Raw genomic sequence first — 60948 nt, forward strand, 5'->3', positions numbered from 1 at the left:
CTATGGTAAAAATGGTCATCATAACATGATATTTGCAAGGAACTGCATGCAAATACATTTTTATTAATTGATAATCTGCCCTTGTAATTGTAATTTGTGTGAAGAGTATTAAAATGTGATGGCGTTTTACTGCCACTAGTGTTCATTTCAGCTGGAAACTGCAGTGAATTGTATGTATAGGTACATTTTTTTGAGTTCAGCAAAAAGTGCTGGAAAATGCATGTTTTTCCAAAGAGCCTATATGTGTTGTTGTTGTTTTTGTTTTTTAAAGAAAACGGTTCTGAATGACAAAATAACTTCAATTTACCAGCACAGTTTGCTTATGCACCTGCTATACACCTAGTATCCTTTGTTCATTTTAGTGGGCAGCATAGAATTTTAGTTTTATGCCATTTGGCTGAGGGTCTTTGGGGAAATGAAGGATTTTACCCAATGTAATCACGCTAATGGTTTCCAAGTCCACAGCGGAGTCTGTGCGAACTCTGGCATGGCTTCATGCTTTTAGACACGGCAGGCTGACGAGCACTGCCTAGATTAACATTTCATTTTCACGCTGCCAATCAACTCAGGTAAATACACCCACTCGCTGTTGAAACCTTAGGCAGATTTATCTCACTGTGGTGTGATCCAGGTGGAGGATATAAGGATAGAGGTTAAACAGTCAAGATGGAGTCAACTTCTGATTGCCTCCCACGGTTATGTGCAGACCCCATCATCGTACTCCATCTCTGAACCTAGTGCCTTCTTGAAAACTGAATTGGATGCTTCCCAGAAACCAGAAGGAAAATAGAATTGATTCCAGTAACAAGAAATATGATGGCTATAAGGCAGCAGAAAGAGATTTTTTTCTTTCGGGAGCGACTGAAAATATTCTCCTGTGGAGAGGTTAAGGTTCACCTGATCAGTAACAGCGGCTCCTGCCCTCACATGGAGGAATTACACCATTATGCATCTACATTTACTGTATGTATTTGGAAAATTATTAGACTTCACTGCCTGCCGTGCCTGGACAAAAAAAAAGTCGCTGTTTGGATTTAAATATAGGCAAATGCTTAAGAGTCTGATTTGATCATTAATGTAGTAATTATTATGTTTTATATATTCTCAAAACATGTGTACCGATGCGGCTGAAGCAGAAGCAGAAGCAGGGCCCACGTGCAGCAGTATTTTATCAAATAAACTAAATTCGGAACAGGACTCAGGAACAGGACGCATGAACAGGACTCAGTAACAGGGCTCAGGAACAGGACTCAGGAACAGGACTCAGGAACAGGACTCAGGAACAGGACGCATGAACAGGACTCAGGAACAGGGCTCAGGAACAGGACTCAGGAACAGGACTCAGGAACAGGACTCATGAACAGGATTCAGGAACAGGACTCAGGAACAGGACTCAGGAACAGGACTCAGGAACAGGACTCAGGAACAGGACTCATGAACAGGACTCATGAACAGGATTCAGGAACAGGACTCAGGAACAGGACTCAGGAACGGGACTCATGAACAGGACTCATGAACAGGGCTCATGAACAGGGCTCAGGAACAGGACTCAGGAACAGGACAGCCAACATTAAGAACTCACAAACACTGAACTAGACACAGGGCTTAAATACACAGGCAAACAAGCTAAACAACGTAACAAGGGGGCATGGTTAATCAGAGACACCTCGGAAGACTAATAGACATTAAACATACTGGGGAACCACTAAACATAGGACAAGACAGGGGAACACAGACTGGAATCACAACACTATGGAAGCTTGTTTCCATCGCAGAATAAGTTTACATCTCGCAGTTCTGGCTTTCAGAATTCGGACAATGCTGAATTCAGAATTGCGTGATATAAAGTCGCTATTGCGTGTTATAAAGTCAGAATTGTGAGATATAAACTCGCAATTCTGACTTTTTTTTCTCAGAATTGCATGTTTATATCTTGCAATTCTGACTTTATAACATGCAATTTGGAGATATAAAGTCAGAATTTTGCATGATATAAATTCGCAATTACATGTTATAAAGTCAGAATTGTGAGATAAAAAGTTGTTTATTTTTTATTCTGTGGTGGAAACAAGCTCCCATTTGAATGTTTTGAGAACATATAAAACATGATAATCACTGCAATAATGATCCAATCATATACTTTTTTCCTTAGAATTGGAATTTCTAACTCAGAATTGCGAGTTTATATCTCACAATTCTGAGAAAAGATGTCAGAACTGCGAGATATGAACTCGCAATTGAGTGTTATAAAGTCAGAATTGCACGTTTTTTGAGTTTATATCTCAAGTCAAGTCACCCTAATTTATAAAGCGCTTTTAACAGTATGGATTGTTTCAAGTCAGCTTTACAGTGATAATAGAAATTACCGTAACAGATTGTTTAAGCTTTACCACAGCTTTAGGATAAAGTTATTATCCAGCTAAAGTTAGTTTTGATTGATTCACATCTGTTGCGAAGATAATTAGTTATTAACTTAGGGGCCGACAATGTTCTAACAGAAAAACCCATAACGTTCTCATCTCGCAAATTGCACGTTTATATCTCGCAACTCTGACTTAAAGGGATAGTTAACCCAAAAATTAAAATTCTGTCAGTATTTACTCACCCTCATGTTGTTCCAACCCCATAAGACCTTCGTTCATCTTCGGAACACAAATTAAGATATTTTTGATGAAATCTGAGAGCTGGATCATCCTCCATACTAGTCCGTAGGCTTCTTCAGGGATTGACACTTGCCAGCCCCGAAAAGTCATTAAATACTTTGTTAAAATAGTCCAAGTGACTACAGTGGATCAATCTTAAGTTTATCAAGCGACGACAATACTTTTTGTGCGCAAAAACAAACAAAAATAACAACTTTATTACAACTATTCATTTCCTTCTATGTGGGCCTCTAGTCAGTTAACGTAGTGTGATAGCGTAGAGCTACATCACACGTAGGCTCACTATTGGCCGACGCTGGTCATGTGTGTGATGTGTGTGACGTACAACAACAGAAGAACTGTGCTATATCACTAGTGAACTGACTCGAGGCCCACAGAGAAGGAATGAATAGTTGAAATAAAGTCGTTATTTTTGTTTGTTTTTGCGCACAAAAAGTATTCTCGTCACTTGATAAACTTAAGATTGAGCCACTGTAGTCACTTGGACTATTTTAACGATTTCTTAAATAACTTTTCGTGGCCTGCAAGTTCAATCCCTGAAGAAGCCTATGGACTAGTAGGAGTGGTCCAGCTCTCAGATTTCATCAAAAATATCTTAATTCGTGTTCTGAAGATGAACGAAGATCTTACAGGGTTGGAACAACATGAGGGTGAGTAAATACTGACAGAATTTTCATTTTTGGGTGAACTAACCTTTTAATAACATACAGGTGCGACTTTATATCACACAATTCTGACTTAATATCTCATGTAAACTCGCAATTGTGAGATAAAAAGTCACAATTATCTTTTAAAATGTTCTTTTGAATGATTCTGTGGTGGAAACAAGCTTCCATAAAAATCACAACGTTAAACACTTCAATTCAATTTTAGATAGATGTCCCTACGAGAATCACAAAATGAGTTATCTATGGAAAATGCCTGCACCATCATGTTTGCTCTCGTTCTTATATGGTGTGGTTGATGTTAACTGTTCATCCAAACATCAACTGTACACCTCAGAACGAGAGCAAACATGATGGTGCAGCCATTTTCCCCGATGACTTCTGTAAAAAGCTGATGGTTTGTTTGATTCCAAGCTTCACTCATCAGAGACATCCAATGGTTTAAATCTCCTTTTGTCATTCTCAGGGACATCTATCTGAAATTGAATTGAAGCGTTTAAAGTTGTGATTTGAATTAACATAAGGAACAGACATTGAGCACACTCTTGTCTATTCAAGTTAGCTGGAAACATTTGATTGAAATCCTGTACTCATCCTGTGGATTGTGCTCAGTAAAGCAGTGGAAAGACAGGATTGTCAGATACATGACAGGAGTGCGAATGGATATTTGGCAAGTGAAACATTCACAAAGCCTGTGTGTGTGTGTGTGTGTGTATGTGTGTGTGTGTGTGTGTGTGTGTGTGTGTGTGTGTGTGTGTGTGTGTGTGTGTGTGTGTGTGTGTGTGTGTGTGTGTGTGTGTGTGTGTGTGTGTGTGTGTGTGTGTGTGTGTGTGTGTGTGTGTGTGTGTGTGCTGAAAATGAACTTATAGTGGGAATATTTAGCATATGATACATAACTACAACAAGTACAGCAAAGTTTCGTGTGTCTTGAGTGCTGATATGTTAACAACTGTGCATGTTCTTGTGAAACCCTCAGGGCAACTGTCCAACCTATGAATAAAATCATTATCTTATAATAATTCCATAAATATGTTAACAATAAAGAAAAAACAAGAATGATTCAAAATTATTATTTCACATGCTATAAATAAACAATGGAAAAGTTGTTTACCAAACATGCTTGAAGTAATTAGCATAAATGAAAATTAAACCCACTGCTATACCAACTTTCCATTGCCACAGGCACATTTACTTGTGTTGGTATATTGCTTCTGTTATGCTTTCATATTTGTAAACAGTTCTAAACTCAGCATGGAACATATTTGTTTTAATGCATACATGCTTATTTGTTTTCCAAAAAAAAATAATGAAATGTGGTTGTTATTTTCACATTATCATGTTGTTCCAAACCCATTTGACTTTCTTTCATCCGAAGACCACTAAAAATATTTATAAATATATTTCTTCAGTGAAATGCAAAAGGAGATTACTATATATATATATATTTGTAGCGTGCAGTTTTTTGCACGCTGCTCGGAGTTTAGGATGGAGATTCCATTTTGGAACAGAAAGGTTACGTAAATATAGAACAAACAAATCGATTGGCCAAAGCAGTCGGCTTTGAGAAACAATCAGCTGCTTGGAAGAGTTTCATGACTGAACTAACTATACAGTACCACAAAATATGATGCTCTTAGTTATTTTGGAGCTTGACGGCCCTTGGTCACCATCTCCTGTTGCATTCCACTGAAGAAAGAACGTTTATTTGGAATGAATTAATTACTGGTATCAAATTTTGTCTTTTGAGTGAACTATCCCTTTAATAGTGACATTTGTAAAGGAATAGTCCAGTCCTCTTAAGTGCATCAGCTCATGCAATTTTGTCTCATTCTCATCACTGAGAGGTTCAACAGATTTTCTATGGAATTACATTGGGATTTGAGGGCCCTGAGCGGCATCATCAGGATAAGGCGGGGAATCATTTTTACTACTAAAGAGTCACTTGAATGTGAGCCATCCCAAATGACATTTTAAAGTGCCTCCCTCTCTCTCTCAGCTCTTGCTTTATCTCTCTCTCTCTCTCATTCTCTCTCTCTCTCTCCCTCTTAAAATTCATGCTTTGAATGCTCATTTGCACTCACGACAACAATGCATCAATCACTGGCAGTCGTAATTAAAAACATAATCATAATCTTCTGGATGGGTTAGCTGAGTAGTGTTCAAATCAAACCCAGACATTTTAATATTAAAGGTATATATTGAAAAATAGATTTATTTGATCAAAAATCTGTTTTATTGATAACTAACCAGTACATTTAATTCTCAATAGAAGATTATATTCTGGCTTGAAATGCATTTGGATATCCACTTACATTTGATAGAAGCACGCAAACTGTAGCACAGAAAATCGATTATGGGAATCCGCAGTGAAAAGGAAAGCAGCTCACTAAAATGCTAAAGAGTTGAGCTGAGAAGTGAAGTGAAGGGAGTAGTAGGCCAAAACATTGACAAAAATGGAACTAGAAAAGAAAGGAAAGAGGAGTGAAGACTTCTGGCGGTTTTCCAGGGCCATCTTTAAAGTGTCAACAAGATCAGGCTTTGGAAATATTCACAGATGATATCATGGGAAAGGGCAGAGGTGTTATTGATTTTTCTTCTCGTGGCAGTTTATGAAATGTTTGCACCTACACTAAACAACACTGAGGCTGTAGTCCCATCTTACATGCATAGAAAAGCATCAGACATTTTAAGAAAACCAGCAATGAAAACCTTGTATGCATAATATTAGCTTTAATAAGCCCTGACTAAATATCAAAAGCCGATGTCATTGTTATAATTCAAAGTTGAATATACATAACTCTTATTTAGTAATAAACATAAACTTTATTTAATAAGCAACAGTCATGAGGGAGAGTCATGTTGATGAAGCAAATGGAAGTGACCGCTAATTAGTGTGTCACAAGATTAAAATGAAGGCTATGAAACTATGCTGTCAAAGGAGTGTTTATTGTACCACAATCACACTGTTTTTTTACCCCAGGCAATTGTACAAATACAATTTCAACTTCTAATCTAATTTGTATTATTTAAAACAACATTGTCATTGGTTTTTATATTATCAGTATAGCAATTTGAGTGAAACATTAATTACATTTAATTTAAATATATATATATATATATATATATATATCATTTACTCTCTCTCAAGTTGTTCCAAACCTGTAATGAATTTCTTTCTTTTGTTGAACACAAAAGAAGATATTTTGAAGAATGTCAGTAACCAGAAAGTTGACGATAGACAGTATAGGAAAAGAAAATACCATGCAAGTCAATGGCTACCGTCAACTGTCTGGTTACCAACGTTCTTCAGAATATCTTATTTTGTGTTCAGCAGAACAAAGAATCTCATACAGTTTTGGAACAACGTGAGGGTGAGTAAATGATGACAGAAATTTCCTCTTTGGTGAACTATCCCTTTAAAATGCGGTCATACTTTTGTCCGTCAAATTTCCATTTCAATAGGAATTTGCCTGATTGTCAATTTGCCGTGATTCAAGTTCAAGTTGGTTCAAGGCCAAACAGGTTCAAGTTGGTCTCCAAAAGAAAACTGCTTGTTTTGAAAGTTACTTCTATGTGAGCTGTGTGTCATTCGTCACTACAATTAACTACAATTTATTCTAAATTTTGCTAATCTGAATGGCCAGTTGCATGAACTCCACAAGTTTGTATAAAACCTGATGATCATGTTCTTCAGCATGATTCTCCATGAATGATCCATCAATATCTTGTGCTTCAGTGGAAGCATTATCCATGAAATTTAATTACCTCAAAATAGAGATCTCCTGTCATAATGTTTTTTTTTTGTTTTTTTTTTTGTCTTCATTTTTTTTAATCCTTAAGCTTTCTGTTTTCTTCCCCAGGCTTATTTGATTTTGAATACCAGATTTGCAATGTGGTCTCATACATTTAGTTCCCACTATGGACGATTCCTGGTACTTTTTTTTTTACTTGAAAGTCCTTGCCAGCACTCCAATCTATCTCTCTAATAAAGAATAAAAGCATTCGGGTCAGAAACAATCATACCAGTGTGCATGGAGCCTGGGATGTCCATATGTGCACTAAATTATTATGTCAGGAATTCATCATAATAATTCCTTTCAGGAAGACAGGTTTTTATGTCTGCAATATTGAATTCATTGGAAGTCCTGCGTGCACTGTAAAGTTTATGGCCACTGCGAGTGCTGGATCATGACCAGAAATTAATTTTTTTTTTTTAATTCCTTCATATGAATATGTACTTACACACAGAGAAGTATAATATAACATTTTCAGGGAAGACACATATAAAAAATGCCTCAAAACACACAATAGCACACTAATGACAACAGAAGGTGCCTGTATTTTAGAAATATGAAATGTGCCTGCATTTCATTTCATTGCTTACTTTGCAGTTGTCGGCTTTAGGCGTTTGAGACATTTGTTATGCTGAATCACACATAAAAACATTCAAACTGAACAAACACTCCCTCAGTATACACATTTCAATAGTGAATAAGGACCAGTGAAATGGAGTTACTTCCAACATAGTCTCACTGAAACCATTTAAATGTTATGAGGGCATAAACGTATACCTTTGGGTTGAGGAACATTTATACAAGATTGCCATCTAGTGTTCATAGCAGACATGGATAGCAGAATCTAAAATGGGACAAGCATGCTTGGAAAATAGATGCAAGTGAATCTTATCAATTAAGTCTCATTTGAATTTTTGTGGTTGGTGTTTAGCACCCCTAAATATAGAAAAGCAAAGATGTATAATTTATAAGCTACAACTAAGCCACTGCGGATAAAGGTACCTCCTATTCAAACAGGCAATGAAGTGTTAGATCTGTGGGATTATCCCATCATTTCATTAGGATTATAAACCGGTATGAGGGCAAATTGCTTGAAAATCCAAAAACCGAGTAAAGAAGCGCATATAATTAGATGGAGGTTTCTATTTCCTCTGAGGCTCAGTTCTGTCTTTTCTATCTTCCACTATGTTTGAATCTCTCATGTGAAACTATCTAAAAGGAGCACTCTTGTAAAATTGTGATTTTCTTTATTAATTGACTGAACAGATTGACTTTGGAATGAGGCCACTTAACAGTCTGGGCCTATTTCGTTTTGCAGAAACAATTATAGCAGTGTAGTGTGTCCCTTATGTAGATAAGGTCTTTGCTGTAGAACTAACTTTGTTTAGGCTCTTTTATATATTACATAAAAAAGTGTGATAGATAGATAGATAGATAGATAGATAGATAGATAGATAGATAGATAGATAGATAGATAGATAGATAGATAGATAGATAGATAGATAGATAGATAGATAGATAGATTGCGAGCAATTGCGAGCATTGCCCCATATATTTCCATACATCCATCCCAAACATATTACATTGCTTTAACTCATCAAAATAAGCAATTTTCAACTTTTTTTATGTTATACAAGATTTAAATTGTTTTTTTTTAAAGTCAGTTTAATCTAATTTACGTTGAAATGACTTAAACAACAAAGTTGATTAAACTTAAAAACTTAAGATGCAAGGTCTTCACCATAAACCACACATTCCTTAGAATAGAATTTCGTCGAGGGGGGCTTGTGTTGGGGGGCCCTGCGATAACCACCACACAAAAGCCACCCCCACCCCAACCCCCACCATCCCTCTTCCCATATCCCCCACCCCCCAAAAAACTGTGATGTGATGTTAGTTAATAAACAATGGGGAGTTAATTTTGGAGTAAAGTTTTTGCCGAATATTTTACAACATTGATTAATTTTGTTTCACAATTGTTTTCCCCTAAAGGACACCAAAGGATGTGATTAAACTGCTTCAGGAAGAGTATTTGTGAATCTTATTGGTAATGACTGATTATTAATGTTCCAAGCCAAAGGATAATGTGAAGTTTAATGCAGCATGTTTAATGAAAATATGTGTTTGCGTTAAAGAAGCGATTTCATGCTTTGACCTGTGTTAATGGTTTAGATCAGTGAATATGCCAGCTTATATCCATCAGGGCTATGTTTCGGGTGTCTGTAAAGTGCTGCAGATGTAAGAGTTTCACCACCTTTTTAGGAAATACCGCCACAGGAATGTAGAATGAGCCAATTTCTTCTTTCTAATGGAAATGTCACACCTGATTACCATTTTAAAAGGTCTGTTTTAAACATGTCTGTTTATGTCTGTAGTTAATCGCAAGCACATTTTCCTCCAAACTTCCCCGTCTAATTAGCATAGTGACTATGCCATAGTCACATAATTGCAAATAAATTTAAATAATTAGACTTTTATTTATATGACTCACAGATCTCAAGCAAGATGTTCTTCAGTGAAACCCTGCTGGGCTTAATGGATAATGCTGTTTATAGTCTCTTAGCAGCCTAATCCTTATTGGCCTTACTTTTAGCGTGTACCGTGTTTTGTCTCATATATTTGTAATTAATTGTAAATAGTAATTCCATTACATGCTTTTTGTATTACTTGTTTAATTCATTTTTATTGTTAGATTTAGTTAGTTTTAGTTTTTATTTATTTCCAGTTCATAATTTTAGTGCTTCAACTAATGTGTCCCCCGAATGTGTCTGTGAAGTTGCAGCTCAAAATACCCCATAGACATTTATTAAACCAAATGCCCATTTTTGAGTGGAAGGGAAAACATGCTGTTTTCATGCATGTATCTTTAAATGCAAATAAACTGCTGCTCCCCACCCCACTTTCCAGAAGAGGGCGGAGACTTTATATAGTTCCTGACTTAGATACTCTGCCAAAAACTAAAACATCTGTTTGGTTTTGATTATCATCTCTGTCGCGGTCATACTCACGTGACATTGCAGTTCTTCCTCATCATTAGTTTTTTATTTCCACACTGTAAAAAAAATCCCGTTGTTTTTACGGAAACAAAACGGCAGCTGTGGTTACCAGAACGTTACCATCAAAAATACGGTATCAACGTTATTGGTTTTACAGACTTAACGTAAAATTTACAGTAATAAACCGTATTTCATTATCTGATTTAATGTTAATTTACCAACCTATTGAAGTATCAATATCTGTTTTGTACCATTGTAATACACTGACAACTAACAATCATCACAGCAGTGATGAGAGTCACGTGATAAATCAAAGCTCATCACAAGCAATCTTCCACATAAACTCCACCATCCCGGATACGGGATATAAAATGACGTCATTCATATTGTACATCAAATTTTAAATGTATGTGGAGTAGTTATGAGCTCATATCTGGTACCGTTTGAAAGCTTAGAATGTCTACTTTCTGGAGATATGCATCACTTTGGCATTTGTTTTACACTAAGTAACTTATTTACAATAAATTACCTTGTTTCACCCAACAACAACCGCGTCATAATTTTGTGCGTAGTTGAAAACGCATATTTTTCATATCGCTCAAATATGCCGCACATGTACAAACCATATATCAAATGAAAGTTCTCATTGCCAGTAAAAAGGTTCAATAAGTATTTTTATTGAGGTATAATCACATATATAATACACTTCGAATGAATCATGAGGTATACAATCAACATTTGTAAACATACAAGTAAAATTATTGAATATTTGCCCTGCTACTCGCTCTAGACGGCACAGTTAGCCACAAATGCTACATCATCCTTTACCTTAGGTTATTCTCTACAAAATGAGCCGTTTTTCATTGTTTTCTGGGGTTGTGTGCCCAAGTAATCCCTCGATATGTCTCGTGAGTGCAGACACACCACAAAGCTAATGTTATGATATTCAACAATCCAGGAAAATATGTAAACATTCGATCCGGGTAAAGCATATATTGCCGTAAAGCTTAGACGCTCAGCTTTCCGGCAATGTGTCGCGAGATCAAATAGCCCAACCAGGGGCTGTGATATTGCAGCCTGAACGTGACGAGAGAGGTCATTTGGTGACGTGCGCAAAACGCACAGACGCTTCTCACCAGACACCTGCGCGCACGGATTTGGTTTTTAGCTTCAGAAATGGCATCAGTAAAGGGTAAACAGCCACAGAAGAAGGTTTTTGTCGGCGTGGAGGCTGTTTTAGAAGAAATTGACCGTTTCAGTGACACAGATCCTGAAAGCGACGCGAGCTTTGACTCGGTGCGAGAAGCGGCTTTTGTTGCAGGAGAGGATCCTGATGTGGACAAGTAAGTAAATACTTCTAAGCTTACCAAATACAAACTGAACTGTTATTTGATAGTGTTTCTAGACTTACAACAATGTTTTGTGAAGTTATTATTCGTTTTATGTATTATTGTGGTGGTGCGTGCTTGCAATAACAAAGCGCGTTCTCCAATGAGCAAATGGCTGTGTTAGTGGTCAGTGTTTATCGTAACAAATAAACAATAAACGGACGCGAGTTTTCAGATATTTACAAGTTTATTATTTTGTGTTACAGTGTAAGTTCATCTGATGATGAGTGGATTCCTCAGTCTTCTCAGTCCTCAAGCACACCTGGACACCCAACCCCCACAGCCACACCCCCACCCACACCTAGAAGAGGCAGAGGAAGAGGCAGAGGCAGAGCCAGAGCTGGGACTTCACAAGGAGGGAGTGCTCAGCCATCTTCTTCTAATGAAGAAAGCTGGCACCCTGAAACGGACGCAGATGAGGATCCAGTTTTGTTCAATTTTGCACCAAAACGACCACCAGGACCTCAGCTCATCAGAAATGCTGCCTATTCACCACTTGAACTTTTTCATTTATTCTTTACCACATCTGTTATTGACACAATAATCAGAAACACAAATGCCTATGCTGCAAAGAGGAGTGAGTTGGGTAAGAAATTCACATGGATGCCACTTGTTTTGAAAGAATTTTTGTGCTACATTGGCATTTTGGTCTATATGGGATTGGTAAATGCGAAGACGTTGGTGGATTACTGGTCAACGAAGGACATTTATAGTTTTCCCTTTCCTCGTTTTGCAATGTCCAGATCCCGTTTTCTAACCATTTCATGGAACCTTCATCTCTGTGATCTAAAAGAGGATGAAGATAACATAAGAAAAAAGGGAAGCCCTGGCTATGACAGACTGTTCAAAATAAAACCCCTCTAATGGCAGCATTGTTTCTGCGTGCAAAACATATTTTCAACCACAAAGGCAACTAGCAGTGGATGAACGTATGGTTGCATCAAGGGCAAGAATCGGGCTGAAACAATACATGAAAGCCCACAAAATGGGGCTACAAATTGTTTGTCCTTGCTGACTCATTGTCTGCATACACCTGGAACTTTTTTGTGTACGAGGGCAAATCCGAAAGCACAGGTAAAGGCCTCAGCTATGAATCGGTCATTCAGCTTTTAGATTTCAGTCTGCTTGGACAGGGCTATCATATTTTTATGGATAATTTTTATACAAGCCCAACTCTCCTCCTGGATTTACTGTCCAAACAGACTCTAGCTTGTGGCACCATACGGACTAATCAAATAGGCTTTCCAAAAACCAAAATCAACGACCTCAGCAGGAAGGCCAAAAGAGGAGAAATTCGTTGGCTCAGAAATGGAAAGGTCCTGTTCGTAAAATGGATGGACACTAGAGAAGTAACAATGTGTTCAACTATACACAAAGCTTACTGTAATGACAGCGTAACCCGACGTGTGAAGAGTGCTGATGGTGTCTGGAGAAGAGAGGGCATCCCGATTCCTAAAGCAGTGCTCGAGTACAACAAATACATGGGCGGTGTTGATCTCTCCGATGCACTTATCGGATATTACAATGTTTTGCATAAAACTAAGAAATGGTACAAAACATTTTTTTTCCATTTCATTGACATTGCTGTAGTGAACAGCTTTATTCTGCACAGTGAACAGTCCAAAGCTCAGAATAAGACCCCTCTAACCCTGAAAATGTTCAGAGAAGAACTTGTTTCTGAGCTTGTCAAGGATTCCACAGTGCCAACAACATCAGCTAGCTCAAGTACATCAACCCAAACATGCCTTCCCGAATATTTTGGAAGTGATGGTACTGCTGCGAGAAGAACCTGCGTTATGTGCAAAATGGAGGAAAAGACAATGAAGACTCCGATCTTCTGCCTGAAGTGCAATGTTGCACTGTGCATGACGTCATCTAGGAATTGCTTCAAGCGCTGGCACACTGAGGGACACGGCATGTAAATCTATGTAGTCCAGAAGTTTGGACCCTTTCTTCACTTTTTTTGTGAAATCTTTATTTTTATTTATTGACAAGAAGTGCATTTTATTTATTTTATTTTTAGGTTTTTAGGAAAATATTTTCAGTTTATTTATTTAGCAAAATACTTTTTTATACAATTGTATTTTATTTGACAAGAAGGTCATTGTTTTTTTGTTATTTCGTTAGTTTCAATTTTAGATTATCAAGCAAATGTTTGGACTTTATTTATTTTTCAAAACTCTATTTTATTCAGTTTTTATTTATTTTTTGAATATTGCACTTTATAATACCTCTGCACATTTTCTATTGAAATTTTATTATGCAAAAGATGTTTGATTATTTGAAAATAAAAGGTAAAAACTACTAATGGGTCTCATTGCTTTCTTTGAAACATGATTAGAAGTCCTGGATGGTAATGTGGTTTGCAATGTCTTGATTTTGCACTTTTGACAGGTGGGGAACTTGAGACTTGAATGACAAAAAAAAGCTATTTTACCACCCTTCGGGTGCTTTAGAATAACTCTTCTTTACAATATGATAGAGACATAGTTCTTTTTTCCAGTGTTTGCTGACATATGCTGCATGGTGCTAGAGCACACAGGGCCTGAGATATACACTTACAAAAATGAATGTATAACCTAAAAATCAAAAAGCGCCCTTTTTTGTTTTTGTGTTATTATAGCACAGACAACATATACTATAATATTTACCACTTTCAACAATGTTTTATGTAATGGCAAAGGGTTTTCTGTAAAATGACACTGGGATATTGCATTTATAGCACTGTATATGGGTATGGGGAGACTTTAGATTTGGGTAGGTGGAAATTACAAAAAAAAGGTAATATTCCTTTCTTCAGATATATTTGAATAGATATTGAATAAAACATGATACAGACAAAATTCTTTTTTCATGTATTTGCTGACATCTAGTGGAAACAGCCAAAACTGTCTGCATGCTGCTAGGGCAAACAGGGCCTGAGTATGGGATCAAATTCCCGCCAAATGTATTGCGGCCACGGATCAAAATATAATAAGCGTGAATCAAAAAATAACAAGCATGAATAAAAAACTTTAAACACATTAAAAAATATTTTTCACAAAACTTTAACTTGTGTTCATGCTTTCTTTAAAATTGTTTTCCTTGGTTTTATTACTCTGTACTTTGCGCTCTCTTTCATTTTCTGCTCATAATTTATTTTTTGTACGCTTGTGCTGTTTTTCTCTTCGCTCTTCTTTCCATGTTCTGCGCTTGCTCTTCCAAATGTTGCAGTTCGAGTTTCATGTAAATTAGGGCGGGCTTAAGCGTCACCATTGGTCCACTAGTTCTAGATTGACAGCTCCTCCTCTAGCCAATCAATCGAAGAGGGGAGTTGACGTCACTCCAATGCGACTCACGCTACTGATGCTCTCTCGTAAAGGGGAAGGCAACAGTTTATTTTAAACTTTACAAGGACTTTTAAGCAGTAAAGCTGTCTGAACTCTGGACATATACAAATAATTAAATTCCTCTTTTTTGAGGTAGCCTACATTTTAATGCGCACACTGGTAATTGGTGTTAAACAATACTTGGCTCATGATGTTAATATGCTAAGGCAGCTCTAAGACATCATGCAGTTTTGAAACACTACATTTCTTTGCAAAAATTAAGTTAAAAACGGCCATTTTACCCGTCTGAAGAATTTAGGACTTTGACCTTTCAACGCTACACACAGCACCTATATATATAAATATATATATATTATTTAGTTCCATTACAGACAAGGCATACAGTGCAGAAAGTACAAGACAAATACAAAGGCATTTGTGGTACAGTTCAGAGTATGTAAAACAAAGAACAACAACAACTAAAATTTAAAATAAACCTGTAGCCTTTGTAAAAGGAAAAAAACGCACAGCCTACCTGGTGATCCGTTACAGTTAAATACGCCATCCTGAAATATGTTCTTAATTGTTGTTGTTAAGCGATCATATAGCCTAGGTAGCCTGTTAAATTAATTCTAGACTAGATGTACCATTTGACAAAAGATTAATGAAAGTGATAGTGTACAGGAGATTACAGAAACCAGGTGGATTTGATATGAAGTGATTTATTATAGTTATTGTGTTCATTTACATAGCTACATAATTGCATATTACTTTAGGATTAATGTTTTAAATATAGCTTCAATTTTTAATACAGCAACATGACAATTATTGAAAAGATCAGGGATAGGTAACGTCGTTTCTGGATTGCCGCTGTCCTGCAGAGTTTAGCGTCAACTCCGATAAAAACCTAGCAGTGTTAATTATCCTAAAGATGATGATTAGCTGGTTCAGGTGTGTTTGATTAGGGTTGGAGGAGCTAAACTCTGCACCCAGGAGGACCAACATTGCCCTTCCATGTCATAGATTAAATATGAAAGTAAAACGGCCAGTAGGTGGTGGCAAGTTACTGTCTTTATGAGTGAGTGAGTGAGTGAGTGAGTCATTCATTCAAACTTCTCGTTCAAATCAGGAATTCTTTAATGAAACACTGTTGTGTGGCTCGCAGGAGATCGACGCTCACAGTGCAAGGTTCGGCCAGGGCATTAAAGGTGAATATGATGGATCGTCAGACAGGCACAACTGTCAACTGACGACACAACAGATCGTCGTCGTTAGGGTGACGAATTTAACGATAACGGATCGCCAGGTAGACGTAACAGGTCGAGTTGCAGGCACACATACAGTTTAACGGTGTCCTGCCACGGAAAGATTTTTGCCAGCTGAGCTGATGGCTATCTTCACCTGTAGCTACGAGAGAACATCAGTAGCGCGAGTCGCATTGGAGTGACGTCAACTCCCCTCTTCGTTTGATTGGCTAGAGGAGGAGCTGTCAATCTAGAACTAGTGGACCAATGGTGACGCTTAAGCCCGCCCTAATTTACATGAAACTCGAACTGCAACATTTGGAAGAGCAAGCGCAGAACATGGAAAGAAGAGCGAAGAGAAAAACAGCACAAGCGTACAAAAAAATAAATTATGAGCAGAAAATGAAAGAGAGCGCAAAGTACAGAGTAATAAAACCAAGAAAACATAATTTTAAAGAAAGCATGAACACAAGTTTAAGTTTTGTAAAAAATATTTTTTATTGTGTTTAAAGTTTTTTTTCATGCTTGTTATTTTTTGATTCACGCTTATTATATTTTGATCCGTGGCCGCAATACATTTGGCGGGAATTTGGTCCCATACCTGAGTTATCCACTTTCAAAAATGAATTTCTATAAAAAAAATCAAAAAGCGCCTCTTTTTTTAGGAGGGTTATTACTGTTCAGACAACATATATTTATTTATTTTTAATTTTTAGCAGTGTTTTATGCAACTTCAAAGGGTTTCCTGTAAAATGACACCAAAACTGTGCATTTAGGCCAAAGTATGTGGGAATGGGAAGCTTTTTAATTTGGGTAGGCCAAATCCAGGCGGAAATCCCAAAAAGTGGTAAGGATCTTAAGAGGTTTTAATACTATTATATAGAAACTGCACAGTGTCATTCGCACAAACATTAAACACCACCATTGTAACACACATGAAATTTAAAAAATGCAATAAACATTAATTTAACAATATTAAATGTGACATAAAACCCTAATGTACATAACTGATTAGAAAAGAAGAAAACTAAGAAGAAACAGTTATTTCAACAAAAATACATCAAATGTGAAGTGTCACGCAGGGAATTGTGGGAATGTCAACTTATGGTTTTTCACTGAATTATACAATGAGTTGTTCTTTTTCACTTTCAAAAACTGTAAATTTAACGGTTTTACAGTAAAATTACATTAAATGTACCGTTAAATCTTTCACAGTTATTTACCGTATATAGTAAGGAAACTTTCTGTTAACCAATTAACGGTTTGCACTGTAGCATTTTTACAGTCTTTTACCATTAAAATCACGATCCTTTTTTACAGTGCATGCATTTTAAAGCCATATCTGTAAAAACTTGTGATATATGGTTTTCTGAGCGCACACACCCGAAGCACGCGCAATTGTATTAAACTATTATTATATTAAAGTTATTTTCACATCTTATGCGCTTCAACTTTCAAATACACTCAAGGTTGTGTCAAAACACACAAATACTCACATAAATTCAGTCCGTTATGTCTGTGAACGTAAACAGCAAGTAAAGAAATCGCATGTGTTATACCTACTGATATATGCTGTTAATATGAATCAAACAACAAAAGAAAAAAAGAAAATCTCTCACTGCCCTTGACTGAATAACTTTATAGCTTTAATAAAAAATATATTTCTTACTTGAATGCCACTGTTAAATGCTCTGTTGAGGAGATAAACATGGTGGATTGTGTACTGCTCACACAGGGCGGGGTCTATGCTAATAGTGAAGTGTGAAGTGAAGTGAAGTGACACGTGATGGCCAAGTATGGTAACCTATGGTAACCCATACTTGGAATTTGACCTCTGCATTTAACCCATCCAAGTAAGTGCACACACATTAGGAGCAGAGTAGTGAGTAGTGAACACACACACACTGCAAACGTGGATACACACACCCGGAGCAGCGGGCAGCCTTGAGTGGCGCCCGGGGAGCGATTGGGGGTTAGTTGCCTTGCTCAAGGACACTTCAGTCATATTCCTGCCGGTTCTGGAATCGAACCAGCAACCTTTGGGTCACCAGTCCAACTCTGTTACCATTAGGCCATGACTGCCCCTAATAGGGCAGAGTCCGTCAGCAGTCGTGGGCGGGGCCTAAGCATATGGGACATCACAAATGCTAGAATGTTCAAATGGCTTGTTCTGAGACTGCTTTTAAAAGAAAAAAAAGAGTGGATGGATTTTTACCATTATAGGGTGGTAGGTGTATAGCTACACAGTGCCAACAAACAATTAATTCAAATGTAAAAGTGAACTAGCATAATAGGCCCCTTTAAACTTATTTCAGTTTATTGCCAACTTGGCATCATTTCTATATTTGTTTAGTTTCAGTTTTAATGATATATAATAAATAGCCTACTGCAATATTCCGTAGAAAAGTAGACTGTTTTAGGGCTTCCTAGTATTGTAACATATCCAGTGAGGTGTCCTCCAACATCAGGCATTACTGCACGCCTGCAGCGTTGCGCCCCAGAGCATGAGCTCTTCCCACCTCGCCGCTTCCTTTATACGCATGCGCGTTGTCGCTTATTGTGTTTGCAAAGATGGCGTTGAGTAAAACATTTGGACAAAAACCAATAAAATTTCAACTCGAGCAAGATGAGGATTTTTACATGATAGGTTCAGAGGTAGGTTCTCTGCCTCACATAGTATTGTGCGTATTTTTTACACCTGATATCCATTCCTGTAGCCATCGTATTAACACTAAAACATCTTTGACTTGTCTTTGTTGGTTGTTGCCAATTGAAGATGCTGACATCTGCATATCGACGTAATGAATGAATGATTAAATGATCAATAGAGCTTGCAATCATCCCTGTTCCTCTATAAAGTGAAGCGCTTAACTTACCTATCCGATCTATTAAAGTCAGATTTGAAGTGCGATATTTATATTTGTGCCAGACAAGTAACGTTAATATAGCAGTTTTTCATTTAAATAATATGGTAAACATGTTAAAGCGAGTTCACACAGACATTAATTCTGTGATTATTTACCCTGTTGTTCCAAACCTTTATGCTTTCCTCCCCATTGGAACACAACAGGAGATGTTAAGAACAATGTTAGGTAGGAACTGACAGCCTCAGTCTCTACTTTCATTGCTTCTGTTTTCACAATGAAAGTGAATGACGACCTGGAGTTTGGAATAACATGAGTGTGAATGATTTTAAAACTTTTTCAACCCAAACATTATAACGTTACTCTGTCACACCATGCACACGGAAACGCATACTAGTATAGCCTACTACTCTTTCTATTTTTAGCACATCTTTCTACGGCAGAGATAGTGAGTAGTGTTTGCGAATACAGCAATGCATTTCTTTTAATAGGTCCCCCAAAGATGAAAATTATTTCATTAATTACTCAACCTCATGTTGTTCCAAACCCCTAAGACTTTCGTTCATATTCGAAACACAAATGAAGATCTTTTTGATGGAATCTGAGTGATTTCTGTCCCTCCATAGCGGGTACGGCACTACCACTTTGAGTTCCTAAAGAGATTGTTAATCTCCATGTGAATAAAGCGGTTTAGTCCAAAATGTTCTGAAGAGACACGATTGCTTTATATGATGAAAAGATTGAATTGAGGCTTTTATTCACATAAACATTTATCAACTCACACATCAGTTGTGGGTAAGCTCAAGCATTGCTTGACGTGCAAGAACTAATGAGGTCATTCTTGTGTTGCGCAGCATGTTTGAGCTTCTGCAAGAGGTTTGTTCTTTTGCGTCAAGCAGGTTTTGTTGAGCTGTATATGTTCGCTGATCAGTGTTTATATGTGAATAAAAGCATAAATTCAATCTGTTATTCATATAGTGATCGAGTCTCTTCAGAAATTTTTGACTAAATCACTCAATTCATATATGGATTAGTTTTATGATCCTTTGTGAACTTTTTGAAGCGTCAAAATGTCATTTGCGTAGCCGTCTATGGAAGGACAGAAAGCTTAGAAAAAATTGTGTTCTGAAGATGAATGAAAGTGTTACAGGTTTGGAACAACATAAGGGTGAGTCATTAATGACAGAATTTTCATCTTTGGGGGAACTAACCCTTTAAGACTAGACACCACATGTGGAAAGTGTAAAAACTAGATATATCACCACTTACTAAGCTGATCAATCTTAAGACAATTTTTCTTTTTGTATTAAGAGTTTTCTGAAATGTTGTTTAAATATGCAAATGAGGCATTATCGAATTAAATGTGCATTAATTGCATTAATGTGCATTCATTTGCATACATTTTCAAAACAGAAATCTGAACATTGGATAAAGACAGGTTCAAAATTCACGTTTCATTTTGTTGACATAATTGAAAGGTTTATACAGAGGTGATTTTGGATATCTCTTTTAATTACTCGATAAAACGAGAAAATACTTTCAACAGCCAGAAAAAATAATTCACTATATCTTTAGGAGTAAAATGTTAGATAAACCAGCAGAATGAAATATGAACTAACTAACCTACTATAATATAGGTTTGGTGTAAGTGCAACTGAAGTGGAGATTTCAGTCTCAGTGCAGGAGATAAAAACAAATTTTAAGAATACAGCCTTTAAAGATATGTATTGTAATTGAAATCTACTGATGCAAAGAGAAGTGTACTAAAATAAACACTTAAATGTATATTTTTGATGTGTTTTTTTTCCACTAGACTGAATCAGTCATGTTATGGGAGCAAAATAGCCCACAATCTCAAAATTGACCAATGAATGAAAAAAGTGTAGTGTCTTCCTTTAAACACATTTAGTATTTACTTTGTCTTTGCTTTTTAGGTTGGCAACTACCTGCGAATGTTCAGAGGCTCTCTGTATAAGCGGTACCCGTCACTATGGAGACGCCTTGCATCCGTGGAGGAGCGGAAGAAGATTGTAGCATCATCACATGGTAAGTGATTCCTTTCCCTTTGAATTCTCTTTTCAAAGTCTTAGGTCTAGAAAGCACCTGTAAGCAGCACCAACCTCATAGTCCCTTAGTCCTGCTTTCTAGACAGCAGTTTGTGCAGTGTTTTTGTTTTAAATCATGGTTACAACTTTAGCCACCAGTGTGACCCTGCTAAAGGCGTCTGAATGTGAGGAGATCTTCGAGGGGAATGATGAGAAGTACAAGGCAGTGTCCATCAGCACAGAGCCGCCAGCATATCTCAGGTGAGAAGTCTGGGGTTCCTCGATTATGTGATGTACAGGTCTAAATGGAGAACAAGAAGTGATAAAAATATAATAAATACAGCACCAATTCAACTCGGGTTGTTTTTATTAATACACATATGGACAATTCCAGTCAGTTTAAAAAAAAAGTATTTTATTGCAGATTTTATCTATGTATTCTATATAAATTATTTATAATTATTTTATTTTTATATATATATATATATATATATATATATATATATATATATATATATAAATAAAAACACATAAAAAATAATTATAAATAATATTATTTATAATTATTTTATTTATATATATATATATATATATATATATATATATATATATATATATATATATATATATATAAATAAAAACACATAAAAAATAATTATAAATAATATGTATGTCCCCAAAAAGATAATTTTCTATTGGAGTTTATATTATTTAACTTTGTATCTGAAATTTAGGGAGCAGAAGGCAAAGAGGAGCAGTCAATGGGTGCCTACCCTACCCAACAGCTCCCATCACCTGGACGCAGTGCCTTGTTCCACCACTATAAACAGAAACCGAATGGGACGTGACAAGAAAAGGACATTTCCATTATGGTAATATGAGTAATGAGAGTTTGACAAGTACACACTCTGTTTTTTGGCTTTTCGTCCACTTCTGTTAGCTTTAAAAAGAAAAAACATTCACTACCATTCATAAGTTTGGGGTCAGTAAGATAAATTATATATTTGCCAACCCCAAACTTATGAACGGTTGTGTATGTATTTACGGTTTTAAGGTTTCGCTTAGCTTTGCTGCTCTTATTTGTGTTTTATGTGTTGTTATGCAGGTCTCTTACTATCTTTTAATCTGGTTGTTCTGTAAAGCAATTTGGTCAGCCTAGTGGCTGTTGTAAAGTGTACTTGAACTTGACCCTGACCTTGTTTAAAAGTTTTGGGGTCTGTAAGATGTTTTTAAAAGAATTCACTTATGGTCAACAAGGCTGCAATTGTTTGATAAAGATACAGTAAAAACAGTAATTTTGCAAATTATTATTACTACTTAAAAGTTAGTATAATAATAATTTAATTATAAATTACTACTACTGTTTTCTAATTGATTATCATTTAAAATGTAAATTTTCCTGTGATGTCAAAGCTGAATTTTTTGCAGCCATTACTTAAGTCTTCATTGTCACATGACACGTCATAAATCATTCTTATCATTGATTGCTGATTTCGTTGTACAAGAAACATTTCTTATCAATGTTGAAAACAGTTGTGCAGCTTCATATTTTTGTGTGAAAACGGTGATGCATTTTTTCTGGATTCTTTTCAAGATTAAAAAGTCTTACTGACCACAAACTTTTGATTGGTAATGTATATGCTTTGCGTGGTTGCGTACTTCGAAATGTTGACAATTTCTTTCCGGGAAAACAAAGCCAAATTGATGCTGTCTGCCTCCGTTTGAAATATTTCAGTCGGAAATATGTCAACATAGGAAAGAAAATGTGCTTTAAACATTTCTTAGGTTCGTCAACCATCATCGGCATGTTACTCAATCTAAATATAATTAAGAAATGTAAAAAAAAATTAAACAATTATTTAAGCAACTGTTGATTGTTGCATGATGTAATCAGGACAATATCGAACCAGAGGATGTTTATGAAAGAACCAAACCACATTTCCGCTACATACTTCCCATGACTTAGTTGTTTTGGGTCAGCAGATGAAGCAATAGTCCAAAACACTGGCTTGTTATTGTGAAAAGGTTCTTTCAGGTTATGTTGTTTATCACTGACAGAATCTTTTCTGATTGTTATGAAAAGCAAATACCCTTGATAGGCTAATTTTCCTTTGGACATGCTGAAGTTGATTCTTCCTCATGTCCTACACGAAAAGATAACCTGATAAAGGTTCAAACGCTCAAAGTCCCAGTTTTAAAGACAAACAGAAATTAGCCTGATGCATTTGTGTTTTAGGTCCTCAATTGACCTACATCATCTTATCCCAATAGGAAGTCCTTTTGGTATATTTAGCTGAATGTAATGGCCCTTGCAATTTTACAACATACCCTTCTGAGGACAGTGGTAAATGTCAATGATTGGCTTTAGATGAGACAATTCAGACTAGAATGCCACCTGCCAGCTGTTGGTTTAAAGCAATGCTCCAAAACAACTTAATTCTGCTGTCTTTACTTACAAGACAAGCATTTTAAATCCCTTTCATACTCTCATATGTAGGTTGTTAAACTTTCAGGCATTTGTTGTGTCAGAAAAGGGCAGGACATGAAGGAAAAATGTGGGCAGTTGAATCAGAGCCCTGGTGTGGAGATGAAGAGCACATGCTGCGCACATGGTGCTAATTAATTATAGAGTGTGTTTATGGGTCCCTACTTTCTTTCGATGCATAGTTTCGATGACCACGACCCGGCAGTCATCCACGAAAATGCATCCCAGACAGAGGTCCTGGTGCCTATCCGCTTGGACATGGAGATTGATGGGCAGAAGCTCAGAGATGCCTTCACCTGGAACATGAACGGTATGGCGACAAAATACACATTATTTTCATGACAGTTACTCATAATTTTCCCCCAAATAGTCATTACAGTTAGGTGCAAAACTCTCATTTCCATTACTTTAATAAAGAGTTAAATCATTAAATTCAGACACAATCTGTCTGTTTGTGTTTTACATGCTGTGACATATACTTACGATTTAAAGTAACTTTTCTAAATATTTTAGTATATTTTCATTTGCAGTATCCTATTGAAAATCAGAAGTCCTCCAGGCATCATTATACTATGCTGAGTTGGTGCTCAAGAAACATTTATTACTTTTAATAATAAAATTGTGCTGCTTCATATTTTTGTGGAAACTGATAATTTTTTTCAGGATTCTTTGATGCTTAAAACATTCAAAAGAACAGCATTTGTTTGAAATAGAAACCCTTTGTTACAGTCTTTACAGCACTTTCATGCTCAATTTAATGCATCCTTGCTGAATAAAAGTATAAAAAAGTATTTTCTTTAGAGTTTTGAATGGTAGTGTATGTTTTTGCTTTTCTTTTGCTGTTGAATGCAAGATGCATTCATGCTAAAGACATTTAAATGCAGAACTGTCTGTTTCTGCGTCTCCAGAGAAACTTATGACTCCAGAGATGTTCGCTGAGATCCTGTGTGATGACCTGGACCTGAATCCTCTCGCCTTCGTCCCTGCCATCGCCTCAGCCATTAGACAGCAGATCGAGTCGTACCCTACCGACAGCATTCTGGATGAGCAGACAGACCAGAGGGTCATCATTAAGGTGTGTTTTACAGTAGTACCCAAAAGCAAATTTTTAATTTTGATAATTTTGGACTATATTAGAATTAGACTGTATAATGGTCTCTTTATGGGAGTGTTTACACAGCAGCAGAATACGTTTTGTCAGTCCTGTATTTGAATCTTTAAAACAGTTACGTTCACACACAGTTAAGTTATTTACCGGAGTTACCGCATTCTATACCCGAAATCACACCTGTAAATTTTCAGGACTCACAACCACATTTTTGGAAAAACCTGTGCTGTGTGAACGGAACCGAACTGGACAACTACTTGTTTTTCACGTCATACAGTGCGAGAGAGCCGCTCTGCAATGCACAAGCGCGTGCCCATTGTGTGTTGCAGGTTTTCAGTTGTGGTTTTGCTTTTGGTAACTTACAGTGATGGAGATATGAGCTGTGTGTCATCTGAAGGTTTTAGATCCAGTCACGGTTCTACTCCCGTCAGTTTTGTGTTCTACGCACGACTCAAATGCTCCGCTCTTCACCCAGATATAAATACTGCTGTCATTTAATGAAGATTGGACTTGTATTGGAAGTCGCCATCTTTGATATTACTTTGGTCACTCTGGTTACTGGTTAGAGAATACGTGCTTGACTTCCATTGCACATTCATACAGACAGTATTCGAGGCGTTACGGTAAGTTGCTGTGTGAATGGGACATTGTGACTCTGTCAGTGAATCCGGTTGTCAATCCCAAAAACGAACAGTGTAAATTTAGTCTATGTTGAAAGCCAATCATAATGCATGTGGTTAATTCTAGGGATGCACCGATATCGTGGCCGATACGATAATTCTTTATATTTAAAAGCCGATAACCGATATGTTGGCCGATAAATCTAAATCCAAATTTGAATATATTTAAGAGCCTACAAAAACAAAAGTCTCACCATTAAATCCATGCCCCAAGCACACAATTATAATGATATTCTCATTATAATTTTATGTAGCCTTAGCCTATATGACAGACTTGCACTTAACTGTATTGATTCCAATCATATTTCAAGCAATTCAAAACCATCATTGGGAAACGGTGCACAAGGATCTCAGCTGAAGGAAATAATCCATTATTTATCAGCTTTAATATATCGGCCAAGTTTTCTTATTGGGCCGATAACGATAATATTAAAAATGAACATATATCGGCCGATATGGTGGCTGATATATCGTGCATCCCAAGTTAATTCCATTGTAACCTTCATTGTGCTTTCAGCTAAACATTCATGTGGGGAACATCTCTCTGGTGGACCAGTTCGAATGGGACATGTCAGAGAAGGAGAACTCACCAGAAACGTTTGCTTTGAAGCTCTGCTCTGAGTTGGGCCTCGGAGGAGAGTTCGTCACCACCATCGCCTACAGCATCCGCGGACAGCTCAGCTGGCACCAGAGGACGTACGCCTTCAGGTGGGCAACACGCATGCACTTCCAATACTGACCATTGGGTTAATGCTCGCCTAAAACATCAGTTTGATTTCTAGTTCAATTTTTATTCTTTTGCTTTCTCATATGGACAAGCAGTGCTTCACAGTGTGTGAAAACTATTGAAAGAAAATTCATGTGCCTTGGGGCTTTTAGTTTCAGGATGATGATGGTCCATTTTTATGCAGTAGGCCATAAATGAAGTAGCTTGATAAACAAACCCCTCTAGAAACACTGTATTCCCCGTAGAGTCATTTTAGGACAGTTTCTTGTTTTCAAAATCACTGCTCGCCATGATTTATATGTGCTGACATGATCCCCAAACCCATTTATGAACCATACAGTGAGTGTAAAGGAAGACTCGCTGTGGTATTCCTCTGCGGCTCACTGTTGAGACATGATTTGTTCTTTAGTATTTATACCGCCTTTTCACTGTCATAAGGCAGAGAATGAATTATTTCCCTAGCCTGTAATATATAATAATAGCCTTGGAATTTACCCAAGAATCAGTAGGTATTTTGTAAACAGACTAAAAACCTATTCACAGTTTTCGCAGAAGAATAAAAAAAGAAACTATGCATGCCTTGACAATGATCCAACTTCTTTGCGTGTAGGTTCAACTAGGTTGATTTTTTTTTTTTTACTTGCCACAAAAACCTATTTACCAGTGAGAAAGATGCTTATCTGGGTTATGTGTCTGGTATGGCATTCTAATCACTTTCAAACCAGGAACTATAAAACTAGCAGCAACAAACAAGTGGAGTGAAAAAAAATGGTTATGGATGAGTACAGAAGTAATAATACGTTAATTAGTGGTAATTTTTTTAATAAACTTATTAAATAAAATAACTAATATACATTTTAAAGAAATTAATTATATTCAGCAAGTATGCAGTAAATTTAAATCGAAATTGAAATTGAAAGTGACAAAGACATTTGTTACACGATTTGTGTCTTAAATTCTTTTGAACTTTCTGTTCATCAAAGAATCCTGAAAGAATATATCAGGTTTCCACAAAAATATTAAGTAGCACAAGTGTTTTCATCATTTATAATAATAATATGAATCAGCATATTAGAATAATTTATGAAGGATCATGTGAAGCTGAAGACGTAATGTAATGATGCTGAATATTCAGCTTTGTCATCAGGAAAAAATTACATTATCATTTTTTTTTATTATTCTTTCACAATATTGCTGTTTTAGTGTATTTTTTATTAAATAAAGGCAGCATTGAACATAAGAGAAGACATTTTTTGGACAGTAGTGTATGTCTCACATGTATGGTGTTCTTGCATGTTATATTTACATTGATATCTGTGTTTGTTTGTGCTCTTCTGTAATGTTTGACCTGTATTCATATCCTGTGTGTCTGTAGAGGTGTATGGGGCCTGGTTCCATTTTAAACAATGATTTACTGTGTTATATAAGGACGTATGAAGTGGAATTTCCATAATGTGGTCATATAGACACAAACACACACAGCGTGTCTTGTTTACGCCACGAAATTGAGACCATCTTTAATGCGGTCTGGGCCTTTACAATCTCGTTTATTTGCCCGACAGCAAGCAGACAACTGTTTAAGCATTGTGACCTCTCTTTATTGTGCCCTGAAGTACTTTTATGTGTTTCTTTTTCCTCCGTTGGTTATAAAGTAACTATATTTTCTCCCTGCGGTACAGCCTACATTGATTTTTGCTTCCATAATGATTCATATTGCTTTTCTCTTGCATGTCACATTGCCACATTATTCGCTTTGTGGTTTAGTTAAAATGTTACTGAGTTTTTGTTTCATTCTTTGTGATTAACTTCATTGCTTTTAGTTTTTGCTTTGCTACAACCTTCTAATTGTTTGCTTCTCCCACTGTCTGTTCCAATAGGTCTGATTTCAGGTCAATATGCTTCAAATTTTCTTGATCTTCTCTCCCTCTTACCCCCCACGTTTCATACCCTGGGAAGCTGAGTACTTTCATCTTTTTTTATGTTTTATATCTTTGCAGGACTTGTCCCTGTATATTGACATTCTAATAATGCCTAATTCAGTTTTCCTCCTAAAAATGACGTAGCATAAACCTAGTGATGCCAGAACAGACTGTTCTGTTTGACGCCCGCATGTGCTGCCACAGCATGGCTTTGATATCTGTATGACGGTTAAAAGTAAATCGTATAATTTATATCAACCGTTTTTCTTAAAAAAAGTTTAATAGGTATTTCTAGATATCACCTTTGTGCCTCAGTGGTCATCAATGATGCATCATTGGTCTTCCATGATGTTTAAGTGATGCTGTCCACTTCTGATCCAATCTGGCTCATTTCCTGTAGTGAGAACCCATTACCAACGGTTGAGATTGCCATTCGGAACACTGGTGACGCCGACCAGTGGTGCCCTCTGCTGGAGACCCTGACAGATGCAGAGATGGAGAAGAAAATCAGAGACCAGGACAGAAACACAAGGTGACAAATTAGACCTTGCCTACTAGACCTTTATATTTATTTTACATTCGTTTTATATATAATGAATTCATATGTATTGCACCTGAATAATATTGCTTTTTTTTTTTTTTTCGCAGGCGTATGCGACGACTTGCCAACACCGCCCCGGCCTGGTAAAGACAAGACGATACTGTTGCTGCCACTCAATAAGCTCAGTCTCTCGAATGGCCTCAGGGTTGCTGGAGGCCTTTGCACGGATCCACACAGCTCTAGATAACATTCCTCCAGCCTTCTGACCTCCTCAACCCAAACAGCATTACACACTTACTTAATACCAGGCCTTTAAACGCTGATCTGGCAACCTCATGGAGGCTTTTCGGGACGTCTCATTAGAATGCCTGTCGTTGCCGTTTATCTGGTCTTCAGTTATAGAGACCTCTGTCTAGTCTGGTTGTAAGAACAGGACATTGTTGAGAAGGTTTTATTGAGTATTGTGTTTTTCGTTAAAGGTGCTAATGCATACTATGAACTTGACTTGCTTTTTTTAAATAAAGACAATGGCAAATTGTATTCTTATAGTTCTCTCTGTGTATATATATATATATATATATATATACATTTATTATTATTATTTATTAAGTACAATGATCTCATTCATTAAAATCTCTAAGTAATTCTAAAAATAATAAAATGATAATTCGAAAATATTTTATTAATTAAATGTCAACATAATTACAGTAATTATTATTTCCAGGAAACATGGACATGAAGAAGATCTTAAATTTATTTTAATTTATATAGAGAATGCTGTTTTTTCTACTCTTCACTAAGATGTTGCTTTGAGTCATACCAATTCCTGGCTTTATAGCTGTGGGACCTATGAATTTGTCTTGGTTTATATTGGTATGCTTCAAAATAAGTTTTTCATTGTCTGTTTCAGCAGTCGTTTATGTTTAAATGTTCTGTCGTACGCTATCTCATTCTGTGCATTAGTTCATCAGCTGGGCCCAGAATCTGTTCTCTTAACCAGATACGTCATGCACAAAGGACCGCTTGCTTCAGTTTCCAAAGCATTCTTTTGAAATTTGAGATGATGTGTCTTTAATGTGTATGGAAACTGGAAGCAGTTCAATCAAAATCCAGAAAGCCCTCATTAGACGATGGCTGTGGTAGATTACGCATTCTTATAACCATGTGCTAATCTATCACAGCACATGCAATTGGTGGTTCTATAAAAAGTAATGGAAATAATAAATACAGTAGAGTTCCAACCCCCTTGACATTTGTTGTGTACTTAAGAATCAATGACATTAAATTTTTGATTAAAGTTTATGAATCCTTTTAAGCAAGCACTAACATACATTGAGTAAACAATAGGTCCATTTCAGACTTTTTACTGTATATTATTTGTTCAATGAATATTTGAAACCTATAAAATAGATGTAAATGGAACATACTAATGCAATGTAGGGACTTTACCTGAACATGTGCTACTGCATGCCTAAAACTCTGGAAAGTCATATTTACACTTTTTTTCTTTCCATTATTAGGATGTTTTTCTTTCTTGCACTTGATCACTAAAACCAAAGCACAAGCATCTCTGTGTGACTGACGGGATTTTATGCGTGACTAAAGTATAACAGGAAAACACTAATAGGCGACTGAAGTAATTTACCGGTGCTGAACCACAACGAAAAAGATTTCTCACAGACACAGCATTTCTGTGTTTGTCAAGTTCAGTTTCAACTGTTCACTTAAACCAGTAAACAAACAAACTATAGTTAAAGGGATAGTTCACCCAAAAATGAAAATTCTGTCAGTAATTACTCACCCTCATGTTGTTCCAACCTCGTAAGACCTTCGTTCATCTTCGGAACACAAATTAAGATATTTTTGATGAAATCTGAGAGCTGGATCACTCCTCCATAGGCTTCTTAAGGGATTGAAACTTGCCAGCCCCGAAAAGTTATTAAAGACATTGTTAAAATAGTCCAAGTGAATACAGTGGCTCAAGCTTAAGTTTATCAAGCGACCAGAATACTTTTTGTTCGCAAAAACAAACAAAATAACGACTTTATTTCAACTATTCATTTCCTTCTCTGTGGGCCTCGAGTCAGTTCACTAGTGATATAGCGCAGTTCTTCTGTTGTTGTACGTCACATGCATCACACACATGACCAGTGTCGGCCAATAGTGAGCCTACGCTCTACGCTATCACACTAAGTTAACTGACTAGAGGCCAACAGAGAAGGAAATGAATAGTTGAAATAAAGTCATTATTTTTGTTTGTTTTTGCCAAGGGGGTAATCCATCAGCCGGAAGTTGAAGCCTCGCGGGAGCCGCCATTGTTGCAGAACTTCACCTGCTGTTAGCATTCCATTGACTCCCATTCATTTTGGCGTCACTTTGACAGCGAATAACTTTACATCTGAGGCGTCCAAAGACTTCATTTGTCCATTATATATTTCTAAATAAACACGACAATGTATAAAAGGCTCCATTACTTTGTATCTTACGTTATGGCCCCGTAGAAGCCGTTTTTGTTAAAAACAGGCTAACGATTGAGTCATAACCACGCGACTTTTTGTCGCACAATAGAGACATTACCGTATAGACAGGAGGAGAAGCTCGCAGGCAATCGGGGGGACGTCCCGTCAAGGGAGAAGCCCATAGATAATGAGTCCATAAAAGCAACGGGACAAAATATTTCAACAACGTTTTTGGGGAATTGGAAATAATTCGGTATTCGGCAATTTTCATGCACAGCTATTAGAAGATTTACGTCTGTCAGACAGGTTGCTCACATCATCAAGCTTAGTTTGAGTCGGTTTGAGTAGGTTTGAGTCTGCGCGTCAGGAACGGAAGTGCTAAAAAATCGCTAAAAATGGGCTTCAACTGTCTCAACTGAGTTCCAATGAGATGGCTCTGTCCACTTCTTATACTGTCTATGGTTTTTGCGAACAAAAAGTATTCTCGTCGCTTGATAAACAAGATCGAGCCACTGTAGTCACTTGGACTATTTTAACGATGTCTTTAATAACTTTTCGGGGCTGGTAAGTTTCAATCCCTTAGAAGCCTATGTAGGAGTGATCCAGCTCTCAGATTTCATCAAAAATATCTTAATTTGTGTTCCGAAGATGAACGAAGGTCGTACGAGGTCGGAACAACATGAAGGTGAGTAATTACTGACAGAATTTTCATTTTGGGGTGAACTATCCCTTTAACGGAATGAGTTTGGAAAGAAATGCTGCCATTTTTCTGTTATGTACATTGCAGCTTTGACAAAATATCACCTTGTAAGTTTGAAGGTGAATTCCACGTGCGATAATTAAGAGGCGCATCATCGCTAATCGCTGAGCTTTTTGAGTCTGTTCACGGCATGTGCCGAAACTTTTCCTGTAGTCTGAGGTCAAGCTTGCACCAAGACTCAAGAGATATAGCCTCACATCCAATTTGGCGTGCTCTTAGTCGGATTCGTTTGGACATTATTCGAGAATGGTTGGGTTTATCAAAAAAACTTTTACAAACTTTTTGCCAGCATGGTCTGAAGATGATTGAATTGTCTTGAGCCTAGGAATCATAGGGGGAAAAAATGCCCTTATGGTTCAAAAGTTATTAGAACAAACATAAGTGAAACTTTGCTATCATGATTCAGACTGATCAAGATTAGGAACAGACATGATTCTGAAAAGTTAGGTTTTATTCATTAAACGCCACATGTTTTTCAGTTGCAATGTTCTCTGTGATTTATAGGAAATATGTCAACATACAAACAATCTGCTTTTTAATTTAATGAGAGAAATATTGCAGGGGTCGATGGGGTCAGCTGTGTGCGCATGCTTGTGATTAGACCAGTGCAGGCTTGTTTTATCCTGAAGGCAAACGTCCTTCTTCAAGTTCAAAATGCAGACATGTGTTTTACAACATACTCTTAGAAGAAGTACATGTGTATGCGTAACAGCAGCACTTTAAGACGTCTGGCACAGTGTCTGGCCTTGGTGACTACTGAAAAAGAAAACAATGCCACTTTATTAATATTGCAAGAGTTAGTCTTAATTCATGAGGACCCTAACCCTAACCCTTGAAGTGTGCAAAAGTCACTAACTCAGCAACTGATAGGCTATAATGGGTTCTGTTTGTTTGCTAGTCAGTTGCCAGTGTGTTCTGGGTGTTAGGCTCTTGAATGAAAAGCATGAAACACAAACATGCTTCTGAAATGTTTTGACTGTTAAAGAGCCCGGTAATCAGATTTGGTTTAAGACTTTCTGTAAAGGTCAGAGAATTGGCTTTCTTATGTGAAAAAAACCCACAAAGCAACTCATGACTCTAGTGAGCCCATTTAGTAAGCACTATTATGAACCGATTCAGTTTCAAATCCTTGACAATGCAAGACTCTGGGTATGCGTTTCGTCCAAAGCAGCCCGACATCTGTAGTCACTAAAGTGAAACTCTACAAATCGTGTTAACTTGGCGAGGGTGGCGCCAGCAGATGCTTCACATAAAACGGAACTGAAATAATGATGTCATCATGTTGCAATGTCATTGTGTTACAAATTTGCTCTGTGTGATAGAAGCGGGGGAAAGGGGAATTTCAGTCTGAAAACGAGCCAAGACAGCAGGATTCTGGAATTGTCTCAGCAGGAGGGTCTGCGGTAACAGCCGTCTTCTATTTCCACCCCAAAACCTCTGATAGAACATATTAAAACCAGACCAACCAGACAGAGGGTGCATGGACACTTTTGGCCCTTTTTACTTCGCCGTAATGTTATTCCCATCGCATTTCATGTGATGTATTGCGTCTGATAACATTCTGGGGTGGAAATGACATTTAAAACATTTTTGGAATAAAATACAATTTTAGATTATCCAAAAATTGTTAGAATTAAAGATATTTTAAATATAAAAGTAATGTTTTCAAATATTATATATATATATATATACACAAACATATTTAAAAAAAATATATGATGAATTGAGCTCAATAAAATAAAAGTCTTAGTCAAGCTCAAGAGTAAAAAAAATATATAATTTAAAAAAAAGGTTGCAAAATAATTAATGAAGGCATAAATCATTTCTAATATTTTATTCAAATAAAGTCTGTTCGTTTCATAAAAGTTGCCGAAGTTGAAGAAACACACAAACACTGATAATATTACAGGCTGCAAAGGAAAGTAATTCAGGAGCAAAAGCTCTATTTATTCCTATTATCACATTATCTCTGAAATGAGCCGAGACAACAGATAATTTGACAGAATACAATAAACAAAAAAGGCTTTTATTGGAGCTGGAAATGTAATACAGTTCTTTTTACAAAATATTTACACAGTAAATGGATCATTAAAAACAATAACAAGAGAAAGAACTGATTACATGTCAAAAATTATAATAACTGAATGAGAAGTGTACAGTTTCCTTAGATCAAAAGCCATCATTACCCAGGCCATAAGGATTACATACCTCAGTAGCCCCAATATGCAAAAAGTTTGATTAGAATTACACAACATGTGCACCAGTGACCTGCACTGTAACATAGACATTATCACAATTGAAGAAGAGGTCTTCATAAGTCTTTTACACACTGACAAGCATTGTGAAATTTCCATTTCTCATCGAAAATGAATGAAATCGCTGTCGGTCTGAAGAGTTGCACTAAATTTTAAAAATGTTCAGCTATATCTACAAAGTCCACTAAACATTGGTAACTACATTTTTATCACCTATATTTGTACCAAAAGTGCCTCTGAACTTAAACTGCTAAGGTAAGTAGATATGTGCACTTTTATTTTTAAATATTTAGGGCATTAAAGGAATCATTCAGATTTAATACACATTTTAGCAACAGCACCTGGCACGCTTTCTATTACCAGTTCTTCTAGTATTCCCACCACTGAAAAAGAACAATTTAGATAACGTTACAACTCAAAAAGCACATTTTTATGGAGGAATTACTCTTTCTATTAGCATACCTTTCTGCTTTAACCCCCTTAGGAATCATTTGTCTCACAGACTTCCATTGTAAGTGCATTATAGTTAATGCATTTTATTTATTTTATTTTATTTTTTGCTTGTTTTTTAAGGGCACAATTATCTTCTGTGGTAATCAACAGCATGTAACTGTTTTTTTAACCCATACAATTCTTCAAATTTGTCAAATAATTTATCTAATGGCATGGCACAATATGGTATTTTGCTCAAAAAATTACTGGTTTCCTAACACTATCAATACTGCCAAAAAATATACAAAAATAAATAATCAATTACACAATACGTACAAAAAATATTTTAAGGCCAGAATTTCCTGCTTTTCCTGAGAGTTGAGAGTCAATTTGTTGCAGATGAGAAGCAACAGTCAATTTCCGTACATGGTTAAAGGGATAGTTCACCCAAAAATAAAATTTCTGTAATCATTTACTCACCTTCATGTTGTTACAAACCTATATGAGTTTATTTCTTCTGTTGAACACAAAAGATGATCATTTAAAGAATGTTGGTAACCAGACAGTTGACCCCCATTGACTTCCATGGAATTTTTTTTCCTACTGTGAAAGTCAATGGGTGCCTTCAACTGTCTGATTACTGACATTCTTCAAAATATCTTATTTTGTGTTCAGAAGAAAAAAGAAACTCATAAAGGTTTGGAACAACTTGAGAGTAAGTAATGACACAATTTTCATTTTGGGGTGAACTATCCCTTTAAGTGGCGCAGATTTAGCATCTTGAGTGACAGACTGAGTAGATACACAGTATCTGCTTGAAACCACAGAAAAGTGTTTAATCCAGTGGTCAGATATGGAGACTGCATATCTGACACTTTATCTGACTTTAGAAAATAACCCTGCTCGAATAACTACACTTGAGCTTGCTTGATTCAAAACTGTTTGTGGGGTACAAGTTGCACTAGGTGTGTGAAAAAGATAAACAAATTAGAAACTAATTTGCTAGTTATGCCTAGTTGCACCCATGATTCATCGATACAGGGCTGCAGAACAACCGAAGAAATCCATGCCAATATATCGTGGGTATCCCTCCAGAACCCTCACTTCCACTGGGTCAAACTTCCAGTACTGCTTCCCTCTCAAGAAGTGGGCGAAGCCTGTGGCGAGATAAGGAACAGAATGGCTTTTAGTTTACTTTTAGTAAACTCTTATTTGCCATCAAGAATAACCTTTGTAATTTCAAAAAACATTTAAGAAACTATGTTTACATGCACACTAATAATGTGTTTATAATGATATTTAGGTAATACAACGTATTGCAATGACAACTGTGATGTGAGTGAGTGAGTGAGTGAGTGAGTGAGTGAGTGAGTGAGTGAGTGAGTGAGTGAGTGAGTGAGTGAGTGAGTGAGCGAGTGAGCGAGTGAGTGTGTGACTCATGTAAAAACAATACCTAGCTCAAATTGACTATTCTCATAATCATAGTAATACTCACAAAATACAAGCCTGTAAACATTTTAATAGCATATATTCCATTCTGACCAAAGTGTACATGTGCTTGTGATGTACACTGATGACGTTGTCATGCGCAGATTCGTAAACATAGTGGTAAAGGTATTACATTTTTGGGATTCTGAAGAAACCGAGTTCATGTTGACAATGTTGCACGACATGAATATAATAAAGTGTTTTGATGGTCAAAATATTGTAATAAAGACATTTGTAAATTAAAACTACTAACACAGCTACTGTATGTGAGGTATGTAAATAACATTGGTAAAAAAAAAACTAATTTTTTTTTGTGAAAAATCAGAATAATGAAAATTGCATACACAGTGAAGAAGTTTACTCGTGTCATGTGAACATCTTACTGCGATTAAAGGGTTAATTCACCCAAAAATAAAAATTATCCCATAATTTACTCACCCTCAAGCCATCCTAGGTGTCTATGACTTTCTTCTTTCAGCCAAACACAATTATATAATTATATAACACAATCATAGTCATATAAAAAAATATCCTGGCTCTTCCAAAATTTATATTGGGAGTGAATGGTACCACAGATTTTAAATCCCAAAAAAGCACATCCATCCATCATAAAAGTAATCAATATTTTTAACTTTATAAACTATAATCAATGGCTTCCGGTAACGGCCGTATACAAGTCTAGTTGCGGCAGAAGAGTGAACTCCGATGACCCGACGCATGACGTATTGACGAACACAGAAGCACAGAGGATAGAGCAAAACAAAACACTGGTCACGAATTAGAAGTCTAAATTGTTTGAACCGCTAGAGCCATCTACTCTCACCTAAGCTTACGCTACTCCTACATCATGCTTCAGGTCAGAGATCACTCTTCCACTGGAACTAGACTTGTGCACGGCCGTTCCCGGAAGCCAGTGAATATAGTTTATAAAAGTTGTAAATATGGATATTTTTCTTACAAAAACGCATTCAGAAGGCCTTTATCAACCCACTGGAGCCGTATGGATTACTTTTATGATCAATGGATGTTCTATTATGGGCTTCAAAATCTCAGGTACTATTCACTCCCATTATAAAGCTTGGAAGAGCCTGGATATTTTTTTTAATATAACTCCGATTATGCTTAAATGGAAGAAGAAAGTCATATACACCGATGGCTTTGATGGTGAGTAAGTTACTGGATCATTTTCCTTTTTGGGTGAACTAAACCTTTAAGTCCTTAACTCTGATTATTGGGAAAAAAACACATTATTGGTGCGCATGTAAACTTGGTCCATGTCTCAGTGACAAACGTACCGAATCGGTCCTGGAAAGCAGCATCAATGTCACTGGGTATGCCTCTCCAGTCTCTCATGCTGCGAGGGTGGATGCTGTCTACACGGTTTTCCTTCAGGTTGAATCGCCAGTAGCTTCCTTTTTTGAAGAAGTAGATCTTCTGTGCCTTATCTTCCCCCCACATAAGGGCTGCCTCGATGTCGTTCACTGCTAGACCAAGTCGGCGTACCGAGTCCGGCCCTGTGATCTGCCGCTCTGCATCAAACACCCAGTAACTCTGGCCTACAGAGACAGGAGTAGGTGAGAGAAGTTACATTAAGCAGCGGCTGATGAATTTTTGTAAAGCTTGTAAAGCGGCTCAGTTTACTGGATAATTAGGGCAACAAAGGATATCTGGATTATAAAGTGCAATGCATTTCATGCATGCTTGGAATTGGAGAATTGCATGCTTGGGATTGCAGGATTTCTATTTTTATATTTAAGGAACATTAAAGGAATGTTAGGGGTTTAATACATCACAGCATCTGTGACATGATATAAAAAGTAAAAAAAGCTCAAATAAATTTGCATTGTAAATCAAAGTAATATAACAAATGATAAAACTTAAAATGGTACATACTGTAATATTAAACCTGTCCATACCCTATACCCCTACCCCATATTTCAACTCCTGTCATAACCATGTAAAGCAGTAAGCACGATCAATTTCATGCAATATTCACAAATACTTCTACCAGAAATGACTGTTTACTTGAAGAGAAATATGCCAGAACTCATAACCAATTCCCTCATACCCCAGTTTCTCTCTTTCTCTGGTATCTTCTTAATTAAAATTGTTGGATCATTTTTTGAAAATATTATTTGCTGGAGTTATTCCCAGATCTTTCTTGTAGTTAAATGTTTTTGAGTAATTTGACTGCATCATGCTAAAAGAACTAGTCTGTTTAGAGCAATTTCTTAATGATTTGTTTTGGCGCCAGTGCTCCCATGAGAACACACCACGGAATCCATCATTTTCTACCATTCATTCATTCATTCATTCATTCATTCATTCATTCATTCCACTCACTCATTGAAAGACTTTTTTTATTCAGCAAGGTCATATTAATTTGATCATAAGTGACAATAAATACATTTACAGTGTTACAAAATAAATGCTGTTATTTTAAACATTCTATTAATCCCAGTTTGCACAAAAATATTAAGCAGCAAAACTGTTTTCAACACTGATTATAATCAGAAATTAATGATTACTAGAATGATTTCTGAAGGATCATGTGACTGAAGACTGAAGTAATGGCTGCTGAAAATTCAGCTTTGCCATTTAAAATTGTAATAATAATACACAATATTACTGTTTGTACGGTATTTTGAACAAATAAATGCAGACTTGGTGAGCATAAGAGACTTCTTTAAAAAAAAAATATATATATATATTTATTTTGAGACAATTTACCTTGGAAAAACCAGATATTTCCAGACTTGTCCTCAAAAGCAGCATCAATGTTGCCTGGGATTCCTCTCCAGTGTCTGGATGCCAGTGCAGGATAACCAGCCTGGAGTGTACCATCACGGATCCGCCATGCATAACCCGACTTAAAGAAAAACAGCTCGCCTCGGATCATGGATACAGCATCAAAGTCGGTTTGGCAAGCATCAGGCTGGAGAGATAGGAAATAAATACAAAAAATTAGAAGGATTGCCAAGATTCCCAAGATCAAACAGAATCAGCCATACAACTCACCACTGTACTTTCAATCTCATTGGTCTCTGTGACTTTGGGAGGTCTCTCTTCCTTCTTCCTTCTATCATCCGAATGTTTGGATCCATAGAGGGACTGTATGCCACGCTTGTCATCTTCACTCAGTTGGAGTGGGTAGGAGAAGGTGTAGAAAGGAGACATCACTGCGCCTAGTTCCATGGAGTGCTGCAATCCTAAAACATGACCAATCTCATGAGCAGCCACCTGGAGGAGGTCAGTACCTAGTAAAAAGAAAGAGGATTAAAAAAAAAAATATATATATATATATATATATATTGAGTGATTCAACTGATTTGTTCAAGCACACTGATTCCTTCTAAACAAGTGACTGGCTTTATGAGAGTCATGAACCATTCTCTGAACCGATTAGTTCGATTCATTTAGGTACAAAACAAGTTACAAGCTGCATCCGAAAGCTTAAGAATGTTGCCTTTGGATTGTCTGAATGTTCCATTCTGTGACAGATGAGCTAATAAAGATGGCATCTGAAAGTTGGGGTTGGTGGACAGTTTGTGTGTAAATACAATATTGTGTATGTACTATGTACGCTTTTGACCAACACTTTCCACTTCTCATCTCATTTCTAGCACGAAAATACTTTTGTAGTAATTAAATATTAGTTTAGTTATCACCAAAGCTCTCTCTATTTTGAGTCCTTTAAGCATTCACTCAAATTATTCAAAAACACTGATTCAGTCAGAAACGCCACTACAGTGTGTTGTGCAAATAATGATTTTGCTTGGACTTCGTTTAGAAGCATTTTTGCACAGTAAAAATGAACAAAGTATTTTGGAAATATGGAAATATTGAAATGTTTTTGTTTTTTAAATGCGCAAGAAAGTTGTTCAAACGTTCTTTTGTTGTACAGTTGAATAAAAATGCTTAGTTGTTAAAAAAAAGTATATTTTCTCTACTACACTGTGAAAAAATTGTGCAGAAACTATTTTTGCTCAGAAATGGCTAAATATCACAAATAATTACAAAGAAACACAAACATTTTGAAGTAAAAGTTTGAAATAATATTTTCCTGTAAAACATACTGTTACACCTGTTTATGTAGCCTATTGTTTTTCTATTGCTCTGTGTTCCTCTTCTCTCCCCTGATTTCTAATAGGTTGTCCAATGATGGGGTGTACGAAAGTCATTGGTTGTCCAGTCGGGGCGTGGTCTTTATAAGGACGCTTCTGGCACTCGTCTGTGAGCTCATTGTTGGATCGGTCGTACTCGCGTTGAGAGCTCCGGAATCCCTCCTCCGGCCGATGATCAAATTAGTGTGTATCGGTGAAGTTACTTAGTTTAAGTGAACGTTTGTAACATCTGAACCTGTTTTCCCCATGTCTAAACAACACATCCTAAAAGTGTGGAGCGTAGGGGTGTCCTGCCTTGTTTGTTTTGAAATTGGTTTGAGCTCTGTTTCTTTGGCAGGGAGTTAGGTAAGCTAAATGTATTTTCTTTTGTTATTGGATTAGGTTATTAATTCTCTCCTCTTTTCTTTTTATATTTGTTTTGTTTGATATATTGGCCTTTGGGGCACCCTGAAGAGATGCTCTTTATTTCACTTGTTATTTCTTAATACATTTATTACCTTTTTTGCTTAGTTTTGTGTAGTTTGTTTGATTATCGACCGGAGTGACTCGTTGCTGGGATTCCATTACCTCAACCTAACTTATTTATTACGCCTCTTAAAGGGTTAGTTCACCCAAAAATGAAAATTATGTAATTAATGACTCACCGTCATGTCGTTCCAAGCCCGTAAGACCTCCGTTCATCTTCGGAACACAGTTTAAGATATTTTAGATTTAGTCCGAGAGTTTTCTGTCCCTCCATTGAACATCTATGTATGGTATACTGTCCTTGTCCAGAAAGGAAATAAAGACATCATCAAAGTAGTCCACGTGACCTCAGGGGGTTAGTTAGAATTTTTTGAAGCATCGAAAATACATTTTGTTCCAAAAATAACAAAAACGTTGACTTTATTCAGCATTGTATTCTCTTCCGGTTCTGTTGTCAATCCGCGTTCACAAGGCCAGTGACGCTGCTGACGTAAGACGCTGCTGACGTGTTATCTGGTGCGTCCGTGTATTCGGGTTCAAATAAATATGTCTGGTTAAAAAAAATGCAAGTCTTCCCCTGTGTCGAAATCCTTAGACATGTTTGCAAAGATTGTTTTGTTTACAGCGTGTGTCTCCCTCAGACTGTAAACGAAGCTCGGGTGCACCACATAACACGTCAGCTCGTCTTACGTCAGCGGACTCATGAAAGCGGATTGACAACAGAACCGGAAGAGAATACAATGCTGAATAAAGTCGTCGTTTTTGTTATTTTTGGAACAAAATGTATTTTCGATGCTTCAAAAAATTCTAACTAACCCACTGAGGTCACATGGACTACTTTGATGATGTCTTTATTGCCTTTCTTAACAAGGACAGTATACCATACATAGATTTTCAATGGAGGGACAGAAAACTCTCGGACTAAATCTAAAATATCTTAAACTGTGTTCCGAAGATGAACGGAGGTCTTACGGGCTTGGAACGACATGAGGGTGAGTCATTAATGACATAATTTTCATTTTTGGGTGAACTAACCCTTTAAGAGTTTTCCGATTTCCCCTAGAGGCGGGGCGTAATACATACTCTTTGGGTTTTTTTACAACAACGAAAAATCTTTTTTTTTTTAACTGCAGGGCACCAAGTGAACCAGGATTCTCACTAACCCATACTGTTGCCCACTGTCCAAGACTCATCGTAGTCAAAGTGAATGTCTCCCTCCCGGTACGTTCGGGGAAAGAAGGCATGAGCCAGAATTCCTCCTGGACCATCAAAAGGAAGATTGTCTCCATGCCAGTACCTGAATGTGAAACACAGTCTCTCAGGCAACAGGACAATACCAATGATTCTCATTTTCTTTTTTCATCAACTTGCCTAATGAGCTGATCACTGAAAATCATTTTATAAGCACACTTCGTATGGAATGGGTGAGAATAATGGCCTGCATAGAGGCATTGCTGTAATACCATGCAACTGTTCCACATAGTACTGTAACTGTCACACCTCAGTAACTTTCCTGATTCCCTTGTTTTTAATGGAATGCCAAATTCCACCCTGGCTAAATGGTACTGGATAAACCAAACCCCAATTTTTCATTGTGAAATGTAGGGAGGTTAAATTACGCACATTCTAGCAGGATCATATATCTTTAAATCTTGAAGATCTGAAAGGTCAAAGAAGGCCACTATTCTGGCTAAAACAAACCCTCAAATGTTCGGTCAACTGCTATCCCATTGATGGAATCTGAGATTGAGTTAGAACAAATGAAATTGGTTTGACTAGAGCTCCACACTTAACTACACAAATCGACCCAGATGTTTTGCTTTATGCGAGATGGATCAAGATATTTCACTCTGCTTTGAAGAAAAGCATTATCCCACATTGGAGCTTCAAACGTGTGTATCTCAGAAAAACAATAGCTGTATAGAAGTGCTTTAATAGAAATCCAAGTTTTCATATGGACTTTAGTTTTCAAACTGAGAAAAAGAAGTGCTGCAGGGAGCGAGAGCCACTGGCTTGAGCAAAACATACAAAAAATATATTAAAAAAAATATATAAAAAAATTTATATTGGTCTGATCATGATGTGTAGCTGCATAGTGTAAAAAGTATTAAAACGCAGCTTTTTAATGACAATAATTGTGTTTCTACACCAAATTGTTGTCAAGATATAGTCATAAAAATTAATTTGAGGAAATGAAGATTTTAAAAATTTTCATACATTTTAGACAGAATTGGGAGATTATATTAAACAGTGCAATAAACAATTAAGACATCAGTAACAGTTATAATGCAAGTAAAAAAATACTTATATTTAACAATTTTACTAAAGCTTTTTTCTACCGAACTATGAAATGATTAAAACGTAGGCTACTCGGACTGACTTTTCTGGGGGAACGTCAGGAGGAATGTTGTTCTCGAGCTTCCGAATTGACGTCTTTCTGCAGTTGAAACTCTGATTGGGCGATTACATGAGAGATTAAACATTTCGGTAAATTGTACGGTATCTTTCAACATACCTGCTTATAATTATTCATGTTTTAGTGCTGTAACTAATGATAACATACAACACAAAAGGATACAAAGGTTTTCTCTGAATTGCGTTTTTCCTCAAATGACTCATTACTAAATAATATTGGGGGGGGATTGTGGTATGCGCTTTGTAATAATCTGCTACCAAATAAAGTCATGCTTTTTAACATTCAGGTTAGTTTTTCAAAAAGAAAGAAATTGTGGGATTGATTTTGAGCCGTAGTGTTGCGTGTCCATATTTAGAAATCAACCCCACGGGTGTTCCGAGTTATGACTTTTCTTATATGGGAATTTAAAACGTAACACACGTGCATGAATGGACGTGCAGTGTAAATTTTCAAACCTATAATCCTAAACCGACACCCTCTCTAATCTCCCACTTCTAGAGGAGATGAAAAGCGTCTGTGTTTGACTAGTGAAGTGGAAACTTTTCCTCTTTGTGTCAATGAACACACATCTCTCAACTGACAATGTGATGTTACAAGCTCAGTGAAATGAGAGGCCAGAGAAACAGTTTTCATCAATAAAATACAGATTTATAGAATATAAAGTGAAAGTGAGCAAAATTAAAAGTATAGTTGCTAAATGTGTTATTTTTTTCACTGCAACATTGTCTTTGATGAATCTTGGAATGCAAACTTGCAAAACTTGCAAACTTTAAATTTGTATTAATCTTTTTAAAATATGAGTTTCATGGACTATGAAACATTAAGTAGGCTAACTTTTCAGAGCTTTTTCTTCGAAATTGAAAAATATAATAAAAGACTATTGAAATATAGTCTATATGTAAATACATATAGAATATGAAATTTAGATATGACAGTTCAATTATGTTAGCCAATCACAACAGATTGCATTTACATACGCCGAAAGGTGCAATAAAAAACATCAAACCGGGTGCAAAATATTCATGCATTAATTATAATGCAAGACTCCTTAACTGGACCTTAAGTGAAAAAAATAAAATGACAAAATATTTGTGACCCCTTTAAACACATCAACAGTGAGGTCATCATGAATTCTGACACATGCAAGGCACACAGTGGATAGTGAAAACAACTTTTTTTTTTTTTTACCTGTTAAAGTCGATCATGATATCCGCCCGTCCGATGACGACCTCAGTAAAGGTGAGAGGGGTGACGTCACTCCAGGCCTGCAGTGCTTCCCGTAGCACTTCTCTGACTTTCTCTAAACTCATCTGCCAAGGGGTCCGCATGATCCTGTAACACGAGCGCAAACTCTCATAAACGCTCATTACAGACCACCCATTTGGATGAAAGTGCATGACCTCCATAATCCCCTTTATTTAAACATGTTTGCTACCCTTCTTGGTGAACTAAGGAACTGGATCAGAATCTGTCTTTTGTGAAAAGCCAAGCACAGTCTGAATGTTTGCCTAGTTAGGCACGATACCCACTACTACTACGCTCTCTGACCACAATCACAAAACAAATGTGATACTTGATCAGTGTGTGACAGTGATGGCACCCATATCGATGGTACCCCTAAGTGCTTGAGCATTGTAGAAATACATAGCATCATATTTCACCACTCTTTTGTTTCTTGTCATTTAACAATATCTTAATTCAAAACAATTCACAATAGACTGCACTAGTGACAATTTTATGAAGAGCCTTTAGTAGCATTCTTCCTTGAATTAGATTTGCTTCCTCCCGAAAAACAAACAATTGTTCTTTCTATTCTTGATTAACAGCTTAGATTTTTGAATGCTGTTTAAAAATTAAAATGTATCCCTCATGGAGCGGGCCCAGAGGATTATCTTCTCTCAGATGAAAGACGACCTGCATTATAAAGCTTGCTGAGTGATGGAGACATGCATGCTTATTTTCACAAGCAGAATCCCCACCGAGCGCATTTAAACTGGTGGACCACAAGTCTGTATCATGTTCCACAAAGCTTCCCTCTGGTGCATTTCATTAAAAAAAATAATGAAATGATTTAAAGCAGCACATCTGAAGTATTGTTTAACTCCTGACCTGCAGCTATAGTGACTGGTACCTCTATGTTGTTTTCATGCATGGACACCTTCATGCTTTGGTCATTATTAGCTTTGTGGGACGGGGGATCGCCATGGGGTTGCATGTTGGAGCCACAGACCATCTCAGATCGTGGGGCCTCTGCCGTCTGCAAGCCCAGACAGGAGCTATGACAGCGGGAGAGAGACCAGTCTGGTAGTCTGTGGATTTAAAAAGTTGTCCTGCCATATTCGCTGTTCCAATGAGAATTCTAAGATCATGTTCTTAACTCTTGACTCTCGCTACAGTCACAATAGAATCAAATTAAACCAGGTTTAGACTAGTGACTTTTAAAAATCCAATACAGTGGCCCCAAACAAACTTAAAGTCAATGGTTTTTAAACTGGGGTCTGGGGACTCCCAGGGGTCCACAAGATGCCTCTATATGGAACTCGCTGCACAGATGTCGTTCATTATTATCCACTAAAAGTGCATTCACACTAGACTTTAAGGGTCTATTCACACCAGGAAAGTCCGCTAGTTCACTTGCTTTGGTCCGGACCAAATACAGTGTTGATTTTTTTTATTTATTTTTTGTGTGGTTCACTTTCACACTGCCCTTTTTGCAAGTGAACCAAAATTTGTAAACAAAACCACACATGTGCTAAGGTCATTCATTCATTGCACAGAAATTCCAACCAGAGTTCATTTGGAACCAGACCGAGACCACCTCTTCAGCTGGGTCTCGGTACGGTTGTTTGGTCCGAACCCGAGTGTGATTGCTGTATTCACACCTGCCCAAAAGATCCGCACCAAGAGGGGAAACTACCTTAAGTTGGATTCAATCAACTTAACCAAACAAGACAGATGTGAATACACCCTAAGAGTGTGTTTACACTTGGCAGGTTTGGTTCGATTAAAACAGACTCTGGTGTGATTGCTCTGCTTGTGCGGTCAACTTGAATTAGTGTGAACACTGCCATCCAAACTCTGGCGGGGACCAAACAAGTGATCAAGACCCACCTTTTTTATAAAAACTGTTGTGCGGTTCGACTGAAATATGAATGCAGCACAGATCAAATACATCTAAACAAAGCAAAAACAGGACATGACATCACAAGATGCGAGCCTAAGAAAGGATAGAATGCTCAAGCATACCTGTTTTTCTGGTCATAGGAGATGCATCTGAACCACCATCTCATTGCAAGAGATCTTTGTTTGTGTGTGTGATGGAGGGATTCCTGACATTGTTTTGACTCCTTTACACATTTTATAAGCTCTTCACAAATTTTCAGATGGTCAAAATATTATCATACGTACGCACATTCAATGAGCGCATAATTTAGCTCAGAACACAGTTCCGTCGCAAAATACGTTTTTTTTCTATTTTATCTTTAGGTTCTGTCTTAAAAATGACAGAGTGAACATTAAGCGAACCAGGACAAAATGTATTATTTTGTTTTTTCACAACCTTTCAAAAAAGGGCATTTTCCTGGCTCATTGCATTTTGTTCTGGAACCTGGTGTGTTTTCTGCCTTAGTTTGGTTCGTTTAGGCATATTTGAACACGGCAATCACGCTCGGATCGGCACCAAGGGCCAGATTTACTCTACAGGGCAAATTAGCGTGAGAGCGCAATTCCAAAAAAAGCACTGATGGGAGTGGAAAGTTCTGCATGTGATCTACTGACGACGCACAAATTAAAGAACACAAATGCAGTCAGATAATTTCCATAAAGACCAACGCAATCTACCAAGGGCAGCGCAAATTAGCGTCTGGTTTAAGACATTCTTTTTTGGGCGTTAAATAATAGCACAAATACCAGTAAATTGGCTAGCGCAAACCTTAGAAAATCACCTTACATGGTTAATTGAAAATATTCTCCTCCCATAAATTTAGCATCTGAAAGGGAAACTCCTACAAATGCATATGCAATAAGGTCAGCCGCAAAAATAACTGCGTCCACGCCTTTACAGCACTGATTTTTCACTGCTTGTCTTTAGTAAATCCTAACAGTAGTTGATTTATCAATCAGAGCAGGAATCAATAAGTGCATTCATAAGTGTTTGCACAGTGGTTCCACAGTGAGTAATGGTGAAAAAAGACAATGTTTTCATTTAAAAATGTAAGATATGTTTACAAATACATGCATGGAGCTTAAATATACTGTGGACTAAGTATCATAGTCATTTTCATTGTGCCCACATTGAGAAATGTTACGTTTTTTTTCATTTAAGGTTAGCTTGTATTATAGTTTGCATGCGTTTTGTGGCACTGTCCCATTTAAGCCCATCTTTAAAAAAAGTTAATTTATGAAAATAATCTTCTCTACAAAACAATTTATGATATAATGATATTATGATATATTTATTTGTAAATTAATGTAAAATGAATCACAAAACATTTAGTGTTTGCAGTTCACATGCTTAATTCTTTAGCAGTCTATCTTTCTGAAAGGCTAATGGTTTGACCTAGATTAGCTTTGAACAGAAGCTAATAAAACTCACCTTTCCATTTAAAGGGAAAATTATGTAAAATGATAAAGTACTATTTGTTCATACACAAAAATAATACATTTATCTATTATTTCACATAATATCAATGTAGTTGCCAAAGAAATGGCTAAAAATGGCAGAAATGTGTTGATTTCTGAAGGGTCCCGAAACACCAAAGTTTTGGGGTGACTTTGTGTGAGGTCCCCTGAGACAGCATGCACATGGATGGGGCTAACTCAACATTGCCAAATGTGATTGGTATGCAATAAAAAAATGCCAGGAAAGTAACAAATCACTGGATTGGTTAAAATAATGAGCAGCATAAAATATTATTATTTATTTTTTTTAATTTGACTTCAAAGTTGAAAATGGGCTTACGGTACATAGGGACATAGGGTAAGTGTACCCATTAAGCCTGTGTACCCTACACAGGCTTAATGGGTACGCTTACCCTATGTCCCTGTTTCGGAAAAAAGCAAACGATCTACAGGTCTAAAAAGATGCAAATTACTTCAGACCCCAAAAAACTGCACACATGTGACATGAGAAACACATACTCATTAAAACAGTCATTAAAGTAAAGAAACTCAATTGAAAGCGTGGTAGTGGGGGTAGGACAGGGCTTGGTGTTTTTGAGCTCACTGTGCACATGTACAGTCAGTCATTAAGTGAGGGGACAAATTACAGAGGACAGTGAGGTGCTATAGCTCATAAACAACCTTCAGAGACGTGAGTCATGATAGCACATAGTGACACAGCATTAGAATGGTGCTGACTGGGGTATGCTGGGAATAAAGTATGTTTGTGTGTGTTGCTGTCTTGACTGATGAGGCAGCATCTAGGTTACAAATTACACGATTGGGGGGGGGGGGGGGGGGGGGGGTCTAATGGTCATCTTTCAGGGTGTAACACGGTTGAGTTTGTCTCGTTCAACCCAGTTAGCTAAATGTCAACTGAGACTAAAAAAAAATGTTGCTATATATTTGTTATATGTACATTTTAAAAGTGATTAATAATTGCAAGGGATGGACCGATATTAAAATTCTTCATTTTCACTTTAAAGTCGGAATGAAATGGAAATTTCACGTCAATTATTGGAACCGTCTATTTTCTAAACAATTTTCTAAATGTTTTTTTATTTGCTTTTTACCTTAGAATTTTTAATTAAAATGCCATTACTCGATCTTCCAGTAAAACGACAGACTTCTCTCTGATGATGTATGCTGGACACCAATTGTTTATTCTGTTTAAATCCCACTTCTTTCTTATAATAGACAGAAAGCTTGCATTCAGATCTGCCTCCATCCAATAAATAACCGATGCGTAAATCCAAGACCCTATTGAATTTTTTTTTCCTTTTCCGATAATGTAGTTCTGTATGTCACAATATAGAAGAAAAGATCTGTCACTACTTCCCTGCTGCCCAAAAGACTATTTTTCTGTTAAGACTTCCGTCTCTACAGTATGCAGACGTAAAGACTTTGCCCTACAGCAAAGTTGGTTGATTTGGATGGAGAACCACGGGAGATTTATGGGCTGTGATATTTTATGGGAAGGACCATAAATCAAGGGGCAGTTTTAATCATGGTTGTACGCCTGGTTTTCTTTGTCTAGGCACTCATCTCACCCCCCGCTGAGCAATGAAGAGAAAAACTAGAAGCATTTGGGCTCCGCTGCCGTAACACACATGAGTGCTCTGAAATGTAACATCTTCTCCTGATCTTCTCCTGATCTACTGACTTGAGATTACAGAGGAGTCCTGTCCGGTGGGAACCATCTTAGACAAAGATGTGCGAAGCAAGTCAGTCAAAACATGAAGTGGTGAGCAGACAACTACAACAGTAGGGTCATCATGTCAATCAAAAAGGGTTCTTAAAGGGATTGTTCACCCAAAAATGCACTTTGCTGTCACCATTTATTCAGCTTCATGTCATTCCAAACCTGTTTCTTCTGTGCAACACAAAAGAGGATAGTTTGAAGAAAGCCAGTGACGTTTAAAACAGCATTGATTTTTTTAATCTATGTACAAAAAAAAGACATTTTGAGACAATTTCAAAATATCCTTTATTCTGCAGAGGAAAGGTTTTGGAATGACATGAGGGTGAGTAAAGAGTAATTTTCATTTTGGGTGAACAATCCATTTAAAACCCAATACAATTCAAATTGACTTGAAATGCACCTGTCCTGTGAAAACCCAAATAAGCAATAAAAGAGAGAGAGTGTGTGTGTGTGTGTGTGTGTGTGTGTGTGTGTGTGTGTGTGTGTGTGTGTGTGTGTGTGTGTGTGTGTGTGTGTGTGTGTGTGTGTGTGTGTGTGTGTGTGTGTGTGTGTGTGTTAGTGTTTGTGTGTGTGTGTGTGTGTGTGTGCGTGCGTGCGTGCGTGCGTGCGTGCGTGCTTGCGTGCGTGCGTGTGTGTGTGTGTTTTAAATCAAAGTGGGCTTGGTATTTCTAGCTGTGTTCTGGAGCCATGCAGTCCCGGGTCTGAGACAGTTTACTGCTTCTAATTAAATGGGAGTAATGCTGAAATGAGTGTGTGGTCTTCTTTACAACCGATAAGAACTATAGGAAATGTAAGAAGATAAAGATAGAAACATTCTGATTTATTTCCTAGCATATCCTGCGTGGGCTGTAAAATACTGTATTTCTGCCATAAAAACCTAATATTTCATTTAAAAATACACACTTTAATAAGAAAAAAACACTTAATAGATTCAGTCAGATGTGTGTTGACTAAAGCTAGAATACTAAAAATAAGCTATATCATAGCCTCAGTGAGGCCTTTGTTGTGTAAAGGCTCAAAATGGTACATTGGCAAATACATCAAAGTCGTTTTCTCCCATTTACGATTTTATATTTCATTCATTTTATGTCTATCATCTAAATAAGTGTAGGCACAGCAACCAAATACAACCGCAACCACCATCCGTGCAAGTCTTACTTGTATGTGAGGTCTGTTTTGTCCCAGCGTCCTCCAAACAAATCAAAGCGTTTTCGACGATGACGGCCCCCAAGCAAACCTACTTTGTGGGTTGAGAAATGAAGGGCGTTCCCTCCCTTCTCTGAGGGGTAGTCTGGGACTCCACAGCGAGGCCTGTTCCAGAACTCAGTGTCATTCTTGGGAAGAGTCGAGTGTGGGTGCACTCTCTTATTGCCAGAGTCTTCACTCGGGGTATCCTGAACATAATGAAGTTGGTTCCTCTTTTTGAGACCATGATGATGGATCTTTTGAGGCCAGTCCTGTCAACACACACACAAGCTGTCAATCAATTGCACCTTTGACCAGAAATACCTTTTTTTTCTTAGATGCTACACAATTTAAATGGGTTGGTTTGGTTTGGTTTTGAGGTGTTTTTTTCGGGGTGTTTTTAAGGTGATGCTATCAGTATTGTTAATTAAATTAAATTTAAAATCCTAAATGAAAATTAAGAATGTTGTTTAACCATCAAATTAGTAAGTTGAATTTAAAACTGAAATAAAATAAAAATAAAATAAAGCTCAATAGAAATATTTTTTTTAAATTAATAAAAATGGCAAAATTACAAAAACTACATGTAATGTAATGTAACTAAAATATCAAAGAAACCAAAATAGGTCCCACTTTATATTAAATGGCTTTAAGTACTATGCACTTAGATCGAAAAGTAGGTACAATGTATTTATTGTGTTCAGGTTGTATTGTAAAACACTTTTGCTGCTATTGAGGTGTGATACGGGTAAGGTTAGGGTCAGGTGTGGTGGTATGGGAAGGTATAAGGGTGGGTTAAGGTGTAAGGGAAGGGTCAACTGTGTAATTACAAATGTAATTACATAAATTAATTACAGCTGTAATTACATGCAGGTATTTAAAAAATAATATAGCAATGCAAAAACATGTATGTACACAATAAGTCCATTGTATCAAATTATTAATTTCAATGTTAGTACATAGTAGTTAAAGCCACTTAATATAAAGTGGGACCCTAAAAGGTAAAAAAATACATACTTAAACTATAAAATAAATGGCAATTCAAAATATGTAAATAATACTAAAATAGCAGTGGTTTCTAAGCTAAAAAAGCTTAACTAAAATAATAGCTGAAATAAAATAAAATATGAATATTAAATATGAATAATGTTTTTAAAACTAAAACTACTAAAACTGAAATGAAAATAAATTACTAAATACAAATATTTAAAGTAACACCAGGTAACTTTTCAACCTTCATAATATATTTCCAAGTCTCTTGTGATGGTACATCGACTTACAATAGGTTGAATGACACGTCTGCCATAGCCTGACGGGGTCTGTAGCGTTTTTAATCGTACTTTTAAACTTCGGGTTTCGGGTAGTAACCGGCGAACAAAGAGAACTACAAAAGTCACCTGCTTTACGGCATAGCAATATACGTCACTTCCACCGCCACCGCCGCTTCCTTAAAATCGCAGGGCTGTCAATTGTCACGCATTGAGCGTGACAGTCACTGATTTCGGTCTTTTGTCACGCTCTCCCGCCACACATTGTATTTCTCACGCTGAAAAACTATTTGTAATATATTTAATATGTCGCAGCGCCCAAAACTCTGGCCGCGCCGCTCTCACTGTGGAACAGGCATGAATTCAAGCGCGTCTCCTCTGGTGTTGTTCGTCAGGTGTTGTTAGCCAATCAGAAAATAGCACTATTGTATCTGGGTAACATTTAACGCAACAACCAATGACACCCCGTAGTCTGGGGTGTTTTTTTGTCTGCCTGACTATGTTACGGAAGCTATCTTATCCTCCGTTTATCTTCATGAATCAGGTAATGATTACTTGTCTTGCCTCAAGCTGAAATGCAAATCGATTTGTAAAATTTGCAGATTTATTTATGGTAGCTTGATATTATAATATTGACGATATATGGTTATTATCTACCACTCAAAGATTGCATTGAAGTATCATATAGATTCAGTAAAACGGTAACCAATAGACTAGGCTACTATAATCTCACTGGCTTGTAAACGTGATCATCGCGATCATTTGTCGTTAGAAAAAAAATAAAACCCATGAAATTATATTCATATGACATGCTGAAATATATGCCACTGTACCTGGGATGAAGACATTTCACACGCGACGCAAGCAGAACACCTGCATGTGACCTCCTCCTACAGTGTTCAGGGCTATCATGGTTGTCAACAAATGCACGATGACAGAGTTTACGACAGTAGTAGAGGACAATGATGTTTCCCAACTGTAGGGGGACCCCGAGAGCAAAAGTTACCTGGTGTTACTTTAAAAAATAATACAAAATATGATAATACAAAATTACTAAAACTTAAACAAAAATTAAAATGTAACTAAATATAAACTAGTATAAATAAATCTAAAACTAGTTTTTTTATTTTATTATAAAAAATATAAATGTTAACACGTTTCTTTTGAAAAAGCTGATAAAAAGATAATAAAATTAAAAATAAATACAATATTAGTAAATAAAAAATGCTTGGGTGCTTGCTAGGGTTTTCTGGGTAGTTTCTAAGGTGTTGCTCAGTGGTTGTTTGGGTGTTCTGGTTGGACAAACAGTCAGGTGAAGAGGGCAAATAAGGCTACATTGTTGGCTACATTGGGAGCGGTCAAATTATAGTTATGCAGCAGTTGGTTTTACGTCACTGATAATTCGCAAGAAGCATTATCACAGTCAATTTCCTCAACCAAATTTCAAGGAAATGGTTATTTTAATGGACTGGGAGGTTAGTTGCCTGAAGGGAAAGTCAGAATAACCCAATATCTCTCTTTCCCCAAACCTCTCTACTCCAGCTGTGCTGGTTTATTCTCTCTCTCTCTCTCTCTCTCTCTCTCTCTCTCTCTCTCTCTCTCTCTCGCTTTCCTTTTCTATACCTACTTCTCTCTAATTTGTGCATGGTTAAGAGGCCAGGGGTGGTAGAGGGTGAACTATTTTTTTTAAATGCTTTTAAAAATCCTTCCGTCACTCGTAGCCATAAGGAGTCTTTTAAAAGCTGTAATTTAAGTACAAGATATATATAGACAACCATAAAACATTCAGAAATATAAAGCAGCATGTCTGAAAAGAAAAAAAGCCATTTGTTTAAGTGTTTCTTTATCACAGAGAGCAGGTTGGACTACTATATGATGAAGCGAGTGGCTTTAAAGTGTATAAAAATGAGTGGCCATGGATGTTTTTTTTCTTCATTTGCGGTAGACAACAAGCAATTCATTACAACTCTTCAGTTAACACAGTGTCCAAACAAAATTGTAAAACGACCAGGGATAAAATCTTGTGACCACGACAAAGAATGAATGACAGGACAGTTAATCTGTCTTTATCTTTTTTGTTGCGCTGGCTTGCCCCGCCCACCTTAAAATCTCATTGGTTCAAAAGCATGTTCTAACATTATAGAGAGCTGCTGCCGTGATGATGTATTTTTGTTGGCCAACCCGTAAGATAGAATCACCAAAGCCCGTCTACGGATATTCTGCTATCTGTCTAACCATATTAGACATTCTCTGGAATCACCCTGGTTCCTTTGACAAAAACCAATAGGATCTTTACATTTTCTATTAGATTATTGCAGAAAAAACGTGGCCAACAAAAGTTATTTACAAGTTTTGTTCATCATGAAAATCTTCACAAATTAACACAACTTTAAAAAAAAATTGAAGCCTTTAATACATTGCCAGAAGTAAAAAAAAAGATAAACGTAGGCTATAAATGAACTACGCCATGGTCACATGACTTCAAAGTCACCATTACTAATCTTCCGTCAACTCTTTAAATCTTTATTTTGAAGCCTTCCGGCGTATATCAGATCAGCACACTCCTTTACTATTTTTAAATCGTATCTTAAAACATTTTTTTTCCCTTGTCCAGCACTTTGGCCAGCTGTGCTTGCTGTTTTTAAATGTGCTATATAAATAAAAACAAACTTGAAATTTGAACTTGAAACTATTTCAGAAACTTTTTTACTGAAATTTTGAGTTTGAATAGTGTACAAGAGCGTGATTATAAACACTAATGAGCAGATTAGTTTTCCTTTTCGGTGTGGTGACGTTAATATCCCGACAACCTCTGTAGTCCCATTTAGCCACTTGTTAGCAAGCACCTTTTCAAAAGTATTTTTTTTAATTATTTTTTAAATCTGATATATTTTACGTCACAGAATAAGACATGAAAATAACTTGTGTTCACCAAATACTTAATTTCAAGCATTTAACAAAAAGAAAAAAAAACATTCAAAAAACCCATTGACTCCAGGACGATGCTTAGAACGCGGTGTAAATCAAGACAATTTCTAACAAATAAAAGGAAAAACAACCAAATATTTGTGGGCAAGTTGAGACATAGTACCTTGGTAAAAATCCACTGACATGTGAACTTGATAGCGTTGCTAAAACATGACCCCACACCCCCGGCAATGAGGAACCGCACAAATTCCACAGATAGAAGTGAAGAATTCACCGCACTTTATCTACTCTCAGTTTGTTTCTCAAATCCGCTGAGTGTGCATGGACTTTCCATGGGCTGAACCACCATTAAATGGTCATACATGTTGAAAGCATGTAATTTAAGCAGTCTCTAAACAACCTGAAGACAGGCAAGTTTTTTGTACAACAGTCAAGATTGTTTATTGTAGAGCAGTCAAACCTTTCAGCAATGACAAACTAGCCTCAAGACTACTTAGGGAGCGACGGAGGTGGAAGAAAAACACCCGGGTGTCTCAGGTTCAACGGGAGTCAAGGGTCAAAGGTTAAAGCCTAAATCAATAAAACAGACCCCTTGGGCCAAAGTAAACACGCATACTCCCATTTCAAACCAAAACTCAGCAGACAGCCTATGTTTTTTTCCCCTTCTAGAAATTTTAAACTGATAAATTCTGTATAACCAACACACAATTCCAAGTACTCAAACGTTTATGTTTTTTTTTAAAGAACTCTCTTGTGTTCATCAATGCTGCATTTATTTAATCAAAAATACAGTAAAAACCATAATATTGTGAAATTTTTATCAATGTAATGTGTCCTTGCTGAATAAAAGTATGAATTTATTTCAAAGAAAACAAATCTTATACTGAATGGTATAGTGTACATAAACTTTATAAAAAAGTCATAGAAATACTACGAACTCTATGATCCAATTTTGTTACCACATTTTATTATATGCTATCAGTATGTTATAAAAGGTGGAGGTGCTAAGTGCAAACCAGATGGATCAGGTTGCTGATGTAATGACACATAAGTGTATATTATATCAGCTGAAATTGATAAGCATAAACTCAAAGCCAAGTCTCGTAAGTAACAGCATGCAGCCAGAACATCATTATTTTCTCAACAAACATCCCAACTATCAATCTATAATTAGATCTTATGAAACACTGCTCCATAATTATAGTGAATCTAAGAGCTAAATTAAACTTAGACCTGTTGACATGTTCATAGAACACAAAAGGAGAATGTTTACAAACCTTACAATTTTTTATACACAACTCCAAAAATGAAAACCAAGAATGGTGTGGTGAACTGTTCCTTTATGACTAACTCAAAAAAAGATTAAATGTCACTGCACTATTGAGGGACTGTGCTGGGAAATCTTTACTTTTAGTATTAGATCGTGCCAACAATTTACCTCAACATGCACACATCTCATTTTAACAATAGGCCCAATTTAAAGAACATTTTCTCAACCAGACATTCCTCAAGTCTGGGCATATTTTACAGCATCCACCTGCATGTAGTGAAACATGTAAAAATGGAAGTCCATTCGGAAAACCCCCTGAAACGGCGGCAGAATTACCACTGCAGCCATATAAAACAAAACTGTTGTGCAAATTTTTGACATTTTTATGATACCTTCCTGACAGATATATGCCTCTCATCAGCTGAGAAACAAAAACAACTGGGAATTATTTTACCTTAAGCGGTAGTAACACCTTTACGTATTCAAACATCAGGTATTTCTGCCTGGGGGAAGATCTGGCATGTTCTAAACCATACAGAAGAACTATTAGTTTTAACACTTCCAAATATCCAACATTTGGGAAACATTTTAATGTAAATTAAAACAACTAGGCTGCATTTCTGCATAAATGTAATTCACTGCTCATGTTTACCACCATGTTCACCACCAGCATGTGCATCTGTAGGTCAACAGGCCAGTGGGTAAAAACTCTACCATGATACATTATGTTATGCTGAAACGAAACACAAAGATCCTGAGCCGACGACAAGCCTTTGGAGGAAATCCAGAAGAAAAGAGCTGACATGTCAGTGCAAGAAGAAGGTTAAGGGAGAGTTGGCGTGCCTGGCATCGTGCCATCTCTATAGGGTTCTTGAGGATAACCTCTTTGTTTGTAGCCGAATCTTTCTCTATGGGGCATCCGAATGATGTCACCAACTCCTGACAGATCCCTTACATTCATCAGCACAGCCGGCACCAGGAGCGAAACATTATGCGTTTCCAAAACAAACTCAAACGCCTTTTTACATTCGGATGACTGTTTACTACTGACTCAGCAAGCCCTAAAAATACAGCCAACAGCACTTCCTATCATCCTGCTTTTCTGGCTTGGCTATTTAGTTTCAGTGCAAGTATGATACAAACATCCTGGCTCTGGCTCTTTGTCTCTCTCAAACATGCCATTGTCCAGAGAAAAATTACAAACAAGAAATTCCATTTTCTAGCACTCTAAAATAGGCCACAACTAGAGATAATGAATAAACCAGAGGAAATCGAGCAAGGGTAAATATTTACATGCAGAGACCTCCAGAGATCTGCATTCTTTTGGGGTTGTATACATAAGTTAAGTGATTACACTGAAAAGGAAGATTGTTCAGTGGGAACAGGATAGGGATGATGTTGATGGAAGATGTTCATGCAAAAAGAGTGTGGCCTAGTGCATCCAAGGCAGACCATCAGTGTCTACTCTAAGTCAAGGCTAGGGAGGGAAAATACTAGTGCTTATAAACGTTTTAATGGTTTCTACTTGTCAACTCTGAACCAATATCACATCTGATGTATTGCCAGGAGAAGCCATTAACTTGAAATAAAGGTATTTCAAGAGCATAAGTTCTTTTTTCAGTAATTTCAGTAGAGATAGGAAACAGCTGGTGAGAGGTTTCTAGATGTAAAGGTCAGGTGACAGGAAAATGGGGGTTTGAATCAGAAACAGGTACATCACGGTTTCTGGTGTCAATCATTCTCTCATTTGAGCCTACGGGCAAGAAAGCTAAACCAAACCGCTCCACAGGTGGTGTGTTGCAAATGACCCTGACCTATAGACTTGACCCTCTCTAACCTTGTGTGTCCTTTTTTCTCAAATATTAAGATTGGGTCATAAGGATAACCAAAACTAAATAATTGGTGCTGATTAACAAGGGTGTCTAGAATGGGTAAGAAGATCCTTTCCTTTTTTGAAAAATTTTACAAAGGTTACATCCCGGATTTTGCGCGATTCAGAACTGAATTGAGAACACGTTTCAAATTGCAATTCAATTCTTGAATTTGAAACTTGATGCGCAGACTGCAATTCCAAGAAAATAATATAACAAACTTTTGTCAAGACAAATTTTGAATGTCGGCTTTCAATTCAAATTGCAACTCATGATTTTAAAGAGGACAGAACAAACGATGGATGGATGGATGGATGGATGGATGGATGGATGGATGGATGGATAAATAGATAGATGAAAATCCTGTATTGTGTGGTCAATTCGATTCAAATTCTAGCTCATGATTTGAAAGGGAATTCGGAATTTTGCATAAACTTGTGGATTGCATATTAGTCATGTTTGGTTAGTGTGTTGACTGAGTTGTATAATGTTTTGGCAGTTCTCATGGAGCTTGTGATGCGTGCACAATGGACATCAGCTTTTCTTTTTCTCAGGGGGGTCAACAAATGCAGTGGTAGCTATCTGGATCCTTCCATTTTCCTCTCTGTCAGCAAACACAGGGTTTGTTATCCTGCTCAGCGTGCCAGATGACTTGTCCCTGCCTGCATAATCTCCTGCTCCTGCTTTGTCAACATTCAAGAACAAATTGACAGCACATGCTCCGCATCAGAGCTGCCTCTCTACTTTCAAAGATGAACAATGTTTTTTAAAAACGTCTGGGAGCTGGTTTGATTGCAGGTGCCATTCCAATTTGATTGACAAATTGGGTCAAGACAAACATAGAATAAAATGAAGGTGTTCTTTATAGCCAGATGCTTTGACAGCATAAAATGTTTCATTGTTATTTTGTGGTAATGCTTTGGGTTCTGAAACAAAGACAGTGTTCAGTTGTTCTCCGCCCTTTTACAACTACTCGTTTCTGCTCTTTCATTCACAGTTTCAAATAGATGTGTGTTTTTTAGCCCGACATTTTTCCTGGAAAAATCTATGGATATTTGCCAACTGGGTTACAACAGCCATCTGTAGTTCTTCTTTGTCCACTTCCTCTAAGCCCAACAAGCCCTCTCTTTCTTTGTGCAAAACAAAGTTCTTATAGCCAGATTTTAGTTCTTCTAGGATCAGCAAGAAGTTTAAACCATAAAGACTACAGGACAGTTATAGATCTTTTCTGAAACCAATTCAACATAAAAGAGCTGGGTTTGGTTCTAAAGTATAACATTCAGCTATATGGATTCAAAGGCATGATCCTGACAAATCAATGCAAATTCACTGAATTTATTTAACAACGGCTATTATGTATAATAATAATAATAATAATAATAATAATAAAACATTTGCACCACATCCTAAATGCCATCAGATGGAGCGGTTGAGGTGAGTTGATCTATAAAAGTAAATTAACCTATTTTTCCATTTTCCAAATAAGAATTGTATTAACTAAATATTTACTTGGCTATGCTAAGGTTCATTATAAATTGTTTTAGACCCTTAGACATTATGTTTTGGTGTTTTTGGAAGCCAGTTTGAATCTGTGCATTCATACACAAAACGCTGCCTTTCACTTACTGCCAATGACTCACTGACCCAAACACACTACCTGAAACAAACATCAACATTCCAATAGTATATCCCACCCTTTAGACAAATGCAGATATGCTAAACTACACTTATTAACATTTACAACAAACTTCTCGATGGCACAGTCATAAAAAATATAATAGAATCCAATAGAATAGAATAGAATCGAGACAAGCTCTTCAGATTCTTAAGTTGTATGAGTCGTTTGGTAAATGAGTAAAACAAGTCAATAAATAACTAAATACCTAAATAAAGAACATTAAGATAATACTGGTAGCAGCATAAAATGTGAGTGATACTAATCAAAGTTTTGCTTTTTGAAAGACAAAAAAACTTAATATTAATCTCCACTGTTACAACTGTGACAGTTGCCACATATTTCAATGATGCAACTATAATGTAAATGAGCTTTGTGATAAAAAAAAAAAAAAACTAATCTCTGCTGGTCAGTGGTATTGCCTTCTTTTCTCATCGACACAAGTTGTGTTTATTGTAGCTAGTAAGCCTAGCAGATCCCTGTGAAACAGGTGAATGGTAACAAGCGTGTAATAAATCATGTTCCAAGAAACGTGAACTTCATCACTTGTTCACAGTGAAACAGATGCGTATATGTCAATATTTGCGTCTCATTCGTTTATATATTGGGGGGGGGGTTCAAGTATTTCTTTATTTCAAGTTACTTATGGTAATTGTTATTTTCTGGATGTAGTCTCTTAAAATAATTTTAAAATCACTCACCGCAGCAGGTTTGTTGTACCTGTAGCTGTTTCCGTCTGGAACCGGTAGAGAATGAATGCACACTAAACAGAATAAGACTGCAACGACAAGCTGTGCAGATCGCATCATCCTGCTGTGATTCAGAGCCGCACGCAACACCTGCATGCGCGCGGGACACTTTACTTGACGAGTGAGGGAGAGAGCGCGCGCGCCTGTCTGTGGAGCTTTACTGTGACCAAGCGCAGACTAGCCGAGGGATTTATACTCTCTGATTTCTTTGTTCTCTTTTCTTCAAATTACACTTGTCGTTTAGGGGCTGGAGTGGCAAGTTCACCGGCAATCACGTGACCCAGCCCTCCATTCCTCTGGCGCGCTCCGTCGCGAGAGGGGAGACTGTGGGTAGAGAGAGCAGGATTGGTTTTCAGTGATGTGGTTTAGCAGGAGAGGTTTAGATAGGCTAGTAACCCTCCTCTCTAACAGTTGGATAAGGTAATAATATGCTGTTAACATTTTGTCAGTCGTATTATTAAATACGTGTCCGCCTGCTATAGTGTTTATTTGTGATTTTAAGCCCATTTCTAAAGTGCACCTGTTCCATTTAACCCCTATATTATATTATAATAGTGCATATATAAAAAATGAAATATAATATATTCAAATAATAAATTACTTGTAAATGTATTTCTATATATATATATAGAGAGAGAGAGAGAGAGAGAGAGAGGGAGAGAGAGAGAGAGAGAGTTTGTGTGTGTGTGTGTGTGTGTGTGTGTGTGTGTGTGTGTGTGTGTGTGTGTGTGTGTGTGTGTGTGTGTGAGTGTGTGTGTGTGACCCTGGACCACAAAACCAGTCACATTGGTCCATTTTTTTTAGATTGAGATTTA

General features: G+C 36.9%; 2 protein-coding genes and 1 long non-coding RNA gene across 4 annotated transcripts; 2 read left to right on the forward strand and 1 right to left on the reverse strand.

The window, feature by feature from the left end:
- Positions 1-11210: 11210 nt before the first annotated feature.
- Positions 11211-13810, forward strand: LOC143740680 (uncharacterized). Its single transcript, XR_013204869.1, has 2 exons — positions 11211-11461; positions 11713-13810. It is a non-coding gene; the product is annotated as an uncharacterized LOC143740680 (long non-coding RNA).
- A 4777-nt stretch (positions 13811-18587) lies between these two features.
- smarcb1b (SWI/SNF related BAF chromatin remodeling complex subunit B1b) lies at positions 18588-28967 on the forward strand. Of its 2 annotated transcripts, XM_077232823.1 has the most exons (9): positions 18589-18713; positions 20857-20968; positions 21120-21228; positions 21702-21839; positions 23635-23762; positions 24361-24527; positions 25758-25948; positions 28287-28418; positions 28535-28967. In XM_077232823.1, the coding sequence occupies exons 1-9, from the start codon at positions 18630-18632 to the stop codon at positions 28572-28574; spliced, it is 1101 nt and encodes a 366-aa protein (XP_077088938.1). In that variant the 5' UTR covers positions 18589-18629; the 3' UTR covers positions 28575-28967. The 2 variants fall into 2 exon arrangements, with proteins under 2 accessions (XP_077088939.1, XP_077088938.1); XM_077232824.1 differs by lacking the exons at positions 28287-28418; positions 28535-28967 and adding an exon at positions 27845-28001 and having other exon boundaries at positions 18588-18713.
- Positions 28968-33651: 4684 nt separating this feature from the next.
- mmp11b (matrix metallopeptidase 11b) lies at positions 33652-60357 on the reverse strand. Its single transcript, XM_077232819.1, has 8 exons — positions 60086-60357; positions 50346-50644; positions 44015-44158; positions 41574-41707; positions 38840-39078; positions 38552-38756; positions 37117-37377; positions 33652-35490 (listed from the first exon to the last, which is right to left on the reverse strand). The coding sequence occupies exons 1-8, from the start codon at positions 60227-60229 to the stop codon at positions 35363-35365; spliced, it is 1554 nt and encodes a 517-aa protein (XP_077088934.1). The 5' UTR covers positions 60230-60357; the 3' UTR covers positions 33652-35362.
- Positions 60358-60948: the final 591 nt, after the last annotated feature.

Source organism: Siphateles boraxobius, unplaced genomic scaffold (genome assembly GCF_051911475.1).
Source record: "Siphateles boraxobius isolate OS27281-9 unplaced genomic scaffold, OSU_SipBor_1 18, whole genome shotgun sequence".
Classification (NCBI taxonomy): Eukaryota; Metazoa; Chordata; class Actinopteri; order Cypriniformes; family Leuciscidae; genus Siphateles; species Siphateles boraxobius.

Excerpts from the sequence above, each read along its gene's own strand:
- smarcb1b (XM_077232823.1), top strand. The coding sequence starts at position 18,630 with ATGGCGTTGAGTAAAACATTTGGACAAAAACCAATAAAATTTCAACTC. Across the intron at positions 21,229-21,701 it reads GAGCCGCCAGCATATCTCAG|GGAGCAGAAGGCAAAGAGGA; the intron begins GTGAGAAGTCTG and ends TCTGAAATTTAG. Across the intron at positions 23,763-24,360 it reads CTTCACCTGGAACATGAACG|AGAAACTTATGACTCCAGAG; the intron begins GTATGGCGACAA and ends CTGCGTCTCCAG.
- mmp11b (XM_077232819.1), bottom strand. The coding sequence starts at position 60,229 with ATGCAGGTGTTGCGTGCGGCTCTGAATCACAGCAGGATGATGCGATCT. Across the intron at positions 50,645-60,085 it reads GGTACAACAAACCTGCTGCG|GACTGGCCTCAAAAGATCCA; the intron begins GTGAGTGATTTT and ends GTGTGTTGACAG. Across the intron at positions 38,757-38,839 it reads ATGAGATTGAAAGTACAGTG|CCTGATGCTTGCCAAACCGA; the intron begins GTGAGTTGTATG and ends CTATCTCTCCAG.